The sequence below is a fragment of the Dunckerocampus dactyliophorus genome, chromosome 19 (genome assembly GCF_027744805.1).
Source record: "Dunckerocampus dactyliophorus isolate RoL2022-P2 chromosome 19, RoL_Ddac_1.1, whole genome shotgun sequence".
Classification (NCBI taxonomy): domain Eukaryota; kingdom Metazoa; phylum Chordata; class Actinopteri; order Syngnathiformes; family Syngnathidae; genus Dunckerocampus; species Dunckerocampus dactyliophorus.
This window is the reverse complement of record NC_072837.1, coordinates 15,223,347-15,282,848: the sequence shown is the minus strand read 5'-3', so window position 1 is coordinate 15,282,848 and position 59,502 is coordinate 15,223,347. Positions and strand designations below refer to the sequence as shown.

The window sequence follows — 59,502 nt, the reverse complement described above, 5'->3', positions numbered from 1 at the left end:
TCAGTTTATCGTCGCAGTGAGACACCCCCGCATGCCAGTAAAACACACGCACACACATAGGCATGGGTCGGTATAAGATTCTGAGGGTATGATAACCATGGGCAAAAACATTGCGGTTTCACTGTATTATAGCTCTAAAATGTGTTATTTTGAAATATCTTTATTGAAAAGACAAAAAAGTCAAGTCAGTTTTAAAGCATATAATATAAACTGGAACATAGGTATCTGTATTTAAAATAAATGACAAAAAATAACTGACTGTTTTTCTGAATAAATATAAAAATGCATTTCTCAATGCAGTCTACGGTGGCTAATGCTGCAACTCAAGTCACAACACAATAAAAATGTATATCTTAGCTTTAAAAAAAGCAAAAGACAAAGCAAAATGCAATGAAGTGGCTCAATAAGGTCATAGTATAAATACTTAATTAAAAAACTCATAATGTTACATTATTATTTTATAGTGGTGAATATGTAGGTCACACTTTTCCACAAAGTTGCGTTTCTGGTCATGCGATTGTTGTTAGCATGACCAGAGACGTTGTTAAGTGGTTGCTGCTTGTTGTTTAGTGGCGATTAAACGCTTTACACCACTTATCCTCCACTCCTGTCTCCTTCTCGATCACCACATTTTGGTCAAATGACAGCAGCGCGGCCGTACCGGCGCTGCTCAACGCCAACAAAGCAGCTACACCGGTGCTGTCTATGCCCGACTTTTGGCAACACAGCCGACGCCTTTGGTTTCAACACATTGAAGCCCAGTTATCCGACTGTGAGAAATAACGCACAAGCTCCACTTTCTCTCATACCGCAGTTGAAACCATGACTTTTTTCACACCGTGGCATACCTTAAAACCAGCAACCGGCCCATGCCTACGTACACACACGTCATGTCACGTGTTTATTCCATCACAGCTGACTGCAATACAGCTGTAGAAATGATACAGCAACACTTTTTCTATATCAAAGAAACTAAAAGGCTGTTTTACAAGGAGGCGCTGCTCAGCCAAAGACCCTAAATCTTGTTGAATGCACTTATTTTGATGCCTTTGTATTGTGAAATGTTGTGTCTAAACCAGTCTTTGGGTGTCCAAACTGCGGCCCAGTGGTAATTTTTATTGATATATTGTTAGCACATTAAACAACCAACACAGAAAAACTGGAAACGGCCCATTACTAAAAGTAAAAAAAGGCACCTGCAAACCAAAATGGCCAACGACCTTTGCGTCTTACCGGATATGGTCTTTGATGATTTTCACGCGTCCAGTTGTCGTCATGGTTACATATGAGAGCTAGTTATGCTGAGTTTTCAAGTATGTGAAAGCCTTCAAAGGGCATTTTAGTTGCGGTAACAACAACAACAATAATAATAATAATAATAATAATAATAATAATAATAATAATAATAATAATGTAATAATAGGGCTGCCAAAAATAGTGTGTTAACAGCGATAACTAATTTATTTAATTAATTTGATAAAATATTTTAGTGTTTTTAACGCATGTGCCATCATGTCAAGCCAGACCTCTCACCACCAGGGATCAATAAGAATAATAACTGGACAGAATGACAACAATAAGACACAAACCATTTCAAGCAGGTCCCTTTGTGCCTCAGCTGCTTTTTCTTGACATTTAATTGCTCTGCAATTAACAGTTGTAATTTTATGAGAATAAAGTCAAAATATGAAGAGAAAACAGTCTTATTCTAACAAGAAAAAAGCGGCAATTTTGTGAGAATAAACTTGTGACATTAAGAGAAAAAATAATGCCATTTTGGTAGCATAGAGTTGAAATGTTAAAGAAAAACAGTTTAGACTTTGAAAGTCATAATATTATGAGAAACAAACAATACAAAGTAAAGTTATAATTTCTGGAAAATTAGGTTGGAGGAAAAGTGATAATATTATGGGAATAAGGTCAAAATATGATGGGAATGAAGTCATATTACGTGGGGAAAATTTATGAAGATTATTGAAGAAGGAAGCTGAAATATTTGGAAAAAAAACAACAACGGCAGAAATAGGAAAAGCAGCTGTAATTTTACAAGAATCAAGTCAAAATATGAAAGGGATAGCTGGTTCATGTCAATAAGTCCAAATTATCCCTTTAAGAGAGAAAAGCCATATTCTAATGAGAAAAAGGTCGCAATTTTAAAACAGATTTTAAAAGATGTAATATTATGAGAAACAAATAAAACTAAATAAAGTTGTCATTTTTGAAAAATTAGGGTGAGGAAAAAGTTGTAATATTATGGGTATAAAGTCAGAATATGACAAGAAGAAAATGTACGATGATTACTTAAGAAGAAAGAAAGAAAACTGGAAAATACTGGCAAAGTTGATACTAATAATAGACTTTTTAACCTAAATCACAAAGCTGAGATGCAGGGGCTTTTGTTTTACAAAATACCAAAGTGGCAAAGTCGCACCCTTTTATTTTTCAGTATGTGGCCCTCGCTGGAAAGAGTTTGGACACCCCTGCTGCACAGGCTGTATGGTTAAAAAAGCTTTTATGACGACCACAGCGTGACCCAGGAACAGACCGTTCCATTCACATTTTTTCCTGTTGCAAACATTGTTTCAAAATACAAACAAATCAGAGGCTGACCGACCAGCGTCTCGTAACAGGTTGTGCTGGACATGAGCGATCCCGCTGTATTTATAGATGATGTCATACTAGTAAACCTTCCAGCCGTTAATTGCGTCAATCTGGAGTCATACTTCTCTGGAAAAGGACGTTGCCATGGCAATGTGGCGAATGGTCTGTCAAACAGTGACGAATGATTGGAAGTCTTCAATCATTAGCAAGCTTTTTGCTAGAACCGATCGGTCAAAGGAACCAAGCGGTGTAATGTTTGACTTTGTCACAAGAAGAAGAAGAAGAAGAAGGAGAAGGAGAACGAGAAGGAGCAATGGTGTCCAAGGTGTAAACATGTCCCAAAGTGACAAGCTTCCACACAGGCGAGCGTGAATCTCAACATGTGCAGGCTTGAGGGTCTTTGGCGGGCAACCACTTGAGGAATTTCACAGCCGTTTCCTGCGAAGGGGCCGGGAAACACCTTGGACTTGTGTTGCATACGATCCAGGCAGCTTTAATGTGTGATGAAGATGCTGGGTGGTGATGTCGAGGAGGAGGCCTAACTTGAAACCACACCTCCTTTTCTGACTGCTAATTGTCAGCGTGAAGGAAGACGCAGCCTCTCATAAAAGGAGAGCAGCGCTAATGCATCTCCTGGCATTCACCCCCTCCCAGCCTCACGTTTACTGAGCGCTTCCTCGGAATGTTTTGGCAGAGCTGACTGAGGCTTGACCCGACTCCAGAGGAGGGGGCTGTAGAATTTGACGGATCGGAGCGAGAGTTGTGCCTGAGGAGGGAAGACGAAGCAGTGAACTCGGTAGTGAGAGCGGAGTTGGAAGGAGGAGAATGGGGGTCATAGACCCCAAAGTGGACCACTGCAATGTCAGCAGCAACGCCACGTACAACATTCTGTCCTGGATCGTGGCTGGCCAGTTTGCGCTGGGTCTGCCTCTCAACCTGTCTGTCCTCTACATCTTCATCTTCAGGTACCACAGCGTCTTCATGCTATACATCTCACATACACACACGCACACACACACACACACACACACACACACCAAGTTGGATCTACAAACAAACTTGCTTGAACCCACTGCATCCTAAGATTTGGTTGATGCCAACGCTGGACAGATAACATCACAAAAATGTCAAGGAAGAGCACCTTGATGCACTCCTCACGTTTTTATCAGCAACCATTTAAAGGCAGGGGTGTGCAACATGCGGCCCAGGGGCCAACCCAGCTGCTTGTTTTTTTGTTTTTTTTAATTGGAAAAATAAAATGAACTGAGTATCAATGAGGTGTATTATTATATATTACACGAATAGGGCCTTATGATTTCCACGTTAACGGAAACAGAATTGGCCTCTTAATTACTGCTAAATGCGGAATCTCACGGAAAGTGACATAATGCAAATGAAATTATGTCATCGTGCTGGCAAGGAATGTTCCCGTGGGGAAGTACGTCCCCGGCGGACCACTCAGTCGTGGAAGAATCTCATCACAAACACTAACCCACCCCCTCTCGAACTAAACATGTCGAAACGGCGGCCTAAAATGCCGGCAAACGTTGGCTCTTGTGGAGCTCAAATAGAAGCTGGCTTAGTTTAGCAGAGCATGCTAGTGTGGCTGCATGAGTGTGTTTACAACGTGTTGTGTTTTACCGCTTTAACCGTTTTACTGTGTGGAGTACCCCAGGGGTCAATATTGGGACCAAAACTGTCCAATTTGTATATCAACGACATTTGTAAAGTGACAAAGGACTTAAAGTTGGTCTTATTTGCAGATGATACCACTGCCTTTTGTTCTGGGGAAAAGACCTAATTAAAAAGGTCAAGGATGAAATGGTCATATTAAAGACATGGATAGTGAAAGAGTGAACGAAAATACATTTCTGAGGATCATAATAGATGAAAAAATGAGTTGGAAATCTCATATTAAATTTATACAACAAAAGATGGCAAGAAATACTTCAATATTGAATAAAGCAAAATTTGTTCTAGATCAAAAATCAATCCACACTCTGTACTGTTCCCTAGTATTACCATATTTCATGTATTGTATGGAGATATGGGGTAATAACTATAAAAGCAATCTCCACTCACTTACTGTACTGCAAAAAAGATCGGTGAGGATCATTCATAATGCCAAGTATAGAGAACATACAAACCCTTTATTTTTAAAATCACAGATGTTAAAATTTGCTGATTTAGTAAATTCTCAAGCTGCTAAAATAATGCATAAACTTAACAATAACTTGTTACCCAAAAACGTCATACAGTATTTCTCTATAAGAGAGGAGAAATAGGATTTTAGAGGAAAATTAAACTTTAAACACTAACATGCTAACTAACATCTCACTAATGCGAGAACTACACTGAAAAGCCACAGCATTTCAGTATGCGGAATTAAATTATGGAACGGATTGAGCAAGGAACTGAAACAATGTACAGAGATGAGCAAATTCAAAAAACAATACAAGCAGTTGATGTTTACTAAATAAAAGGCAGAAGAGTCTTGATTATTATACTTATTGTTCTGTCATACTTGTTTTTATGAAATAATATTACATGATTATTTATGTATGTATGTATGTATTTATTTATTTATTATTACACTGATTATTGTATGAAATAATGTTACAAGGAATGCAGGAGGTGAATAATATGTACTGCACAAGATGTGGAATGGATGGGGGGTAGGATTAAATAAGCTTTGCTTCTTCCTACTCCTTTTGGACATGTGGAACTGTGAAATGTATTCCATTGTAACCTGCATGCATGTTCAAATAAAATTAAACCAAACCAAACCAAACCAAAGGAAAACTGCACTTTTTGGGGAATTTTGTCCATCTTCCACATCTTTATGTGAGACATGGACACATATGTTTCTCTCTTCTGTGCATTCTAAAGCTATAAAAACTGATAAAAAGAGACAGCACATTACTGCACATAAAGGGAAACACTTATTCCGCCTATAAAGCCTTCTGAAAAAAAACCCAAAAAGTGACAAAAAAGGCTCCATTTACACATAATGTGACGTGCATATTAACCAAGCTACAGCAACATTGTTATGCCGATGACACTTTGCCTGCTAGCTACTAGCCAGCCAACGACTAGCTTCACCACACAAAGCGTCAGCGCCGCGCTCACAATGCCTCAGACCACTACAAAAAAGGAAACTCTGCAAATTGGAGCTGCTGGCACTGCTGCTGTGTTTTTATTTTTGAGTTTAGAAAAGTTCATGCTGGGTGTAGCACCTCGGAAGGAAGTTCCAGTAATGCTTAAAAGAACAAAAATATGGCAACATGCTGTATTACTTTATCGTGAATCCTTGTTGGAGGTTTTTGGAGGTGTTTTAATAGCGGGCTTTGTAGGCAGCATAGGTGTGTACTATTACGTGCATTAATAAGCTGTCTCTCTTTATCTGTTTTTTTAGAACACAGAAAAGAGAACGACGTGTGTTCATGTCTCATATGAGGATTGTGGACAATGGGCAAAATTCCCCCAAAAAGTTACATTTTTCTTTAATGGAAGCGAGCGTTTTACGATGTCCGCTGACGTTGTGAAAGTTCTGAGTGAAAAAAAGACGAGAGGCACGTTTATTCTTGTGCCCAGCTCGTCTTAACCGTCCAGTGACATTGTCAACACGCACAGAACACACTGCCGGCCACATCCTGTCTAATTGTGTAAGCAAAATAATGGTGTCATAAAAAATATCTTACATTAATAACGAGACTGGAATTGCATCGGTTAGAACATCTTCCTCAATCACAAGCACGGGCCTTACAGTTTGTTGACAATTTTGTAGCAATGTGTGCCGAGGATGACAACCCATTAGAAAAGCTAGCCAAGCTACATCCATTTCTCAATTACTGGGAAAAATTGGCCGGTGATGTATTGCAACAATAAATGGAAGAACGTTTGCATTTAATTAACAAACATTTTATTCACTAACCCAAAAAAGCACACACATTATGCTGGTAAAATAATTGCAAAGGGTGAAAAACGCAATTCTAAAAAATTGAAATGGAAACAGCGGAATTTGGGTGGAAAAAACTACACCAATTTGCTTTGTCACCTATAAGAAAGCTAAGATGTGGAGGTCTTGCATCAGCAGCAAACGGTGAATAATTGAGACGCCCATTAAAATGTCTATTTTTGACACACGATTCCTCCCCCACCAAACCCTCCTGCTAACATGATGTTGACGTTCACCTCCAATTTCAGATCAACATTTGTGATAAAAATGGCTATTAGATTGGGCTCCATAACCCTCCCCTTGTCTCTTTAACTCCCGCAGTTCACCAGCAACACAATCCAGGTTCAATCCCTAAATACACCTCACGCACTTATAGTATAAAATGTTTAGCTACTCACCACTAATAAATGGTAACGTGAGATGATGAATGAACACGTGGAACGCGAGTCCCGGTGTAGCCTTTAGCCTGGTGGTCAGGCTACCAGAACTGGTGGATTCTTATTCACCTCACTGCAAGTTTTGAGGATGGATTGACTGGAAGCACATGCTAACAAAGCCAAACAAACTTTTGCATTTCAGCGCACAACTGTGGTGCATTCAAGGAAGTGCAAAATCTCACTGCTTGAGGAAAAAAAAAGATCATTGAAACAAAACGACTTTAAGATGTAAAAATGTTAGGCCTGATCTCTTTGTAGGAAGCTGATGAAAAAACTCACGTGGCTCAAGCAGCGTGTTGATGGGCTGAGAACACGTCTTCTTCTTGTGTGTAGGTTCAAGTTCTGGAAGAACAAGAGCGTCTTCCTTTTCAACATTGTGGTGGCAGATTTCCTGCTGGTGGTGTGTCTTCCTGCCAAGGCCTACCACTACCAGATGGGCCAGCGGCGCAGTCCCAACTACGTCATGTGCAAGACCATGCTCTTCATGCTCTTCCTCAACCGCGGCGCCAGCATCGCCTTCCTGGTCATGCTGTCCATCGACCGCTACTTCAACGTGGTCCACCTGGGCAGGAGGAACTTTGTCAAAGTGCTGAAGAGGTCCCCCCAAATCTCGGTGGTCATCTGGCTACTCCTGCTGCCCCTCACCATCCCCACCATGCTCAACACCTTCGAGTGCTGTAACAGCCACGGCCGAACCCACGAGACATTCTACCACGACTTGACGGACACATTCAGAGAGGTACTACACAGTAGCTCTCTCTGGCCGTTCCTGTGTTCAACCTATTTGCTCTAACAGTGGCCTCCTCTCTCACAGACACCAGCTGCAACATCCGCAACAAATATCTGCAATCTCCAATAAACACCTGCTTTTTCCCCGGTCACTAGGGGGCAGTAATGACTTTTACCTGATACAGTACTACCATGCAACCAATCAAGCTACAAGCTAGAACAGGGGTGTCCATAGTGCGGCCCGGGGGCCATTTCATTCTAAAAATATAACTGAACAAGAAAAATAAAATACTACAACAGAAATTGAGAAATCTGATTGTCATATTACAAGGTTAAAGTCAAAATATTAACAGAAAAAAGTTGGAATTTTAATTCATATGAGAAAAAAAAATACCGTAATTTTTGTAACATAAAGTTGAACTATTAAAAAAAAAGACTTTAAGAAAAAGTCGGAATATTATGACAAACAAAACAACAAACAAAGTTGTATTTTTTGGAAAATTATGTTGCAGAAACAGAAAATAAATTTTAAAAAAAACGAAATGGGGAAAAAAGCAGCTGTAATTTTAAAAGAATAAAGTAAAAAAAATTAAGAGAAAAAAGTTGTATTCAAATGAGAAAAGAGTTATTTTATGGGAATAAACTCGCAATATTATGAAGAAAAATAATGTCACTTTAGGAGCGTTGAGTTTAAATATTAAATTTTAAAAAGACATTATTTTTTTTAAGTCGTAATATGATGAAGGAAAAAAACTTTAGGGAAAAAGAATTTGTAGCATAAAGTGGAAAATATTACAGAAAAAAAAACGTAACTTTTTTTTTAAAAAATTGAATATTATGAGAAACAAAAAAAAAGTCAGTTTTGGAAAATTAGGTTGGAAAAAAAGTTATTCTGGAAATAAAATCTAAATATTATGTAAATAAACTTATAATTACAAGAAGAACGTTTACAAGAGAAAGGTAGTAAACAGTTGGAAATGTAAAAAAAAAAAACTGCAGAAATTTTTTAAAAATGCTGGGTTTTTTTATAAAAATAAAGTCAAAATATTAAGAATAAAAAAGTTGTATTCTAATGAGAAAAAAGTTGCAATTTTACAAGAATAAATTTATGAGTATCATGGTGAAAAGTAATCATTTTAGTAGCACTGAGTGGAAATATTCAAGAAAAAATACATTCTTTTTTAAAAGTCATAATATTGTGAGAAACAAACAAAACAAAGTAAAGTTGTCATTTTTGGAAAATGGGGTTCGGGGAAAGGCCAAAATATTATGGGAGTAATGTCATAATATTCCCAAAAGAAAATTTATGCAAATTATTTAAGGAGAAACTACAAATATTTGCAAAATTTAAAAAATTAAAAATAAGTGCAAAGAACGAAGCTGGTACTAATAATAGGCTTTTTCAACTATATGACAAAGCTGAGATGCGTTTTTTTCTTGAAATATAAATGCATTTATAGATGAATTTCTCTTGGACACGAATAAAGTACCTATCTATCAAATATCCCTTAAATCCCTTCATTCTTCACTATGTGGCCCTCACTGGAAAAAGTTTGACCACCTCTGATCTAGAATACCAAATATAATCCAGATAAAGGCCTCCCTCCTCCTAATAATAGCCCTAATAGATGCCTTGTACTCTCTGCAGCTGAGTGAATATACCTCACAGGGGAAAATACACTGAAAAATTAAAAGAGGGAGGGGCCATTTTGATTTTTAATTTTTTTTAACCAATCCAATGTAGATATGACAAGAAGATTTGTTGATATTTTATACTATTACACCTTTATGTGCTCCAGGCCGTGCATTGGACACCTTTACTATGTACCTGTAATGCGGTTCAGCCGTGCACCCTGCCCGGGCTCAACCCCGCGCCCACACTGACCGGGCGTTAAGTCGAGCTACGCTAGCCAGTGAGCAAAAAGGCCCTGGGCTGTTAACTCACTGTCCAGCGCTGCTCTTAAGGCATCAGGGGGTGAGATCTACACAATGACTTTTTAGAAGGTTTTTTTTTTGTCCATTTGTGACAACAGAGGTCACTAATGTTGGACCTGTTCTAGCTCTTCCACACCAAACTCCTCCAAGTATGCCTTTATGGGCCTTGCTTTCTGCACTAGGAACAGAAAGGAAGCTTCCTCAAAGTGTTCCCACAGTTTTAACTCATCCAATGTGTCCATGACCCTGCTGTATATTAACTCTTATCTTTTTTTCCCTTGTGAAGTTGGTCTTCTTCACCCAAATCCTAATACCCTTCATCGTCCTGGTCTACTGCACGGTGCGCATCGTCCACCGGCTGAGAAAGAAGACAGTGGGTGACCAGCGCAAACTGAGGAGAGCCACGTGCGTGGTCATGTCCGTGGTGGCGCTCTTCTCTGTCTGCTTCTTGCCGTCCACCATTGCCCGGGCGGTGCTGCTGGCGGCACGGCTGACGAGGCCGGAAATGGAGAATCTAGCGGCTCAGGTGTACGACAGCCTCATGGTTCTGTCCAACTTAGACTGCCTGCTGGACCCACTGGTCTACTGCTTCTGTTACTCTGGCTTCAAGGACGCCTACCTGGCCACTTTCTGTCCCACTTTCCTGCAGAAGAGGCTGCTGAAATCAGAGTTTGACTCAAGAACGGGAACAACAACGACCACCACCACAACCTCTGGAGCGAGAACGATTTGTTTGCCAATGATTGAGAAATGACTTTCATGACTAGCATAAACTGTTATGAAAACACATCACTAGGACAGTGTCTGCTTGACAATACATTGTGTTTTAAGAAACAGCGCAATCTAAAATATCTTTTTGAATGCAAAATCCTATTAAAAATATTTTTAATTCAATAATACACCCCACCACTGCTAGTCAGAGCAAATTAAATCTGCAGCCGGAAGTCTTAAATACAATTCACTGAAACTATGCAACTAAAATCTCTAAATAGTTGTTATATTATTTTATTATTACTCATACACATGTTAACCAAATGCATGGTTCCTGTATTTTTTCGAAGGACATCTAATTATTATTTTATCTTATAAAGTTATGACTACATTAATAAAATAGTAACAATTTTAAAAAGACATTGTATTGTATTTTCTATTCCTGAGAATATGCTAAAGTTGTCAGGTTCGCCAGCAAAGACGGTAAATAAGTTATTACTTTTAGTTCCATTATTTTTGTTATTGTTATTGCTTAGTTACTTTTAATCACATTCATTCACAATTACTGATTTAAAACACGCAGCTTGAGTCCCCGGGGTGACGTCGCCCAGCTAGCATAATTAGCTAACGTCACAACGCTTGTATAAGTAGCTAACTTACGTCAGCCGACGCCGCCACTTCTTCAAAACCTCGTCCCACTCGGACGCTCGTCTTTTAACGTTTATAATATGAACACGAAGAATACCGTCCTTAATGTGTAACTTAAATGTATAAAGTAATTTCAATGCTACACTTGATTCTGAAACGGCGACGTCTATGCCTAGTTTACCACTCGGGCATCATTTAGGATAGGACCCTATGAGAAAAAAAGTTACCAGGGGGACGAGCTCACTTCCTGTGCCAGTCAGAACATAAGTCAGTTAAAGTCTTTCCCGGTTGGCTTTTACGCTCAATAAATCTCCACTGCATCCTGTTTTTTCTGCTTTTACGTTCAGGCGTGTGACAGTGATTTATTTCTGTGCTTGTTATTGTCGTAATTGTCTTTCAGCAGCTTCGTGATGATTCTTGACAGTTTCTTGATGTTAATGATTAATTTTATAGCAGCTGTTTAACAATTGTCACGGTGGAATACATTTGCGACATGAAATCGTATGTAAAGATATAGACACTGTACAGGGAATAAACTTCTGATTCTCTGCTGCCTCCTAGTGGCATTCAGTGGAGGTGAAACAAGTAAATAAATCATAAAAGCAATCATAAAGAGCGGATAGTGATATTAGGTATATTTTGAAATTAACTGAATGTTGCTGTATTTTTAATGAATATGATATTAGCAGGCCTATCAGGTGCCGATCCAAGCTTGTAGAAAGCCATGCACAGAAAGAGAATAATATGTGTAAGTCCATGTCGATTGTGTAGTTAACATTTGAACACAAACACAATCAAAGACATTTAAAGATACATGTTTATTTCAGCATGAAACGCAGAAGAAAATGTTTTGAATGACGAGCCTTGGCTGTGATTGGCTACCTACGCCTTCTCCTTGATTCCTATTGGACAGGAGACTCCTGTGGAGCCCAGCCCACAGTAGCCATCTGGGTTTTTACTCAGGTACTGCTGGTGGTAGTCCTCAGCGTAGTAAAAGTCTTTGCCCTCTGCAATCTCTGTTGTGATGATTCCAAAACCTTCCTCAGTCAGAGCCTGCACACACACACACGGCAATATGGGGTGTCAAATCCTTTTCTGCCCCAGTTTTATCTGCCTGGATCTGTGTGTGTGTGTGCGAGTGTGTGCAACTTCCTTTTTGCACTTTTTGATGCACCAACATGATTTATTTTATATTTTACTTTTTTTTAAAGCTTTATTTTTAGTCCATCACCATGTAAATAAAACCTAAACACAAAAATGTTGCACAAATATGTACAAATTGCCCCATCTTAGATGTGTATTGTGTATAGATGTGTATAGATTGTGTATGTACAGCATTTTAAGAATAAAATAAAACCTTCTGGAACATTTTGTGCACGTGTTAGTTTTGAGACTAAAGTGAATTTAGTGCGGGACAGATTTAGGACCCAGATGGTTTGGCAGGGAGTGCGTGTGTGTGTGTGTGTGTGTGTTTGCTTTGGGCCAACTGCTCGCTCACACACACACAAACACACAGATCGGGGGGTGTCAATCTGGTGATAAAAAGATGAGAAAGGAAAGCAAACTGAGAGAGAATTCGATTTTGTGAGCACCCATTCTAAAAAGACAACATGTTTAAATTCAATTTGATATCAATCACATCACCAAAAGCACGGATGAGTGTGTTTGGAGGCTGGGGGCGTGAAGATGAAGAGATGAAGGTGATGCCTTCCGGTACCTTCTGGTACTGATCTCGGGACGCCAGCGCCTCCTCCAGCTGCTGCTGTGTGTAGGCGTAGATGGCAGAGCGGTATGTCGTCCCCACGTCGTTGCCCTGACGCATGCCTGAACACACACACACACACATCCAATAATCTGTATGTGAAAGATGTTATTGCACATTGTAGATCATTTGCCATGCGCCATCCCTCATGGCTACCTTGAGTGGGATCATGGCTTTCCCAGAAGACTTTGAGCAGGCTGGCGAAGGAGATCTGGTTTGGATGGAAGACCACTCTGACCACCTCAGCATGGCCTGTCATACCTGAATGCAAGGAATAAGCATCTAATTAGTAACATATACAGTACATATACATATACATATAGAGTGTTACAACAGTCCCCTTCTGCAGACACATGCACAGTAGATGTGACCGACATGTATATGTAAATGGTTCAACATATGTTTACTTTATGCGTATGAACATACAGATGTTTAAAGTGTGTGTACGTGCGTGGACAGACATGTTCACAATTACTGTGAATGGACAAACAGTTAGGGTTGGGATTAGGGTTAAGTTTATGCTTGGGAGTCAGGGTCGGGTAAGCTAATTATGTGTCGACTTGAATGGACATTCAGATGTTTACATTAAGTGTGTGTTTGACCTGGACAAACAGACATTTTACATTATATGTGTATGCGACTGGAAAAAAATGAAAATGCACATTACTGTATGTGTATGCAAATGGACAAAAAGACAATTACACGTTGTGTATGCGAATGGACAAACAGACATTTTACATCGTGTGTATGCCAATTGACAAACAATTACATTGTTTGTATGCAAATGAACACGCAATTACACAATGATGCATGTATGTGAATGGACAGAAACATTTACATTGTGTGTGTATGTGAATGGACAGACAGACATTTATATTACAGTGGGTTGCAAAAGTATTCATACCCATGAGCAACACTCAATTTCTCGGCACAGAACAAAGGAAACGTGTGTTTCACCTGTTTGCATGAAAGGAAATAGCACAAACATGACAATGTATCACTATTTTCGTTCATAAGCACTCTTTACTATAGATAGATTGCATAAGTCTGTATTTCAGTGTTGCAAAAGTATTCACACCAAGTAATCAAGTCACAGTCAGTACTTGGTTGCAGCTCCTTCAACAGCAATAACAGCTTCCAATCGCTTTGGATAGCCAGCAATGAGTTTTGTGCAATGTTGTTTGGACAGTTTCGCCCACTCCTCTTTGCAATACCACTCCAGCTGAGTCACGTTCCTTGGTGATCTGCAATCTTCAGATCCCGCCACAGGTTTTCTATTGGGTTGAGATCCAGGCTCTGACTTGGCCGATCTAGAAGCTTCAATTTCTTCTTCCTGAGCCATTCTTGTGTCACTCGAGCTGGATGTTTTGGATCATTATCCTGCTGAAAGATAAACCTCCTCCCAAGGTTCAGGCTTTTTGCAGACCTGAAGAGGTTCTTCTCCAGGATGTCAATCTATTTCACACTATTCATGGTCCCTTGTACACGGACAAGCTCACCAGGACCAGAAGAAGAGAAATAGCCCCATAGCATTATGTTCCCACCTCCATGTTTCGCTCACAGTAGGGATGGTATGAGACGGATCATCAGCTGTGTTGGCTTTGCGCCAAACATACTTCCTGGTCTTCAGGCCAAAAAGTTCAATCTTCGTTTCATCTGACCAGATCACTCTTTCCCACATCGCTGAAGTGTCTTTCAGATGTGTGGTAGCATAGGCAAAGGAGCCTTGAGACGTTGTTTCTTCAAGTATGGCTTCTTCTTTGCAACACGCCCATAGAGACCTTCCCTGTGTAAAGTGCGGGATATAGTGGACTTGTGTACATTTGTCCCAGCAACCTGGAGAAACTGCTTCAGGTCTTCAAGAGTTATGGAGGGGTTTGCTCTTGCTTCCCTGAGCAGTTTCCTCTTGCCTTTTGCCGTGATCTTGGAGGGATGCCCTGTTCTTCGGAGGTTCACATTGGTACCATGGCGCTTCCACTTCTGGACCAGTGATGGAACAGTACTTTTTGGCTCATTGAGTGAACCTGCGATGGCTGCGTAGCTTTGTCCATCTCTATGCTTCTCTAGAACTTTCTGAGGTCTTCTGACAGCTTCTTCAACTTCATGACTGTTGTCTGCTGACAAGCATGAGATGAATGTGGACTGGTGACGATTGCGCACAATTTATAGGGAGTAATGGAGCCTATACAAGTCACAGATGTATAAATGCAGGCTTGTCACACTGTGATGGAATAGTTTTTGGTGTGCAATCATTTTCGCCTAAAAATGACGACTTCGGTGCAATGGTAGGAATACTTTTGTAACAATGAAACCCACTGCATGTGTTTATGCGAATAGACAGCGACATTTACATGACGACATATGTATGTGAATGGACAAACAGACATTTACATTGCGATGTGTGTATGTGAATGGACAAAAATACATTGACATTATGTGTGTATGTGAATGGCCAAACACATACAACAATATGGTAGATTCCAGGAGGGACGTGGGTACCTGAGCACACTTCCTTGTAGGTAGGGTTGGGTGTGTACCCTCCGGCGTAGCCCACCTGAGTGGAATAAACTCCTTTCTGCCTCCATAACTTCCTCTCCGCCCCCCAGAAGCAGCCCATGCCTGCAGGAGCACGCCACGCAAACAACAACACAAAGGTCACGTGTGTGTGTGTGTTGGGGACCAGTGAGTGCTCGGACCACGGCGGGCACTCACCAAACATGACCATGTGTGCGTCTTCTGGGAAAGGTGGCGTGGTCCTGTTACCATTCACGTCGTGTTTGGCTGCACAGGAGAGGACATTTAAAGATCCGTTAAACACGTTTACGCCATTACTTGGTGCTGCTTATTCAGAACAGCCAGACGGGAAAAGACAGGACTTTTACAGAAAGTGCATGTCTTGAAGACACACACACACACACACACACACACACACACAGTGACCCACTTGACTTGTGCTGAGCAGTTCTGAACGCTTTCCTACTAAAAGCTGCATTTGGAGCCACACTGCCACCTGGCGGCCCTAATGCACACACTACCATGCCAAGGGCTGTGTGCGTGTCACAGTAATAAGCCTTATCAAGATAATAACGTTGTATTCTCTATGACACACACATAATACATATTAGTGCTGCTCTATTTCAGTTGACAGTGTGTGTGTGTCAGCCAATCAGCATCTGAGCAGCACAGTCCTATTTCCATGGGCTCTTATCACTCTTTGATGTAACATAAACTGGCAATCTTTCTTACACTGCTAGACAACAGGGGGCGCTGAGTTATACAGTATGTGTTATTTATTCCAGTTATCATTTTGGAAAAAGGTATTTTAAAAAAAGCATATTGCCAAGATGAATGCTGCTTATGCTTTGTGGTGTTTGTGTAGTTAACACAACAATGAAAGATGGAGCACTGCAGCATTAATTCAGTCCCCTCTGGACTGCCACAACAGACAGTGATGGACGACACACACACAGCAATTAAATCTACAAAGTAGCCTCCCCCACCTTCTCGTGATTACTCGTTACCTTCCTCCTCTCTTTCTCTCATCATCATCATCATCACGTTCTTTCCAGTGTCAACCAACAGCCATCTTTGTTAGCAACGAGTCTTCTACATTAGCTTCCTTTCACGTTCGCGCCGTGTTTTCCAGCATTCTTACTCTTACTCGGTTTAATAAATGATGTCTGACGAGTCAACCGAGAGGTTTCGCGTGCTTGATGGTGATGCTCAAACTTGCCAATGTGGACACGATGCTTCGAAAGAAATAAATTGGTTTAGTCACAATTCTCAGCTACATCACTGGAGGGCGACATTCTGTATTTCTGGATCTTCTGGATTTGGAGCCCCTAAAATTCTACAGCATCTCCTCCGTGCTCCATCCATCTTCTTGGTCTTCTGTGGATGCATAGTGAGCTCTGGCCAGACTCGTGTGTATGTGCATCCATCTTCCATGGGTCTTTTGGACAGGGGCACATTCTTTTCATCCCTTCACGCCACATATATTAAATCAAGTTAATCTAAAGCACACAACTTTTACATATATTCTGCACATGTATTCCTTTAATAGAGGACACTGCGTGTGTGTGTTTGCCAGGGCAGCTTATTCATCGTGAGCCAACACTCAGCAGCTCCACTCCTAGTGAAGAGGACACTTTGGTGCCAACAGAAGCAGCTGCCAAATTCAAGCTGACAACCTACAAACTCTAGTTCTTCCTCTCTCGTTCTCACACAGACACACTATTTTCGGTTAAATGTTTCCATGTCAAAATACAAAATGTAAAAATAAGTCATGTACAAATGCCTATTTTCTGTCGCAGTTTCAACCTAGAGTATTTTCTTTCGTTGTGTATGCGGAAGTATGTAAAGATGCGCATGCGCAAACATGCCCACAACAGTTGCACTGTCTCACTATGACTTGTCATTAATTAAACAACTTCAGTTGTAATACTCGCGTCCCTTCAAAGTGTTTTTGAGATAGCAATTGTTTGGCAGTTATCAAAACAACACAAACTAAAGGTTTGTTTTTTTCATAGGCTGCTGAGCGATAATGGTCTCTCATGCTGTAGCTAGCATGCTAAAGCTATTGTGAACAGCAGCAGACTCACCAGACACTCTAATAGCTTCAGTCCGGCCAGGCAACGCTGCTTCTGGGCTTGGCATTTTAGCTTTGGAGGCCATGTCTCCCATTCGATTGTTGACTAAATGTCGCCACACTAGACGGAGCTTGGAGGAAGACGAGACCATTGAACAGGCACCCGTCCGCAACGCTGACTGGGTTAGCTTAGTTTAGTTACGTTACATCAACCTGCTTAGCTTGCAAAACAGTGAAGTTGTGCAACACGTTACTTAAATTTGAACAACACACACATGACAAGACAGTGAACACAGACAGCCTCTGAGTAGTATAATAAACACATTCACACATTAACTTAAATGTGACCCTTGGACGCAATGCAAATGACGTCATACACGCCGATGATTCGCACCACAATATATATATATCGCCATGGAAGGTTTGTTTTGTTAGTTTTAGACGTTACTAGTAATAAAACCACCATGAAGCAACTTAAAATTTCAGTGCAGCTCGGATTTATAAGTTTTAGTTTACAGTGCGATACTGCAAAGTTTGGTATGATATACTCAACTAAAATATCAACGCTCCTGAACTCCAAATATGTAAATCTTTTTCTATGTCCACAAAAGGCCTCTCTAAAATATTAAGGTTAGTGAGCATGCATAATTCATCCACCTCACAAGCGTGGCATATCAAAATGCTGATTATACAGCATGGTTATTGCACAGGTGTGCCTTAGGATGGCAGATACTACCCTTGGTATCGATACCATCGACATTTGTAGCTGCTAGTTGACGCTGTTGAGGTCCACAATAGGGTCAAAATATTAGAAACTGTATTCTATACGTGATGTAGGCATAGTACAGTATCGCTTTACAAAGGAAGGTGCTGTGTTGCCATGCATCTCCTCTATGTAGGTGTCTTTCTACTCATGCATTTCATGGTCTGCAGTGGTGCAGTCCAGCCCCTATCAGTCAGTCTGGCTGGCTGCATGGCTGCTGGCTTGAGTGGGGGAGGAAGATGAGCCATATGGACCACTGCTTGTCCTATTACGCTAATGTCAGTCATTGGACTTAAAGAATGGCACATATGGTTTATTGTTTATCATGTATGACACAAGCAATAATCACTTACACGGCATCCCTTTTCAAACCATGCAGGCCACATTTGATGTCCTCACTTGGATGAATGAACGGTGCACATTAGCATCATCTCTCCAAGTCCTGAAAGATAAAGTGCCATCATTAGTGCAAATACTTCTGCCAATATGGCTATTTATCTGGTACCTTACTGCTAATGTTGAATTGACTGGGCCCTGCTCAGCTGGCAGAATCAAGAGGATGCAAGGGAGGGAGGGGGTGTAGAGCTGGAGGCTGAGGATGTAACAACCTGGCTTCAGAGGACCACCCCTCCCCTCTCCTCTCCTCCTCTCTCCAACCGACTGCGCCCAGATCCTCATCCTCATCCTGCTGCAGCCTGTGCTATACCAAAAATGTTGGACTATTTGTGCCTCAGGAGCTTCCCTGGACTCAGTTGAGGATGCACAAAAGGACCTCCGCATCCCTCTCTTCCTCCCCGCAGCATTCTCAGCGTCGTCATCCCCGCCTGCATGGACCTCCGCCGCAGGGCTCCGAGGACTGGGTGGCTCTCGCTCACCAAGCCGCATGTAAGCGTTCAATCATCGGACAAATGTCTCTCGCTCGTCGGCCTCTTTCATCGAGCTGCTTGCAAGGATGTGCGGCTAAAAAAAAAAAAAAGCCGTCAATCTGCGCAATTTACTCTGCACCTGTGGATAAAAGGTAGTGTTGCGACTGTGATGTAGGTGTTTTTAATGTTGAATGAAATTTATTGACCGGTTTTGGGGTTGTTATTTTATACTTGGGATTAGGCGCTTGACAGTGGACGTGACAAAGACGCAATATGCGTATGTGCTCTGCGCAATTTGAATGAGACTGCGCACACGCCCTCATTCTAAATATGTGGAGTTTAAAATGCTTCAAATATACTATACAGGCTTAATCCCAACACGTAATGCACAATAATGCCTCTTATTTAACACGATGTTGCAATATGACTGGTTTCGGTTGGTGGAAAATGACACGGGCAGCGCGACACCCACAAAGGCAGGCAGCCCCCCCACTCCCCGCAGCCCCCTCCTCCTCTGCATTTGCTGCACGCTATATCTGGGTCATTAGCATGTGATGCTGCAATTGCACACAAAATGCTGCAGGAAGTGATGTTTTTGGGGAGGATGTGGGGGTGATGAGGATGAGCAAGTCCCAGCATCAGCATCATCTTCCTCCCCCCTGCACAACTGAACCATTAATGCAGTGCTCTATAAGCAGGTGCATTATGGCTGCTGCAGGATAATGGAGGCTTTAAGTGCTGCCCAAAAGGACCTTTCCAATGCTTTTACCTGTCTTTAAACAATAAAACTCACACCATTTGTGCTCCAAGCTGCTCTGCTGCTGCTGGGTCCCAGAGAGAAATATCCATGTTGCATCATGTCTAAAAACGTCTGGAAAAGTCCCTAGAAAATAGCTATCCTCTATTTATTTCATATTCGTTAAGTCATTAGAGAAAAACATTTAATGTCACTTGAGTGTGTGCGCTATATGTGCAAACACTCACATGTGACGCTGGTTGCTCAGAGGTCACAAGTGAAGGTCGAGAAGGATGACAGGATGGATGAGGACAAAGTGTGCGATGGGGTTTTGTGGGTGGGACGGTGGCGGTGGTGAAGCTGCGGGAAAGTAAGCCATCCAGCGTGATGCAGTCTGTGGTCATGTGACGTGAAGCAGGTCGTCTCTCGTCGTGTTCACAGCGGACCTTGATTTAAATGTCCATACAATTAAGGCACGCGGTGAATGCCAAGAGAGACCACCGCAGACAACAAAAAGCCAACATATGTTTGTATTAAGAACAAAAGGCATTGATTGTCAATGGAAAGATTTGTATATATTTGAAAATAATTTATATATCGATAAAAATTCTTTAAATTTTTTGTTTTTTTATTTACATAAATATAAAACAATAATGCATATAATAAACTACTATATATCTGTTATTTACTATTTTTTAAATTGTATTTATTTATTATATATAAAATGAAACTCTTAATAAGCTTGGACTATTTTAAACCTGAATGTAACGTTTAAGGTTATTGTACCTGCATGACTCCACTCCAACCAAAAGGGGGCAACCAATAAATCTTTGTTCATTCACGTTTACGTCGCCTCTACACGTCTGTCAGGGAATGGTGTAAATAAGGTTAAAACATACTACTTGGGTTTTTTTTTCCTGTAATTCTTTAAAAACATCGTACTGTACTGTCCTGTGCTGAACACTCAACCAGCTCTCGAGCGCCTTCTCAGGTCAAAAGGGGTGCTACAACAGTAAAATGCCTTCTAGTCATCACTCTTATTTCGAACAGCTGCCAAAAAATACTAACCTTTCATCAAATATAAATCTTAAAGTCTTAAGGGGGAAAAAGCACTGCGGTGTTTTCAGTTTGTTGTCGGCTTCGTGTCCTTGTTACGTGTCAAATCTATGATCCTTTTTATGGAATATAAAAAAAACATGTACAGTGACTGTTATACTGAACTGCAAAACTGTCAACTGTGAAAAGATTAGAAAAAGTTTAATACAGTTACACACCACCATCACCAACGCTGAAATAAAATTACATTATTTGTGTTTTTTCATGTCCCCACTTTTTTTTTTTTTTTTTTTTACAAAATAAAGGCAACACTGCTTAGAAAATGCTTAAAAACTATTGATTTATTGTATTTTTGTAGCAAATAAAATACATTTATACACACATTGCTTGTGCCCGTGTGATCTGTGGCACACATGGAGAAAAGAGGAGTTTTAAATGTCACCCTTTGTTTTTTTTTTTTTTGAGTCCAATTCGTACGAGACAGTCGGTTGTGTTCAGCGACGCCATCCTGAGAAAGCTCTTCTCACGAGGCGAGCGAAAGATGGATGATAGCGAGCGGAGGAATGCGTTTCCATGGTGACAACATAGCCAAGTCAGAAGGATGGAACACAAAAGTTTTTTTTTTGGTGCAGTTTTGTGTCTATTTCCATACGTAAGTGCACATGAAGCATTAATGGGCTCCATGAAACTCTGAGAAGCTGAAGGCGAAGGCTGGAGTGTACCTTTCATGACCACATCATCATTTTAGAACCGCCTTAATGACGTGTAGTGTTTGCTGTTAGAGGATGTCACGTTCCTCTCACTTGACCTTATTTTAATGTGAACACCATGTTTGACTTGCAGTTCAAATAGGATAAATAGGAAATTTGAGGCCACTTGAGTGAGAAAACAAACAGATGAAATAAATATTCAGAGCTTCCAACAGGTGAGGTGTAGCTGCTGCAAGATAGAAAAAAAATATTATGAGGTTGTTTCTATTCCAGGCTGACTTTCCTGTGAAGCTTTAAGGAGCTGACTGCAGCTCAGGAAGTTGTTGAAATGGAAAAAAGAGTGCCTAAAGTGGCGTTAACTATAGAAAATGTCAATAAATAATCAAAAATCCTTCTAATGAGGACAGAACCTTCCGATGGGTGTCATTGGAAGGAGAACCCAGACGCCGGCAGGCCGCCGCACCACTGGCTGATGAACTTGAGGACGTCCTGACACTCTGGACTGTGAGAGGTCTGCAGGAGGACACAAGAGACACACCATCAATGTTTAAAAAAACCCAACATGTTTTATGGTTCATGTCAAACAGGGGTTGGGAGTGTGCACTAAAAAAGCAGAGAATGCAGGGGACCACTGATATTTTTCCATATATTTTTAAAATTGTGTTAAAAAAAATAAACAACTTTGTGCTATTATGAGTGTCAAATAATTGTAAAAATTTAAGATTAATCAGCTTTCTAATTAATTAATCATGATTAATCACCATTTGCCACTATGTGTGAAATATGCCCATTTTTGCTGTATTTTATGAAGAGAAAGTTAAATGACAGGGCACATTTTATATATTTGTATGTATTAACAGCGCCAAATGAACTGAAAACCTAAGTCAACCTAAAAGATACCACATGTCTGAATTTGCATTTTACACTAGTCTCAAGGGTTGCGTTCAACGACACAGTGTAAGTTAAGTTGAATTCACATGTTTTGAGTGAAGATGTATTTTCTAGGATTTCTGAACATACTGAAATGCAGCAAATTCTTCTTCCGCAGTAAGAGTTACATTAGTGTGAGATAAGAATATTAACTTAGTGTTTATCGCTGTCTTTCTGTTTATTTAGAGCACACATACACGCATAATAAAGATCTTCTTGTGATGTTCGGCGTGTCCGTGAATGCATCACCATGGTGTCGTCCCAGGACGAGCTGACAAGAAAGACATGTTTCTAGAAAGACATGTGCAATTTCAACACCATATTGTAACTTGAACGCACGATCGATGAGGTGTGCTGGGGTCTCATCGATAAAGCTCGACTACACACAAAACGGGGCCGAAAAGCTGCGTACGGTATTTTCCGTGCAAAGTATGTGAGCTATAAAAACACAACCTGACGTGAGAATGCACGAACTGGTACAGCACTTTTTGGAGACGTGGCAAAAAGGCAATGCGCAGTTTTAGTGGTGAAGTGAAATCGTATGTTAGAAATAAACATGCAGAAGAAGCCAATAAAGATTTACCCATCATTGCATGAAAACATCACAATGTGACTGACTTACAGTAAAAACATTCGTAGATAGTGTTGCTATTTTACATGACAGTGATGGCTACTACTTGTACAGTATTTATCATCAACACCATTGTGCACCAGTGTAGTACCCGGACTAAAAAATACATGAAAAACACAACCCAGTGATCATTTTATTTTATCATCATGATAATATGTGTTCTATTAATATTAATTATAACAAACATGAACTTGTCAAATAATTCTATAGTTTACAAGACACAGAGATAATATGTCCTCAGTGCTCCGTTTCTCCACACTTTCTTTGGACAGTTTATCAAAAAAATAAAGACCTTTTTTTGTTGCGTATGTCAAGTATGTCAATAACAACATTTATTTACCCCAGCCTTTATTTGTGTGGATAGTCAGGGCCGCATGTGTAAACATACTCTCTTTTTCCACAAAGGATGGGCTTTTCTTTTGTTGTGCTTTAAACAAACACACAACATTAGTTATAGCCAGAAAATAGTAAATAATAATAAAATAAATAATAAAAATTACAATAGACCTAAAATTTTGATGATGTTAATGTCATCATTACATTAAATATACAATATACACCTGGAATTACAGCAATTCATTTTCGACATGAACTTCATCTCCATTTTAAGTCTTTGCGGCCAATTTAAAAAAAAACAAACAGATTTTGCTAAGCTTATATTAATCTAAAATGCGGTATTAATTAGGAAAAATGTCGAAACATACTCAATAAAAGGGAAATATGTCCTTTGATACCGGACCACTTTTTTTTTTTTTGTTGCAAGTTGACCCTGCTCCATTCACGGTGATGACAGCGAACGTGCTGTCACTTTATTTTATTTGTTATGCCACTAATGTGTCTTCCAAATATGACACTTTTTCCCAGTATTTCCAGTTCCATTTCCGTGAAGTCCACTTTTTCATCCTTGTCGTTTTCCCAACTAGCCGTGATTCCAATGAAATCAAGCCTCTTTAAATATGGACGCCACATTCATGAGTCACTTTGCATTGACCTTCCTATGGTGAAGTGGAGGCATGGAAAGGGCGTAACTTGAGGCAGAGTCACGTACGCACACTTCTGCTCAAGGTGGGCTCTACGAACCACAAATTGCGTGAATGTGTGCATACGCCACTTTTTATAGGTCTAAATATTTTTGCCCCTATGCACATTTTGGGTTTCTGCCGTACGCAGACTTTCCATCAACATTTTTACAAATGAGGCCCCAGGGCAGAAAAAAAGAGTGGCAGACTGTGTGACTCTGTGGGGATGAAACATCGCAAAGAGACAAACAAATGGGCATATTCCAGACATTTTCAAAAGGTGAATCATGATTAATTTTCATGATTAATTTTTAAACTGTGATTAATTGGAAAAAATGTGATCATTTGATAGCCTTAATTATTATTAGTATCAACATTTCTTTTTTATATTGTAGCTTTTTACTCTATTTTTCCCCACTTGTGCTATTTCTACAATGTGCCGCAAGTTGCAAGTGGCCACCGGGCACTGGACACCCCTGATGTAAGACACTTGTCCCGTCTCACCTTGGTGGTCATGAGGAATTTGTTCCAGTCTTCTTTGTTGGCAGCTTTTCCTGCCGAGGAGAACTCAACCTTGTTCCTCAGAACGGGGTAGCCTGAAAGCGGGAACACATTTCCAAGGTACTGATTACTTTAGAAGAACACAGTCACACAGATCAGCAGTGCAGTGAGGCAACAAATATATCTTTATTGGCCTTTTTTGTTTGATATTTCTTCTTTTTAGCATCACGGAATACAATGCAGACTGCTAGCAGTGTGTGTGTGTGTGTGTGTGTGTGTTACCGGTAAGAACACAAGGCAGCGAGCGCAGGCCACTGTTGGCGTCCACCAGCGACGCTTCGTACGAATTCCTCTCATCGCGTGGAAGAACCTGCTCTAGCCTGCCGTACACGGCCACCGTCAGGACCCAATTCCGGATCTCCTCCCGCTGGGGGTCCTGCAACACACACAATACACCAGGGGAGGGTGAGTGCGTGTATTTGTATGTGTGTGTGGCGTGTGTTTGATGGCAATAGCTTCCTTACGCCGACGCAAGGTTTGGTAGGAAGCGGAACTTCAAAGGGAATGTCTGTGTCTGAGAAGTCCGAGTGATCCAAGGAGTCCAGGCTTCCCTCTGCGATGGCCTGACACAAAGCAGAAGACACTTTTATTCATGCATTTCTGTTTAGTGTGCATTAAAGAGCTTATTTTAACATTGCTATACATAAGCATGTTGCATTTGACTTGTTCTCAGTTTGTACACATATCATTTTGGAAGGTTTCTTGCTGTTCAGCTGTGCAAAGGAGCTGAGGAGGAGGAGACTCACGTCACACACATCCAGGAAGTGGTTGAGGAAGATGAAGGCCATGTTCTCCCAGCCAGCCGCCTGTCAGGAAGAAAAACACCAGCAGCACTTGAGAAGAAAACCTTTAAACTTTTTCCAGGGGGGTCCATATACTTAAAATCGAAAGGATGCAAGGATCACTCTGATATTTTGTAGTGCTAAGCAGTCATATATCTATTTTAAAAAAAAATGCATCTCAGCTTTGTCATATACTGTAGGTGAAAAAGCCTATTATTAGTGCCAACTTCACTCTTTTTCCTCTCATTTATGCTGCTTTTTAAAAAAAATTCAAAATATTTCAACTTTCTTAATCTTCGGAAATTTATAATTAATCCATAATATTACGACATCACTTGTAAAATTGCAACTTTTGCTTGTTAAATTACACCTTTTTTCTCTTAATACAGTATTTTGGCTTTATTCTTGTAAAATTACTGCTGATTTTTCAATTTTTTCTTTTTAGTTTTAGAGTCGTCCCTTGTTTATTGCGATTAATTGGATCCAGACCCGACCGTGATAAGTGAAATTATTAGAATTATATATTAGAATTACAGTAGAATTATATATATATTCAATATTAATAAATTTCATATTTTCTGAGTTAGAGCATAGAAAAACTGTAAATGACTCTCTAAAAACTGATTTTTACTATTATTAGAGCCCTACAGACATGAAATAACACGCATATAGTGACCTTTACTCTCCTTTTATTCTTTGTTTAAAACACATTGCTCAAGTTTAATGCGTTTAGTGATCAGAATAAAACACATAACTTGTCTTTCAATATTTTTTGTGTAATAGCCCATAGTCAACCACGAAACAGTCATTTATTAATGAAGTAATTTTCTAAAATCCGCAATAGATTAAGGGAGTGATGTTTGAACCACAAAGTAGCAGGGGACGACTGTATTGTTAAATTGTATTTTTAGAACGTGCTGCAGGCCAATAAAAAAAAGCCACGAGCCACAAATGGCCCGCAGGCCGCACTTTGGACACCCCTGTTTTAGAGGGTCAAAGTGCAATGTACCAGGATGCATCAGGCCAGGAAGTGCTCACCCTGCAGGCCAGGCCGGCCTCATAGAAGGCTCGGTCCGCAGGAACAAGGTCCGTGTGACGCAGCAGAGACACACACAGCTTGGCCGATATGCTCGTCTGAAAACACACAAACACATACTTTGACCATGCCTTGACGACGACGGCAAGAAGAACAACAGGTTTCCATCGGTCAAAGCGGTCTTTTGTCACGTACCAGCTCTTCGATCCCAGTGGCAGCAGCTCTGGCGGCATAGTAGTGGGAGATGAGCAACATCTGCTCAAAGTCCTCGTGCGCCACCGAGTTGTCCCCCACTGACTTGGCCAAGCTCTCACACTGACGTCACACACACACACACACACACACACACAATAGAACATACAACTTTTAAGCAGAGAGTGTCTTTCTTACCCATATAACATGTTCTTCTACTATCAACAGCAATGAGACAATTTGGAAAGCTGCACATTTGTATGTGGCACGAACATCCATATAAGAACAAACTAAAACACAAAGTATAAAACTATGGACTAATACAATCTGTGAATTTAGCTTTTTTGCAAATTCCAGATTTTCAAACCACAGGCCAAACGTGTAAATAATTCCAGACCCCAAACATACTGAGCTAGCAAGCTATGTGGAGCACGGTGCAGTTTAATACCGATAAGATTCAAAGTATAAGATATCCCTGCTTTTAACCCAGGGGTGTCCAAAATTCAGCCTGGGGGTCATTTGCGGCCTGTGGCTGGTTTTTTTTCCATTGGCCCGCAGGAAATACCAAAAATATTATTTACAAGAAAATAAAACAAAAACAAAACAGCAGAAATTGACAAATCAGCAGTCATTTTACAAAAATAAAATCAAAATATGAAGAGAAAACAAGTTGTAATCTAACAAGAAAAAGTCACAATTTTGGAAGAATAACGTAATATTATGAGGAAAAACACAAACATTTTATTTTTTGGAAAATTAGGTTGGGGAAAAAGTTTTAATATTATGGGAATAAGGTCAAAATATGTGAATTAAGTCATAATTATGAGTAGAAATTTTTTTTACAAGACAACAACAACAGCTGTAATTTTACGAGAACAAAGTCAAAATATTAAGAGAAAAAAGTTATATTCTAATGAGGAAAAAAGAATAAACTTGTAATATTAAGAGGAAACAAAATGTCATTTTAGTAGCATAGAGTTTAAATATTAAAGAAAAAAAATTTAAGCTGGAATATTATGAGAAACAAAACAAAAAAGTTGTAATTTTTTGGGAAAATTGGGTTGGGGAAAAAGTTATAATATTATGGGAAGAAAAGTCATAATATGCTTTTTCATCTATATGAGTAAGATGAGATGCAGTTTTTTCTTGAAATCTACAGTTTATATAACATCTTAGCATATCTACATATGCTATCTATCTACATATCTACACATTTTTCCACTATGTGGCCCTCACTGGAAAAAGTTCGGACACCCCTGGTTTAACCCGTTTTTGCCCTTGTTGCAGTTTGAAGGTGACAAGGTGACAAGGTTCAGGCGGCAGTCCTACCAGCTGCAGCAGAACGTTGCGGAGGTCAGCCCACGTGCGATACGACTCCGGAGCCTCAGGGAGGTGAATCATGTCCAGGAAGAGGCGTTTGTAGATGTTAAAGTTCTGAGAAGGAGAAATGTTCAACTTTGCTGTTTTATGACTTCCACATTGTTTGTGTGCGTGTACCTGTGGGTTAGGGGGCGCTCCGTGCTGCACGTAGAGCTGCAGCGCTTTGAGAGCGTCCCCCTCCTTGATGAGGTGCGTGGCGTACAAGGCCACGTACTTGTGGAGGATTTTAAAGTTCTGAAATGCCAGCGTGCATCAGGCACATTTAGACAGGGAGTGCACGTGAGATGTTGTAATGTGATCTGTCACCGAAACCTTTATCAACCTGTTTAGATGCCGTCTCCAGACATTTGGCCCACTGGCCTCTCTCTGCATACATGTCCAGAGCCGCCATGACGTCCACGCCCACCAGCTGAGCATAAAAGCATTTTTTTTTTAAGTTTGCAGGACAATATGGTCACCGTGATGAAAAGCATCAATGCACAAACTGTGTTTCATCCGTTTTTTGCTTAAAAGTTTGCATCAATGTTATCTTTTGTAGTAAGCAGGGCTTAAGGCTTGGTGGAATATCATTTTTTTTTTTAGCCGTGTTGGTTCTAGTTAGAAGCACATGGGACTCACCGAGTCCACTTTTCCCTGGTTCTTCAGGTGCTCCTTGTACTTCTGGTCCACATAGCTCTCGTACCTACAGGAGAGTAAGGCCATGGAAAGATGAGTGTGGTGCCTTTGAGAAACATATATACAGCAATATATTTCAGTTTATTTCAGTCATCCCTTGTTTATCGCGGTTAATTGGTTCCAGACCTGATCACAATAAGTGTATTTCCGCCAAGTAGGATTTAACATTAATAAATGGAACATTTTTGTAGTTAGAGGTTAGAAAAATCTGTTTAGGACTTTTTAAATACAATCTTTACCATTATTTGAGCCCTTACACTCCTATTATTCTTTCTTTATGACACATAATGCTCAGGCTACGAGATCACTGTAGGGACACAAGAGACAGCCATGGCTTTAACCATTAGCAAGCTGGTGAGCTAACTAGTTAGCCTTCAATTTATTTACTGTATTCTAAACTTAAGGAAGGGTTTCAAACGGAGTGTGGAAGAAGGACAACAAAGCCAAAAACTTACCACTTCCACACGGAAAGGGAAGAGAACTTCTTTTCACTCTTTTATGTTGGACATGCCATGTCTGACTCCATGCAGTGTGATGGTAATCTAATGTCATGTCTCAAAAATGGAACATTACTCACACCAAAATACTCCATATACCTTTGTCTTTCAATATTTTGATGAATAATATGCCATAGCCAACCACTAAACAGGGCTCATTTATTATTTTTTGAAAAACCACGATAGAGCGAGGAAGTAAACTAACCATGTTATTGCGAGGGACGACTGTACAGTCAAACCTCAGTTTTCGTAGGCCCCAGCTTTCATGTCATTCATTTTTCCCCCAAATTTTGCCTCTCTTTTCGCACACAGTCGCCGTTTTTGTGCAATATTGCACATGGTGAGACAGCCTACGTGTTGCTGACTCGCCATCCAAGCATTTTTTTTAATCGAGTGTGACTGCTAAATAACCCCCCATGGGGCCAAAGAAAGTTGCAAGTGGCAGCAAAGATGAGAAACACTATTGAATTCAAGAAAGAATTCCTTGCAAAGTACAAAGGTGGCGTCCGTGTGGCCGAGAAGTCCACATCAACAATAACTTCCGTCCTTTCCTCATTCATAATTAATTGTGCATTGTTTTCTGCATACAAAACTACAATTATCCTCTACAAAATGTATTTTGTTAATACTTTGGAATTGGATTTACATTATTTCCTGGAAAAATTAGGTCTCCATTTTCGTCAGTCCTTTTGGAACAAATTAATAATGAAAACTAGTCGTTCCTCCCTATATCGCAGTTCGAATATCGTTCCTTCACTATATCGCTTTCAAAAATAATAATAATAAATGATCAGTGTTTTGTGGTTGACTATGGCCTATTATTAGTAAAAAATGTTGAAAGACAAGTTATATGCAGTACTGCGGTCACTAGGCATCAGTAATGTTATGAGACATGACGTTAGATTACATTACCTTTCACACTGCATGGAGACTGGCTACTGATCCAGCAGAGCCGAGCAGACATGCCATGGCTGAGATCGTGTTGAAAAAAGGTTCTCCTCTCCTTCCATGTGAAAGTAGTTTTTGACTTCTTTGTCCTTCTTCGTCACTCCGTTTGGAACACTTTAAGTTTAGAATGAATTTGAATTTCCGTTGGGCGTCTCTGTGTGGCGTTCTCGGTGGATGTTCTCCCCGTTCGTGTGTGGGTGGGTTTTCTCTCGGTACACCGGTTTCCTCCCACATTCCAAAAACATGCATGTTAGGTTAATTGCAGACTCAAAACTGTCCATAGGTATGAATGTGCGTGTGAATGATTATTTGTCTACGTGTCCAGCGACTGTCTGGCAACCAGTCCAGGGTGTACCCTAATAATGTTAAAACTCGAGCTGTTAATCGATTGAAATATTTTATTGTGATTAATCGCATTTTTGTCCATAGTTAAGTCGTAATTAATGACACTTAATTGCAGATAGAAATAAGTTTTTATCTATAATAAATAGGGATGTAAATCTCTTTGTGGTAAACGATTTGACACCCAATAACTCAAATTAAAATTTTATGTAAAGGGATAGAAATTTTGGAAATATGGGCCATTATTTTGTACAAAAAATAATATACATTTAGAAATCCACCAGTTTTTGCATGTTTTGTACCACTTTGTTTGACGGTCCTTGAATGCACCTTCGAGCTTTGTGCACACTGCACAGATATGACTACTATGCTGTATTTTTCCCCTTTTTCTTTCACCTCATAGTTGGTCCCAAATGCTGATACCAAGTGGGAATGCATAAAGGTAAGATTTGATTACCTCATTGAGTGCTAATGTGCACATACAAAACCTTTCTGTAAAAAGTCCAGGTGCGTACTGGTGGATGGTGGCTCTGTATTCATTTCGTGCTTTAAATTTCATGTTGTGCCTGTCTTAGTCCTACACAATACATAATAAATAAGATAAATTTGATTGCTGTAATGTATGTACATTTTACTGATATCTCAATGACCAGCTAGTGCACTGCTAATGCTAGCTAATGTTAGCGGTGCCAGCTCTTCAGCCACAGTCACCTCGACATAAGCCCCCAAATAGCCGTCCTTGGCCATGTCTACCCTTAACTAGAAGCTCGTAACCCAAATTTTATCTCACAATTCAAACCAAAAAATCAGCCGAAAGATGGCTCGCATCTAACTAGTCTTTACTAGTTGGGACACTCGTATGCCAAGGTACCGCTGTGTAAATTACAATAAAAAAATACCGGCAATGCTTCAGTACCGTCTCGCTTCTCTTTGGCAAGTCTGTGACAATTCCAATCACAGAGACAGTAGATACACTCTGGTCTTGTAGTGAGAGCCATCTGCCAGGGCTTTGAAGCTAAATTTATTCACCGAAATACCCTTTTCTTGGCCATTTCTGCTCAATATTTGTTCCTGCTTGTGGCTCCACAGTCACCGCTACTTCCTCAAACTACGGTGTGGGCCGAGGGTCAAACAGGACGTGCGCACATTAATCGCGCATCAAAAAAAAAAAAAAAAAAACGCTTACCTGGGCTCCAGCTCCTTGGCCACCCTCTTGGCTTTGTTCCACTCCTCCCCCTCCATGAGGACGTCGATGGCCTCCTTGACCAGGCCCACATGTAAATACTGCTCGGCGGCCTTGGGTGTGACACATGAAGACATGAAGACTCCCACGGAATCAATGAAACTGTGTATGTGCGTTGACCCACAGTGTTGTACTTCCTCTGCTGGGCGAGGCGAGGCCCCACCACCTGGACCACCTTCACCGCTCGCTCCTCACCCAGGAACTTGATTGACAACTCGGCGGCCTGCACATACAAAACAAGTTCAACTTGCATTTTTTATGAGCGGAACCTCAAAAACAAATCAGCCTGATGCCATCTAAGAGATAGAGAGAGGACCGCCTTTGATGAGTCAGTGATTGTCCTGAAATCCAACATGCGGATTCAAATGCCTTGCTGACCTCCGACAAACACAAGCACCGCCTCTGATGCAACATTTGCTGCCTTCCATCAAACTGCCAACTTATTGATCCGGACAACCCCGTGACCTTTGCTTTAGTAGCATGATGACACCCGCACATTCACGTTTCAACTCCACCAGTCAATAGGGCGCAATATTTTTCAGCACCTTTGGGCCCGCAGCAGGAAAATAGATCAATTGACCTTCATGTGACACGCTGACCATCTGGGACTGGATGATGTTAAACATACAACCCAAAACACATGCGCACAGAGCTTGGAAAGGCTTACCTTGGTCCAGCATTTCTCCATGAGGCCTACGTTGGGGTCCTCCTTTACCTTCAGGTAACATTCCACCGCTCGGGAATATTCACCAGACTGCTCCCATTCCCGCGCCTGTTCCAGCAGACCCTGCACACCTCTGGAAGCACGCACAAACACACACAAACTCAACGGTCAAGGGTCCAGTTGACCTGCTGCTGTCTAGTCATGATGAATGAACACATGATGCTTCTTTTACTGTGATGCATTTCACAAATAAACAAAAAAAAGTGCGATCCATTTTTAACCAGGGGCCTTAAACTTGCAGCCCGGCCAATTGTGGCCAACAGTGCCACAGCTATCAGTGCATTCACAACAAGCTTGCCAACCTATTAGTTGTCAGTGGAGGTCAGTCTGACTCACGGTGTCATCTTTTAAAGACACTTTACTAATAGCACTAAACTCAGCACACGGCAACTTCATATTCAAAGAAGTGTATGTACAAATATGTAAACATGCCTCAATGTGACTTTTTTTTTTTTTAAAAAGCCAACATTTTAGAGGTATCCCATAATGCATTGTGTCTGAGCAACGCATTCATTGCAATGATGTCACCTTCCCTCGGACACTGTTTCCATGTATTTTGGTCCTCTGGTGGACACAAGCAGCATGGCACGCGTTTTCTACAAGTATGCGTTCGATGCTCTCCTCCAATGAAATGGTTTTCTCAACCAAAATACATTATGGGAACATTTCAAAATGTTGGGAGTTTTTATAAAACTTGTATTGATACATGTTTCTATATTTCTGAGGGATAACGTTTGAGTGTTATTTGCTGTGTGATGAGTTTAATGTTGTTTACAAGATTGAAACCGTGAGTCAGACTGTTATATTTACCGTAGTAATGACCTCCTACAATTTCCAATGGGTTGACAAGCTCGGAGTGAGGTTGTTCATAGCTCATGATTGGCTTCTGTCAAATAAAGAGCTGGCTGCTCCTCACGGACTCATGCGCGCAACAATATGCCACTTTATGACGTGGACATCGGTGCAGATTATGTAAGAACAAATATGTTTTTTCCTCTAAATTTAGTGGGTGTGGCTTATACACCGGAAATTACGGTACTTGAAACCGTTTTGTGTGGAGTACTAGATGCGGCCTAGTCTCAACCAGGCTGAGACCCCTGTTTTATCTCAAAAGTCATAAAAAAACCCCACAAACAATTAAAGGAAGACACCTTAATTCTGCCTCGCATAGCCAGCGCTTTCATTGAGAATGGAAGCCATTTTTCACAGACACATATATTGTTAGATGCTGCCTGACAGGATGTAAGGCGCAGCATTTTTATGCTGCGTGCTAATAAAAAGTGCCTCCCGAGCTTCATGGCCGCTATCCTTTCAAGGTGTTGAACTTGCACAACGTCAGCGGACATCTTATTTAAAGGAAAAAGTGCACTTTTTTCATCATCCACAATTCTTATGTGAAACATGAATACACATGTCTTTTTCTTTTCTGCGTGCTCTAAACAGAAAAACAGCTAGCATGAGGCAGCTAACGATGCACATAATAGGACACATCTATTCCACCTATAAAGCCCTCTAAAAAACCCTCCAAAAATGGATCAAATGTTCCATTTATGTAATGTGACCTGCATAATAACCAAGCTACAGCAACAATGTTATGGAGGGAGCTAACACTGAACAACTACTTTTGTGGTGTAGTGACACAGCGCCTCACGCCACTATCGAGTAGTGATGTGTGATACAACAGATTTCTTTTCTGAATCGATACTGAGTAAAATTCAGGCTGGTATCCACGATACTGATCTGATACAGATACCTTGTGCAAATACACCTCACCTCAACCATAGCATAGCTCATAAAATAAACAACATAAGACATCAGAGGAATTGCTGAATCTCCTGTGAGGTTGGATTGAATTTACCAGCTCAACGGGGACTGTTTTATTATGCTCTAATTTTGTCAATGAAACGTTCAGCACTAGTGCCACATGCTAACCCTATGGGAATGGCTTCGTGTTTCACTATAGCTAGATCTGCCGAGCACCCAGCCACATTATTCTCTGCCTGGGGGCAGTAAAAGTAGAGCTGTCAAAAATAGCAGGCTAACGGTAATAACAAATTTATTTCATTAATTACAAACTATTTTTTAGCGTAATTAACGCATGTGCATCATGTCAAGCCACACCTCTCTTTCGACGGCAGACGGAGGCATAATAGCACCCCCCAACAGAGTCGTGACACCGTTTTAGAACTTTATTCTGACCTGAACCCATCATCAGTAGTGCAAAACACTATATATGCATCTTCAACTGACAAACACATCTCGAATCAGGTAGTCCTGGGAACAACACTTCCTCATTGGCACGACACAACAGCGAGGTGCATTCACTGACACTCCGAAAATCACAGCAATGTCTTTATTATGCATGTATGGTAGTCTCAATAAACAGAAAGACAAGGAAAAACAGTAAGTGGATATTATCTCTCACTAACGTAGCTCTTACTGCGGAAGTACAATTTGCACTTGAGTATGCTCGGAAATCCATCTACGTACACATGTGAATTCAACTTAAATTACGTGGTACGTGTTCAAAGTGTGAGTCAAATGGTCTGCTACTATTAAATAGTAAATAGTTGTTCAGAAGTGTGGCATCTTTTAGCTTGATTTAAAATTTCAGTTCATTTGGAGCTGTTAGTGTATACAAATATACAGTATACAATTGTGTCCTGTCATTTACCTTTCTGTTCATAAGATACAGTAAAAATGGGCATATTTCTCACACAGTGGTAAATGGTGATTAATCGTGACGAATTCATTTGAAAACTCATTAATTTGATTACAATTTTTAATCATTTGACAGTTCTTGTAAAAAGTAGTAGTCGGCGATAGCAAACGCTCAGTCTATGTTACTCTTGTTGATGGAAGTAGCGTTCGTTGCTATGGGCTCTGTGAAATCAATGCACCCAGGAAGGAAGCTCCGGTAATGCTAAAAATGACCAAAGTACTCTAAGTATTACACGTTACCATGAATGCACATGCTACTATATGGTCACCGATTGTACATCAAATTCTAAAATCTTGTTGGAGGTGTTTTAATAGAGGGCTCTATAGGCAAACATACTGTATACAGTAGGTGACTCCCAGTACGTGCATTGTTATCTGCCTCGTGCTAGCGTTTTTTCTCTATTTACAACGCACCAAAAAGATAAAGACATGTGTGTTCATGTCTCACATTGTGGATGATGTGGATGATTCCAAAAACAGTTTTCCTTTAAGACCCTCATTTACACATATTTACAATCCAAAGGCCAAACTTCAAAATAATGCCAGAGCGCAGCATAACGTCATCCACTCATGCGCTGATATCATTATTGGCCAGAAAAAATGATACCGATATCTGATGGCATGGGACATCCCTACTATAAAGCGTTGCGTCCTTTTTCAGCCGTCACTCTTCAGTGAGAATCGTCTTTTATGCGATTCCTTTTGAGAAGGCCGTGCTGTATCCTAGCACAACAAAAAGCGGGCGCAAGCAGCGGGCAGAGTTGAATAATTCAGTGTGTTCTTGCTCAAAACCAACATCTTCCTCCGTGGTTTCCAAGGGTAACGTTTGATGTTCTCTCCCACGAGTCGTTAAGAGAGGAGGCGAGCTGCGGCTTGGCCAGCTACCAAATGATTCCTGGTTGGGCTGAGCTCTTCAAACTCGGGCTTTGGAGATCCTGCTTGGGCCTTCAAGTGACCCCAGAGACTGGGATGGTTTAATCCATGCCCAAGCTAACATCTCCCTGCATCATTCGGTACTGAGGTGATTCGCAGCGGCAGGCTAAAAGGCTAAGCTAGTCCGAGTTCAAACGGAGTGTGGACGTTTGTTCTCACCGCATGCCCTTCTTGGTGGCCTCCTTCTCATACTCCTCCTGAAGAAGTGCGAGCTTGTTGGGGAGGTACTCCTTGCAGATGCGCATGGCATCGCTCCACATGTCAGCGTCCTGAGAAACACAGCAACTTTACCACGCAGCTTTGAACGGATAAAAGGAACTGATCAAGATGGCACTGGCATGAAATCTCATCAGATTGTGCAAGTGGAGCTGCTGTAAAGGCCAGTGAGTTCAGTACCAAATGAACACAGCAAAGAAAGTAAAGTTTACTGTTAGTTCTGCAGCTCTACTTCCTAAAATTACCTTGTAGTATTTAACAGCCAGGTCGGATCGCTCTGCTCGGAGCAGGAGGGCTTCAGCCTTCTGGTAGTCTTTCTGTTCAAAGCAGAACTTGGCATGGCCCACCAGAACCTCCGGGACGCTCTCTGGATCGTGGCTCTCAGCCACGCGCTGCGCATTGGCCCAGTCTTTGTTGTGTGCATACCTGCAAGAGAACACAAAAACAACATCTCTCTTTCGTATGGCCTGAATGCGCCAATAATGAGGCAAATATATTTTCATAGAAACATTTTTCTTGTCTACATTATGATGACTTTAAATGCATCATATGTACTCACATGTGCACGGCTTCTTTGGGCTTTCCTGCTTTAATGAACTCCAGCTCAGCTTCTGCAAACTTGCCCTGGAAGCCAAAACAGAAATGTTGAGATGACTTATGGCGGGGGGTCCATTGAGGGCCACATACAGAAAAACATGGATGGATGCAGGGGCCCGCTTTGATACATTTTGTGTATTAAAGATTCTAAAAGTAATCCAGCGTAGGTCAGTACTGTGTATGTAAAGCCAGGGATGTCCAAAGTCCAAAGGCCGTTTTTTCTTTTTTTATTGGCCAGCGGCACATTCTAAAAATAATTTTAACAAGAAAACAGCAACAGCAAAAATAGAAAAATCAGCAGTCATTTTACAAGATTAATGTCAAAATATTCTGAGAAAAAAAAGTTACAATCTAACAAGAAAGTCATAATTTTAAACGACTAACGTAATATTCTGAGGTAAAATAACGTCATTTTAAATTGCATAAAGTTGAAAAATGTAAGAAAAAAAAGATACTTTTTTTTAAAGTCGTAATACTATGAAAAACAACAAAAAATAATTTCTGTAAAATTAGGTCAGTGAAAAGGTTACAAAGTCAAAATTTTATAGGAATAAAGTCAAAATTACTAGAGGAAAATGTACTGAAAGAAAGTTGAAATAGTTGGAAAATGGAAAAAAAACAGCAAAAATGGAAAAAAACGAAATTATTATGAGAATACAGTGAAAATATTAAGAGAAAAAAAGTTGTATTCTAACGAGAAAAATTGCAATTTTACTAGAATAAACTCAATATTATGAGGATAAATAATGTAATTTTAGTAGAATACAGTTGAAATATTAAAGAAAAAAATACTATTTTCAAGGTCTTTATATTATGAGAAAGAAATCAAAATGAAGTTGCCGTTTTTGTAAAAATTAGGGGGAAAGTTATAATATTACAGGAATAAAATCTAAATATTATGGGGATGAAGTCATAATATTACAAGAAAATTGACAAAGATTATTTAAAAAGAAAGTTCAAATGTTTGGGGGGAAAAAAACACAAGTGGAAAAAAAAAAGAGCAAAGCGTGAAGTTGGTACTAATAATATGCTTTTTCACCGATATGACAAAGCTGAGATGCAGTTTTTTTTCTTCAAATATACGTAACTTCTCAGGATCTCTACATGTGTTGTTTTACAAAATATCAGAGTGGCATAGCTTGATCCTTTTTCATTGTGTCATTTTTCATTATATGCCACTCTTAACTTTCTTTGGCCATTTTTTAGCCATCACACTCAAAAACTGCACGAACGGTGAGTCAGCAACGCGTAGTGTGCTTTGTTTGGACACTCATTATAGTACAGGGCAAACAGAGTAGTGTGTTACATATTGTACAAGAACCGAGACAGCTCATGAAAACGGAGGCAACATTACAAAAACCGAGGCTTCACTGCATCTCATTAAGAATCATTTTTTTTATTTTTTTTTTTTTTTAAATGGCCCCTGGGCTGCATGATGAACATCCCTGATTTAAGGCGTGTAGAAGGATGGAGAAGTACCTCATCTTCCAGGTACATAGCATATTTGAGGTGGATCTCCGGTATCTTCTCCTTGTTGGAAAGACGAGCCAGTTCGAAGGCAAAGTCGAATAAACTGCGAAGCAAAAGACAGAAGAAGGCGGTTCTCGTCATTGTTGGAGAAGGCAGCTCATGCTTGACTTGTGCGGCCCTGCATCTTACAAGCTGTTGGATGCTGACTCGATGCCGTATTCCAGCAGGCCAAACTTGGTGAGCAGCTTGACGGCCGCCTCTCCTCCGAGGCTCCTGGCCCACAGGTAGGCCACCTGCTTCTGGGCGTTTGCACCCCCGTGGCTCTTGGCGATCTGACACACACACATACACACGCACACAGTTGTAAAGTCATGTGACGGCAGTGACACAGCTCCAACAACATACATTACTATATGGACAAAAGTATTGGGCCACATTCCACCTACAGCAGGGGGTTCCAAACTTTTCCAGTAAGGGCCACATATAGTGAAAAATGAAAAGATGCAAGGGCCACTTTCTGTGATATTTGGTATAGCAACACATGCAGATATGCTAACTAGTTATATAGTATAGTATAGTAACTAGCTATATATATTTCAAGAAAAAAACTCCATCTTTGTGATATAGGTAAAAACAAACTAACTTTAGTCTTTGCGTTTTTTTTCCCCTAATTTTAGTTGTGTTTTAACTTCTTATTTTCCAAGTATTTCAACTTTCTTCTTCCATAATCTTTGTAAATTTTCTGTTTGTAATATTATGACTTTATTCCCATATGCTAATGTTTTATATTCAAAACTTGATTTTGTTTTGTTTGTATTTCATAATATTCCCACTTTAAAAAAATAAAATATTTTCTTTAATACTTCAACTCTATGCTACTAAAATAGTAAGTTTCCCTCATAATATTACCAGTTTATTTTCCTAAAATGTGTTTTTTCTCATTAGTGTGACTTTTTTCTCTTAATATTTTCACTTTATTCTCGTAACATTGTAACTTCTTCCACAACCTAATTTTACAAAAATCTCAACTTTATTCTTTGTTTTGTTTTTGTTTTAATATTTCAACTTTTTAAAAAATATCGTGTTTTTGTTTAATATTTCAACTTTATGCTACTAAAATGACATTATTTTGCCTCATAACATTACGTTATTCTTGTAAAATTATGGCTTTTTGTCCTTAGATTACAATTTTTTTCCTCTTCATATTTGGACTCTTGTAAAATTACTGCTTATTTTTCCATTTTTGCTGTTTTTTTTTTTTTTTCTTGTTAAGTCATTTTTATAGAATGTGCCGTGGGCCGCAAATTGACCCTGGTGAAAGTGAAAGAAACATCTGATTAGTGATGAAGCAACAATTCCATCCAAACAATGACCAGGAAAGGAAAGTGATGGGTGTGTACCCTGTATGCATCCTCCCACATGTCATGAAGTCGGTACATGTTGACAGCAGCCTTCCAGTCGTCAGCCTGCATCAGGTGATGTTCTGCCTCTGAGAACTTGGCCTCGCCCTCCAGCTCCTACAGTCAACAAAGAACATAATATAACATAACATCCAGCCTGTAGCCACAGTAAGGCCACGGCGGGACCCGGAACTCACCTTGGCCAGGTGGAGGTGGGTCTCAGCCAGCAGGTCGGGGTGATGTTTGGCCACCAGGCGGACCACGTCGTCAAACATCTGCTTCTTCTTGTACATGGTTATGGCCAGATCCGTCTGGCTCACTGTGGAGAACAACCTGAAGAGACAGTCAAGTGTTGGAGAAATTTTAGTCCTCCCGGCGTTAGAAAGACAAAAGCCACTTTTACCTCTCAGCCTCCTTCAGTTTGCCATCTCGCTCCATCTCATGAGCCCGGCGTATGTAAAGGTCGGTGACTTCCTCCTTGCTCATGCACTTCAGGGCCAGCTGTGTCACAAAAGCAGCACCTTTGTTCCCATCACTAGAACAAGCAGTGTGTTCTATGCATTCTGATATATTGATGAGTCTTCCCCCACTGACCTTGTGAGCCTCCTCCCAGCATCCTGCAGTGGTGTACATGTCGATGGCGTCTTTAATGTGGCCCGCCTTCACAAACAGCTGCTCCGCCACCTGTAGGACACATGGCAACCACATGCAGCAGCTTTTCCCATTTAACATTATGCAATTTCCATCTCACATTTGCTCTCCTTTGGTGATAACTAAGAGTGGCTTTCAGCCAAGTGGTGATAGAAAGATTGGAGCGTGAGGCAAGCGAGGAAACAAACTAGTGAATGTGTGCAAGCGGCACATTTTGCCAATTAAAAAGTGTCACGTCATTGCTTCCTCCGTAAAGTGGCAGGTATGCGCGTGGCTGGTCTTTATTGTTATACTTTATACAGACAATTAGGCTCTCCTGCAAGATGCACAGGTTGGGGAGCAGCGAGTTTGTTATCTTAATTACTTTGCCGGAATGTGCCCGTGGCGCAAAGAGACGCAAATAGACGACTATTTTCAGTCTGGCACCGTCTGCAGAGGCGGCTTGGCTCAGCTGAGCTCATCAGAATGGCCCTGCATTGCTTTATTCCTCGCTTTGTGTTGGTGTCTGATCTTGTTCTCCTCTCTCGCCGTCAGCACTTATTCATACCGCTGTGACAAACTTTCAAACGGAGGCTGCTAATGGATGCAAAGTGGAAGCTGAAGGCTGTCAACATGACATTTCGTTAGTCAAGTCACGTCTGCAGCTTGGGCTTCTGAAAACATCAGCAACAACTGCGCTATGCGAAAAGAGCTTATTTAGAAAAACATGTTGAAAGCAGGCCAGCAGTGAATAGGAAGTAGACGTTGTGTTTCCAGTGTCAAGGGCATGATGTGAACTCTGCTCACCTCCAGCTCCTGCATGGAGGCGTAGTGTTGCGCTATCTTCAAGCAGTACACAGCGGTGGACGGATCCTCATTTAACTCCAGGATGTGGACCGCTTTCTTCCACTGGCGAGCCGCGATGGCCGCTTCCACGGCCTTTATGGAGCAGCTGCAGTAGGGTGGAGATGGAGGAGACGTGACATGTAACGTGTGCTCAAGTTTCAAAAGGTATTCATTCAACAATACAGGTGAAACCCATACAGTAGATCTCCACCTGGCTCCCCCTGCATATTTGCCAATTCTTTTCTCTGCTTTAAACTGTAAATAATTTGTTTTTTTGGGGAACTTACAGGGACTGTTTGCAACTGGCTAAACAATGCATTTTTTTTTCAAATCCACAAATCTAAAAAGAACACCATAAGCTAGCATAAAGCATATGGCATAGTGCTTTTATATTTCTCCTTAACTGCAAAGTGTTGTTGGCGCATGCATGACAGTGCGTCCCAGAAAAGCGACCAAACTTGGCTTGTGCGCGTGTGTTTGTTTTTTGGTGGGGCGTGGCTTGCATGCGCAAAGCAGAAAGAGGCCGGGATATGGATGGTGCTTGCAGCATGTTCAAAAGTTAGCACCGTCGAGGTAGCCGCGTAACTGTTGCAAACAGTCCCATTAAATAGAAAGTGGGTTGATGGTGCCTGTCACTACAGAAAACACAATCAGTTCTGAACATGTGCAAGACTACGTCACTTCCTCCATTCGCAAATTTTTAAGATGACACTTCTGTGTTGTCACATGCTGTGTTTTTTTTTTTTTTTTATTAATGACTGAAATGATCAATAACCATACTTCACATATGTAATATACAGGGGGGTTATTTTCTTTGTGATTCTTATTAAGACTTCGCTAGCATGCGGATGTTTCTATTGTCTTTATTCACCAAGCGTGACCCTACGTAAAAACCTACGCAATGCACGTAGCGGATGCACAGATGCGCCATACATGTAAACGTCATATCCGGTCACGTACAATACACATGAACAAATACAATAAACCATTTAAAACACATAAAATACAGTGATATTTGAATGTAAACAACCATAAGCAGAGTGCAATGATGGATTCATCTAAAGCAAAGGTTCCCAAATGTTTTACAGTTGCGTACCTCTTCAGAAATTTGTCTTGAACTCATGTGCCCCCTACTGCTGCACACTTACAAAACAAACCATTTTTACATTTCATTAAATTGATTTATTAAACATTATTAATTGGTTAATTTTATAATAACTACATCTGGTTCAAAAATGTTTCGTGCATGGTCAAATTTTGATAAAAGTTTTACATGAGCACTGATAAATGGGTAAGACTTAAATTTCTCTTGGAGATGAATGAAGTATTTAAGTAGCTAATCGTCCTACATATCTTTTATTTCAGACGGATGGGTTGAACTTGAGCTTCACTTTTGTCCACTTGCAATCGCCATGATTTAAACCTGCATATTAATTTGATAACAAAATCAAAGTAAAAGTTGAACAAACATGATAAAGCAGTATCCAAAGTACAAAAATACATACAAGCAGCGATAAAACCTCATTTTCAAGGGAATCTCCACAGTCTCATCCTGACAAGCACATACACTCCTGATCAAAATCTTAAGACCAGTTGAAAAATTGCTAGAATTTGCATTTTGCACATTTGGATCTTAATGAGGTTTTAAGTAGAGCTACAATATGCAAAAGCAAGAAGGGGGGGAGAGACAAAAAAATTGGAGCTTGTAATTTAAACCAAAAAAAAAAAATTAGTTGTTTATCACCTGATCAAAAGTTTAGGACCACGGGCTATTCATTTTCATTTTCTGTCAGGCATTCACACTGTCATGCCCTCCTGATGGCTAAAGCTAAGAAGCTTTCTCTTTTTGAACATGGTTGGATTGTCGAGCTGCATAAGCGAGGCCTCTCGCAGCGTGCCTTTGCTGCTGAGGTTGGGAGCAGTAAGACAGTCATTCTAAGTTTTTTGAAAGATCCTGAGCATTATGGAACAAAGTCAAGTCAAGTGGTAGACCCCCCGCCCCCCCAAAAAAAATCACACCTGCACTGAGCCATAGGATCCAATCGGCCGCCCATCAAGACACAGGGCGGTCTTCGACCCAAATTAAGGCCCTTACTGGTGCTGACTGCAGCGCAATAACCATCAGACGGCATCTGCAGGCAAAGGGTTTCAAAAACAAAAAAGGAATTCAAAGACCTCGTCTCCTTCAACGCCACAAAACTGCCCGTTTAGACTTTGCCAGGGAGCATCAAACAAGGGACATTGAAAGTTGGAAAAAAGTTGTATTCTCTGATGAGAAAAAAAATGTAACCTTGACGGTCCAGATGGCTTCCAACGTTACTGGCATGTGACTTTTTTGTTCCATAACCCTCAGGATGTTTAAAGAAGTTTCAAAGGACTGTGTTACTGCGTCCAAGCAACAATGGCGCGCTGCGACAGGTCTTGCTTATGCAGCTCAACAATCCCACAGCGTTCAAAGACTGAAAGCTTTTTTGCCTTTGCCATCAAGAGATCATGACAGTGTGAATACCTAACACTAAATCACATTCAATCCACATTTATGCCAACATTTGGCCGATTAAAGGCTGTGCTCTTAAACTTTTGATCAGCTGATGAACAGCCTATTTCACTTTAATGCTTCTTTGCAATACATTGCTTACTCTAAACCGTTTTTGTCTCACTCCCATTTCTTCTTTTTGCATTTTGAAGCCCTACGTAGAACCTCTTTATGAATTAACAGTGCAAAAGGTAAATTCTTCCATTTTTCAACTGTTTTTTTTTTTTAACAGGAGTGTATGTTGTCCCTCTGATGAAGCTAGATAAGCCAACCCAAACTTCTCAAACATTGAAAACTTGCAGCATGTTTGTGAGTCATCCTTCCTGCTCTTCATCTGCCCAAAAAGTTCTCGTCCCTCGTCCCTCCGACCCCCCACACGACGTACCCGGCTTCGATGAAGTGGGTGATGGCTGCGTCCATCTGTTTCTGTTGGACCAGGTAGTCCCCCCAGGCCTCCTCCAGTTTCACTACCTCGGCGGGGAAGGCATGGCGAGCCAGCTCCACGGCTGAAGGACGCATGGACACAGCCAGACAATAAAAGCTGCTAATTTTTCTAACACACAGTCAACATGTGTGTGTGTGTGTGTGTGTGTGTGTGTGTGTGTGTGTGTGTGTGTGAGACAGTGATGACCTACCTTTACTGAAAGCAGCTCCTTTGCAGAAGCACTCCAAAGCTCTCTGGTGGTTGCGCGTCTTCTCGTACAGGTCGCCAGCCTGGTCAGCAACACACACTGATGCTGGCATGGTGTTTCTTTAAAAGTTATTGTGCTGTGTTCATTGCTACCTGCTCAAAGTACTCGGCCTTGACGAGGCTGGCGGTGATGCGGCTGACTGTGTCGCTGTTGTTGGCGATGGTGGGCTTGTTCATTGCCAGACGGGCGGCTTTAGCTGGAAGCCCTGCTTTCAGGTACAAGTTGATGGCGCCCTGGAAGTCTCCCTCGTTCTCCTTGACCTCGCCGGCCGTCTCGTGCTGACCTGTGTCTGTCAGCCACTGGTAGTAGTTCCCACGCAGCGTCTCCAGCTCTGGGTGACCCTAATTTCAGTTAGCGGGGAGCACAATAACAGATTTAGACAGTCAGTACGCAACTACGTCAGATGATCGATGAGGGGCTGAGGCCGTGGTACCTTGGCCTCAGCCACTGCAATGCATTTGTCCCACATGTGGAGCTCCTGGTACATCTCAATGGCCTCATCGATGGCGTTCTGCAACGACACACACATTAAAATCACACCGTTCTAATTCTCAGCAGCGTCAACATCTGACGGACCTGCTCCACGTAGTGCATCTCCGCCAGTTCAATGTTCTTATCCAGCATGGCCATGCGCACCTGCACCTGATAGAACGCCATCCCATCACCGCCCTGGATGAGACGCAATTAAGCATTAGTAACTTTATAAAGACATCATCTCATTAGGCCTCACCCACCATTTCTTTTGAAACCTTCTCAGCTATCTGGTTGGTCTGGTGGAGGTAGCGAAGAGTGGAGACGTCACCCAAAGCTGCAAAACACCTGCAGCACAACTCAAGAAAGTCAATGGATGGAATCTTGATAAACATGATGCATTATCGAGCAGGACATCCTATTTTTCAGCACAGGGGAATAACACTGGAGAGATAAGAGAGATGGGGAATGCTGTGCTGTGCTGTGCTAGGAGTGAGTTAGTGCGTACGATGCACACCTTTCTGCAATGTGCACCTGGCCAGCCTCGAGTGCCAGATTGCGGAGCGTCTTCCACTTGGCCTCAGTCTCTGGTGACATCTCCAGAGTTTCAAGGAAAGCTGTGACACTGCGCATACAAACACATGTTATGTTCCTTGAAGACTCTAAATGGGCTTCACTGTCTAGATCAGGGGTGTCCAAAGTGCAGCCCAGAGCTGTTTTTTTAAGTGGCCCATGCCACATTCTAAAAATATAATTTAACAAGAAAACAAACAAAAAAAAAGCAAAAATGGAAAAAATCAGCAATAATTTTTACAAGAACAAAGTCAAAATAAAAAGAGCTGGGATAAGGTGTACTATGATGAGAAAAAGTCATAATTTTAAGATATTAATTTAGAAATATTATGAGGAAAAATAGCATAATTTTAGTACCAAAAAGTTGAAGTATTAAAGAAAAAAGATGTCGCAATATTATGAAAAACAAACAAAACAACAAATGAAGCTGTAATTTTTGAAAAATTATATTGTAGAAAAAATATATAATATATGTTACAAGAATAAAGTAAAAATCCATCCATCTTCTACCGCTTATCTGAGATCGGGTCGCGGAGGCAGCAGCCTAAGCATGGAGGCCCAGATTTTCCTCTCCCCGGCCACTTCGTCCAGCTCCTCACGGCGGATCCTGAGGCGTTCCCAGGCCAGTTGGGATACATAGCCTTCTACCGGTCGGACTTGCCCTGAACACCTCCCCAGGGAGGCGTCCGGGAGGCATCCTGACCAGATGCCCAAGCCACCTCATCTGGCTCCTCTCAATGCAGAGGAGTAGCGGTTCTACTCCGAGTCTCTCCCGGATGACAGTGCTTCTCACCTTATCTCTAAAGGGAGAGCCCAGCCACCCTACGGAGAAAACAAATTTCTACCCAAAGCTCATGACCATAGGTGAGGGTAGGAACGTAGATCGACCGGTAAATTGAGAGCTTTGTCTTTCAGCTTAGCTCTCTCTTCACCACAACTGACCAATATAGAGTCCGCATCACTGCAGACGGCGTACAAATTCGCCTGTCGATCTCGCATTCCATCCTTCCCTCACTCGTGAACAAGACCCCGAGGTAACTAAACTCCTCCACTTGGGGCAGGATCTCATTTCCGACCCGGAGATGGCACTCCACCCTTTTCCGGGCAAGAACCATAGACTCGGACTCGGAGGTGCCGATTCTCATCTCAGCTGCAAACCGACCCAGTGAGGGTTGAAGATCACCACATCACCTACAAAAAGCAGAGACCCAATCCTGCAGCCACCAAACCGGAACCCCTCAACGCCCTGGCTGCGCTTAGAAATTCTGTGCATAAAAATAATAAACAGAATTGGTGACAAAAGGCAGCCCTGGCGGAGTCCAAACCTCACTGGAAACGGGTCCGTCTTATTGCCGGCAATGCGAACCGAACTCTGACACCCATCATACAGGGAACGAACATCTTGAATTAGCTGGACCGATACCCCAGACTCCCGGAGTACTTCCCACAGAATTCCTTGAGGAGCACGGTTGAATGCCTTCTCTAAAACCACAAAACACATGTGGACTGGTTGTGCAAACTCCCATGCCCCCTCAAGGATTCTGCTGAGAGTGTAGAGCTGGTCCACAGTTCCACGACCAGGATGAAAACCACACTGCTCCTCCTGAATCCGAGATTCAACTATCCGGCGGATCCTCCTCTCCAAAACCCCTGAAAAGACCTTAACAGGGAGGCTGAGGGATTCCACGATAGTTGGAACACACCCTCTGGTCCCCCTTCTTTAAAGGGGGATCACCATCCCGGTCTGCCAAGCCAAATGTACTGACACCGATGTCCACGCGATGCTGCAGAGTCGTGTCAACCAAGACATGCCTACAGCATCCATGCCCTTAAGGAACTCCGGGCGGATATCATCCACCACCGGGGCCCTGCCACCGAGGAGCTTTTTGACAACCTCAGCCCCAGAGATAGGGGAGCCCACTGTGGAGTCCCCAGGCTCTGCTTCCTCATAGGAAGACGTGTCGGTGGAATTATGGAGGTCTTCGAAGTATTCTTTCCACTGATCCACAACATCCAGAGATGAGGTCAGCAGCACACTGTCCCTATAATACACGGTGTTGACTGTGCACTGCTTCCCCCCAGTGAGACGCCGAATGGTGGTCCAGTATCTCTTCGAAGCCGTCCGGAAGTCGTTCTCCATGGCTTCTCCAAACTCCTCCCATGTCCAAGTTTTTGCCTGAGCTACTGCCAGAGCCGCAGACTGCTTAGCCTGCCGATATCTGTCAGCTGCTTCTTTGAGTCTCATGAGCCAAAAAGGCCCGATAGGACTCCTTTTTCATCTTGACGGCATCCCTCACCACTAGTATCCAACGGGTTCTGGGATTACCGCCACGACAGGCACCGACCACCTTACAGCAAGATCTCCGATCAGCTGCCTCGACAATAGAGGCACAGAACATGGCCTATTCAGACTCAATGTCCGCCACCTCTCTTGGAACAAGGTCGAAGCTCTCCCGGAGGTGGGAGTTGAAACACCTTCTGACAGGGGACTTTGTCGTTCCCAGCAGACCCTCACAATGCATTCGGGCCTGCCATGTCTGACCGGCATCCTCCCCCACAATCGGAGCCAACTTACCACCATGTGGTGATCGGCTGATACAGCTCCGCCCCTCTCTTCACCAGAGTGTCCAAAACATATGGCCGCAAGTCCAATGATACGACCACCAAGTCAATCATGGAAGTGCGGCCTAGGGTGTCCTGGTGCCAAGTGCACATGTGGACACCCTTATGCTTGAACATAGTCTTTGTTATCAACAATCTGTGACGAGCATAGAAGTCCAATAACAAAGCACCACTCGGGTTCAGATCGGGGGGCCCGTTCCTCCCAATCACGCCGCTCCAGGTCTCACTGTCGCTGCCAACGTGAGCGTTGAAGTCTCCCAGCAGAAACAAGGGAATCACCTGAGGGAGTACTCTCCAGTACGTCCTCTAGAGACTCCCAAAAAGGGTGGGTATTCTGAACTGCTGTTCGGCGCATAAGCACAAACAACAGTCAGGACCCGTCCTCCTACTCGAAGGCGGAGGGAAACTACCCTCTCGTTCACTGGGTTAAACTCCAACATACAGGCCACAAGCCGGGGCGCAACAACAATTGCCACCCCTGCCTGTCGCCTCTCACTGCTGGCAAGTTGTAAAGTAAAAACATTATGGGAATAAAGCCATACTTACGAGAAGAAAATTTACAAGAGAGTTGAAACAGTTCACTTCTTAGCATATCTACATGTGTTGCTTTACAAAATATCGAAGTGGCAAACTTGTATCCTTTCATTTTTCACTATGTGGCCCTTGCTGGAAAAAGTTTGGACACCCCTGGTTTCGATGACAAAGGAAGCTTACGCTCCATAGTCGCCATCGTTGTCCGCTGTGCCGAATTCGATTAGGCTCTCATCCAGTGTGTACGCCACAGTCTTGACGCCTTCTGTAACAATCACGTCCGTCTTCCCGTCGGCTCTCTCCAGGTCTTTGATGTCCCCCTGCAAAAGTGGGGGAAGGTCAGGAGGACGTGGTCATTCTTTCATGATAACTCATTTACAGTGGAACCTTTTGCGTCCGCCCAGGATAGTTAGCGTGTTTTTTGGTTAACGTACAAAATTTATGCCAAAATTTTGCCTCAGTTTGCATACATTTTCTGGTTAGTGTACCATATGGCGCGTGTCTTGTCGTGTTATTAACACACCACGTGAGTCCAACTGTGTTCATGTATTTTTATCGCTGAACGTCCTGTTAGCATTCTTAGCTTGCTCACAAAATGACAACAAGAACCGGTTGACTCTCAAAAATGTTAAAAGACATGTTTTTATAGTTTTACATTAATAAAACAATTCAGAAAGGACATTAATGAGGAATGAAAGGGATAAATAAACATTTAAGCTTACTTCTACCCTCATTCAAGTCGGGATTGTTCACGTTAACAGCTCCCAAAGACACAATGCGTCAGCAAGTCACCACACGAATGCCATCTGCTTGTTCTGTCATGAGTTATTTCATGAATTCAAGAGTGTTTTTCACCTTCTTTATCAAAATGCTGGCACCTTTCCTTGGCTCCATTTTGGGTTATTGAGGTGAGAAAAACTATTGAATTTAAGTAATAACTCATGACAAAACAGAAAATTGGTGTCCATGTGGTGTCTCGTTGCCACATCGGGTCTTTGGCGACTAGTCACTCAGGTCTTCAATGAAGGTAAAAGTAACATTAAATGTTCATTTATCCCTCTCATGCATTAATTGTTTTCTGCATGTAAAGCTATAAAAACATGTTTTGTGTTAACATTTTTGGCTTCCTTGAACGGATTAATTAAATTTACATATTTGTAATGAGAAAAACTGATTTGGTTAGCGTCCGTTTTGGTTAGAGTTGGACCGAATTAGTGATGCTAACCAAGGTTCCACTGTATTCAGGAACCGTGAAGGCCATGTTTTAGGACTGCTTGCTTGTCACCTTGATGGGGAACATGGTGATACTCTCTGGGCTGTCGATGCTGTACCAGATGCAGAGGTTCCCCCGGTTCTGCGCCACCACCACGTCACTGCCGGGCACCCACTGGACGTAGGTGCAGAAACTCAGCAGCGTGGTTTTCACACCACTCTCGATGTCGTACAGGTGCAGCTGGAGAAGAAACATCTTGGTCATCATCTTCTTTACTTATTCCAGTTGGCCCAGCATGTGCATTTTTCCCAACTTTCTGCTGAGGATTCGTTCTCACCCGCAGCTTCTTGTCCCGGAAGAGCAGTTTGCAGCCCGTCTCATTGAGCTCCAGCCAGTCCACCTTGGAGTCGTGGCTGACGGTTCCCAGGTTGGATCCTGCCACCAGGTCCACTGAGAGAGGAGAGAAGAGGAAAGTGCATCTTAACCTCTGATAGGTCACTCCTGGCGTTGTGTCAAGAGTTTTTTTAATTAAACAAGCAGTCAGAGTAAGCAGTTTTTTCCTGCTTCAATGGGATTATTATGATATCAGTTATGTGATGCACGGGGCCCGTATTAGCTTTTTAATTCAAAACTGACTGTGGGCCTCTGAAGAAAAAACATACACAACTGCTACAAAGTATAGTTTACTGGTTACACACACACACACACTTACCGACAGCGATGGTCTTCAGGTCGACCAGGTATGCCAGTTTTTTGTTGGTGTCGACTCCTTTCTGCTTCCTCTCATTGACACGCACACTGGACACAAAAGTCACACACACGTCACTAAAACACAGCACTATACCCCCATCTAGTGTACACAAGTGGAAACAAATTCAACTTGGGCTCTTTTTTGTTACACACTCGCCGGCCACTTCATCAGGTTGTGTACCTGATGAGGTGAGGGTTCATGAATTCTGTTCGGACGGATCCCAGCACCTGGTTGTCGCTGTACTCCACCAGGCTCAACTCCCCAGCATTAAAAATCATGCACACCTGCAACAAGACAAAGAAAAAAAACTTATATTTGTGTCTCGTTTCTTTCAAGCTGCCATTTAGTTCAGTTTGTTTGTTGCAAAAAGTGTAAAAACATTTTTTTTCTTAAAAAAAAGGTAGTATAAGTACTTACTGACTCATTTTCAAAAAAGAACTTCTCGTTCCCCCCACCACCAGGCCACGGCACCTGAGAAGTAATCCCATTATGAGTAAATTCTCTGCACACTAATCATAGAAGCAGGTTCTTACAGTCCAACATAGTGATGTTTTTATTGTACTGATTATATCATAACTGTACCACTGAAATTGTTTTGTTTAGAGACACTCAATATTGTATTTCGTAACTGATACCTGATATACCACTATCGTACAGTACCAACATATGCAGCAGCTCTTCCTTCAAACTAATGTCAAGTCACATTTTATGGAATGAATGAACACATAATGCTTCTTCCACCACTGGATGCATTTCACAAATAAATACTGCAATATGCGATTGGGTGTTATACCCTGCCGCTCGCCCAAAGTCAGCTGGGATAGGCTCCAGCCTACCCCTGCGACCCTAGTGAGGACAAGCGGCATAGAAAATGAACAAATGAATGAATACTGTAATGTGCAATGTAACTTATAGGAAAAGTGCCATATTTAATTGAAGCATTTTGTCTCAACAAAATCATCAGTCATTAAAACAAATCATGAGCAATAGTGAAGTAATATAACATTTTCTCCTACTATCAACAAGTCTTAATTTGGGATGGGCAACATGATTGTTTTTTCCCCCATGGGACCCAGAATAACTGGCTGATGAATCATAAAATCATCTTAATTTAGACAAAAACATATCCGACTTACTTTCTGAAGAGAACATGCAATGGTGTGAAAAAGTGTTTGCCCACGTCCTGATTTCTTTTATTTTTTGCATGTTTGTCACACTTAAATGTTTCAGGTCAAGCAAATTTAAATATTAGTCAATGACATCACAACCGAACACAAAATGCAGTTTTTAAATGAAACTTTTTATTATTGAAAAAGTTCAACTTTCTGATGGTCTGATGAGACCATTTTGGTCTCATCAGACCATATTTTCCCAAAGGTCTTGGGGATCATCAAGATGTTTTCTAGCAAAATTGAGAGGAGCCTTAATGTTCTTTTTGTTCTGCAGTGGTTTTCGTCTTTGAACTCTGCCATGCAGGCTGTTTTGCCCAGTGTCTTTGTTATGGTGGAGTCATGAACACTGACCTTAACTGAGGCAAGTGAGACCTGCAGTTCTTTGGATGTTGTTGTGGGGGGTTTTGTAACCTCTTCGATGAGTCGTCGCTGCTCTCTTGGGGTAATTTTGGTTGGCCGGCCACTCCTGGGAAGGTTCAACATGGTTCCATGTTTTCGTCATTTGTGGATAATGGCTCTCACTGTGGTTTGCTGGAGTCCCAAAGCTTTAAAAATGGGTTTATAACCTTTTCCAGAATGATAGATCTCAATTAATCTCACTTAAGTTATGTTTTAACGGGGGGACAATCACTTTTCCACACAGGGCCATGTAGGTTTGTATTTTTTTTCTCCCTTAATAATAAAAAGCTTAATTTTAAAACTGCATTTTGTGTTCGGTTGTGTTGTCATTGACTAATATTTAAATTTGTTTGATGATCTGAAACATTTAAGTGTGACAAACATGCAAAAAAAAAAAAAAGAAATCAGGAAGGAGGCAAACACTTTTTCACACCACCATGTGTACTTTCAATCAAAGAAAAAAAATCTGTTTTTATGAGACATTTGTGGGCCCCTGGAAATCTCGGAGCCTCATGCAATTGCCTGTGTTTGCCTAATGGTCAGTCCGTCCCTGCACCACGGATATACTGAGCTACAAAGCTTGGTGCTATGTGGAGCACGTCATCATTCCAACATCCAGCACAAGCAATATCTCACATTTATGCCAATACCAATAATATCGTTAGGCCAGCCTTTGTTTTATTGGGTGTGTTTTATTCGGTTTTCCTTGAACTGTTATTTTGACTGCATAAAATGGTATGGCGCTAAATCCCAATTACTGAAAAAAGGCATACAATGTCGTATATCTACTAATATGCATTGTCCTTTCCAAATAAACAAACACCTCAGAGCAATAAACAGAAGTCAGATGTTTTAACACTGTTAGCACCCACCTCACTGAGCTTGTTGGCCAGCATGTCTCCAAGCAGCAGCGTGTCGGAGGTGTGAGCCACCAGGTAACGGTCCTTGCCCATGATTTTCACCTCTTCTATCTCGTAGCCATAGTAAGACTTGAGGACCACCTGCGCCCCCGTCGAGAGGTTCCTCACCACGACCTACAGAAGACCGATGAGGACATGTAAAATCTCCAAGTTTGTAATTTAGCTTTCAAAAAAAGGACGGCTTCAAGAGAGGACAGCAAAGAGATGAATGACCTGGCTCAGCCCCACATAGGTGACTTCAAACTTGTTCTTATAGATGGTCCTCCGCAGGCAACAGTCAAAGAGCTCGACACCCCCACACAGCGTGCCCTGTCCCAACACCAGCAAATAAATATCTATCATATTTAGACACCATCACACGAAGAATACTTACAGCACAAAGACGAGACCCATCCTTCTTCCAGGCCAAGCTGGTGATGGTGTAGAGGTTGGTGATCTCTTTAGGCCTGGCCTCGTCCCACACCCCCCTCCTGGGAGCCCAGTTAAACACTCGCAACCTGCACGGGAAAGACCGCCAGTACATAAAAAATCTTGACGGAGGGCGCTGTCGCTCACCCACCTGTCATAGCTGCCCAGCACCACCGACTGGCCGCTGGGGCTGCTGGCTGCCACCGTGAACTCCCGCTCAGTGCGGTCGCGGCTGTAGTCGAAGGTTTGCAGAAGGTGACCTTCTCGGCTGTAGGCCACCACCTTCTTGTCACAGCCTCCCACCACGATGCTGTTTGCACCCCAGGCCAGGGCGTATGGGGGGCACGTGTGCATCAAAAGCTTCCCCTGCAGTCGTGAGAACAACGCTCAGTGGCCACTTTATTAGGTACACTATCTAATGACATCCAAAAAAAAAAGTTGCCGTTTAAAGTCAAACTGCACTTATATAATATACATACATGACCACTCACTTTCCGATTGACACTAATAAATGAGACTGGTGTTGAGCATTTTACAAAATGCCATTAAAAGATACATGGGGGGGGGGGGGGGTTGTTACCTGAGACTCCCCAGAGCCTTCATCATCAAAGTAGTAACGAACAACGTTCCCATTCGCGTGGCCACACAGGATGCCTTTGCCAGAAACACTGAGCAAGCAACATCAAAAAAGTAAGAACACCAACTTCAAATAAACAACTAAAAAAAAATAAAATAATAAACAACTTACTTGGACGCCAGCGAGACAACACAGGACTCTGTGACGTAGATGGTTGACGACTTGTTTGTCAGAACATTAGCAAGGCGAACCTGTGAGGAATAAATTAACGCTGCTTGGCGGTGGCGAGGCACAAATCAAACTGCAGCCACACGGTGTACAAATAGCAAGTATTCATTCACAGTCATTAAAAAAAATAATCAGCTGATTAGCGGCGGTGTCACTGCCTTACCTTCCCATCCACTAAACCGTAAACAATGGTGTGCTCTGCAGGCCACAGCAGACACGTCACGGCGCTCTGAAACAACAATTTCTCACCAATTATCCCCACGACGCCACAAAAAAACGCACGTTTACTTACCGTTTGAATAAATTTGTTGCAAATGGTTTTTTTGTCCCCCCTGGAAAGGAGAAAAAGATGTGAGAGCAGCACATACAAAGTGACGCTTCTTCTGTTTTGTTTTTGTTTACCAGTCTTCTCCAATCCTGTAGACATAAATGATGTTGTCCGACTGGCCGATGGCTATCCTGGTGGAGTCCGGTGAGAATGCCATGTCGTTGACCGCATAGCTCTGCTTCCCATACTGACACAAAACACACCAGATGTGGGTTACACAACATGAAGTACAAGTAGACTACTGGGTGATGGACTGTGTAGGTTCCGAATAATTGGCACCCGAGCTTGATCGTCCACAACACTCCTCTTCCTTTTGTTCAGTTTACTTCCAAATTAAAGCGGTAGTACAAACATTATTTGAAGATGACAAAAGTACAGAATGTGGTGAATAGAATGAGAGGTAAAAAAAAAAGTTGTTTTTTTTTAATAAACGTAGTGGCTCCAAGCCATGCTGCCTGACCACCTTACTCGCGGATTACCCAGCCACACAGATCCCGAAAAGGCAATTAAAACAGGCTATAGCATTTTCTTCATTATTATGAAAGCTATACGAAATGCTATACCTCAAATGATCCACATGTAACGGATGACAGCTATCTTAGCCAGATGCTACAACAATGATGTCCAAAGTGTGGTGCGGGGGCCATTTGTGGCACGCGGCACAATCTCAAAATATGATTTAACAGGAAAAATAAAAACAAAAATAATAATAATAATAATAATAATAATGACAGCAGAAAAAATGGGAACACCTTGGTGTCCTCCCGGTGGAGCTGGTGGAAGTGGCCGGTGACCGGGAAGTCTGGGCTTCCCTACTGAGACTGCTGCCCCCGTGACCCGGATAAGCAGAGGAAAATGGATGGATGGATGGAAAAATTTAAAAATGTGCAGTAATTTTTCAAGAATAAAGTCAAAATATTTTTTAAAAGTTGTAATTTTACGAGAATAACACAATATTATGAGGAAAAATAATGTCATTTAAGCAGCATCAAGTTGAAATATTTAAGAAAGACATTTTATTTATTTATTTATTATGAAAAACAAAACAATTAATAAAGTTGTAATTTCTGGAAAATTAGGTTGCAAAAAAAAGCATGGGAATACAGTCATGTTAAAGTGACAAAAAGTCAGATTCTAATGAGGCAAATGAGGATTGAGGAAAGTGAATAAACTCGTAATACTATGAGGAAAAAAATAATGTAATTATAGGAGCATAGAGTTTAAATATTACGGAAAAATTATGCTTTTTTTAAAGCCATAATATTATGAAACACAAACAAAATAAAATTGTAATTTTCTGAAAATTAAGTTGGGGACAAAGTTGTAATATTATGGGAATAAAGTCAAAATATTACAAATATTGCACACAGAGCATTCATAGACCTCATTATTTCCCATACCTTCATTTATTCATGGTGGTCTACTATATTTGGTGAGTAATCAGAACTATAGATACTCTTTTTCAAAAAAAGCAACTACTGACAACTCTAGCCTAGGCTTGGCTAGTAGAGCAGCTTGTTTGTCGTTCTAAACATTATTTGCTTTGCTATTCGTGGTGATGACTTTTTGCAAATATTTCATTTAACTCATTTTGTTTGTATTTTTCCAAACAAAAACAGTGACATTGAATCAAATGGGCATTTAGAAGGTTAAAATATTTACATGTTTGGTATTTTTTTTAGAACTCAAGTTGATTGAGCGATCTAAGCAAATAAAGTAGAAAAAAATATTAATCTGTTTTTGGGAGTAGACTTTTTAGTCCTCTATGTACCCGAAAGGGTGGGAAATTTGGCCTGGGCTTCTGGTTGACCTAGGAACACATTTTTAATTTGAATTTCATGATTTACAAAAAAAAACAAAAAACATCCTAGGAAAAATCATACTGTATGGAGTAACACAACCAAAATTATGCGCAAAAAAAACAAACATTTACCTGCAAAGACACACACACAAAAAAAAGTTAAATGGCTTCTTTCACATGCAGTCTTCCATCCATCATTTTCTATGCCACTTCTCCTCATTAGGGTCGTGGGGGTATGCTCGAGCCTATCCCAGCTGACTTCAGGCGACAGGCGGGGTTCACATGCAGTCTTCCTTGTTCGGAATTTAGACATCCCTGTCTTCAAAGGAATGTCCCTTCTTTTTACGATGCAAATGAACTGCTGACTCTGGGCCAAAGAAACTGCTCTCCTATGCTGTGCCATGTGTTTGTCTAAGGGTTGTTTGGTCTCTCCAATGTATAGGTCAGTGCACCACTACATCTTCTTCTACTGGGAGATTTGACAAAGGCCAAATCAGGAGACCCACAGTTAGAAAGAGCCTTCCTGATGTGTGTCTGTTCCTTCTGTATTCTGTTGTCAGTGGTGGGGATCTTTCCGCTCTGTCCTTGTGGGTTATGATGACCCCTAGCTGGTGTTCTAGTGGATGACAGGAGTCAAAAAGCAGACGCTGGTCTGTGTGCGTAAGTTTTCTGTAGACCTCAACATTGAGGCTTCTGTCCTTCCCTTCATGGGATGACCACAGTTACAAAACACACTTTAAGTCAATGAATGAAACTGTTAACCTATTACTTACTGTAAACTATCAACATTTCGATTTATAAATAACGTAAATTGCCCCAGTATAGTGTGTTAAGTTATTGGTAAAATAATGCATGACTGGGCGATAATCAAGGCTCCACCTGAAAAGGACAACTATGGGTCACTAGGTGCAAATGATTCAGTGTCCCACCTTGGAATCAATGGGCTTAGTGGAGAACTTGTCCCTCCTCTCTCCCTGCTCGTCGTACAGCAGCACTACTCTGTCCACAGTGCAAACAGCTAATTTGCTGTTATTTGGGGCCCAAGCCATGCAAGTCACTTTGGCCGAACCTTCCTAGGATACAGAAAACATCCACTTGTATGTTAGGTGTCAGTGCATTGGATCATTTAACAGATGCAGTACCTGTTGACACATACTGAGCTTTTCATTTAGCACAAACGTACCACAAATATGTTCAAAGATGCTAATCGCATTTATATTCTAGCAGGATTAAGTGTGATGAGAAGCAAATCAGCATCAAGTCGACACCTTAAAGGTCGCTGTTTGGCGTCAGCTAACTTAGCTCAAGCTAAGCGGTATTCATACCTGGGGTGTTAAAAGTGTCTTTAGGTGCTTCAGTTGCATGTTTGCATCCCTCGTACAGCCTCGCCGAAGTTGAAAGGTATTCAGCTAGATGGTTTTGGTGACGAGCATCTTGAAAAAACAAGAAGTTGTGAGCCTACAGCCGAGGCGTCACTCGCCGCCATGGAGGCTGAGTTTGGCTTTTGCGTCCTCGGAAGTCCAGACTTTTTGCTATGGGAACAGTCGCCATCTTTACGACGTCACGAAGAGCCTTCTTCTTCTTCTTCTTCTTCTTTTAGTTTAATGGCGGGTTGCAACCATGACTTGAAAAGGTGCATACCGCCACCTACTGTACCGGAGTATGTAACATGGGCCATATACAGTATCTTACTTTATGCTATCTTAGATAGTGAGGAGACTATTTATACTACTACTAATAATAATCCTAATAATAATACTTATATAATACTATATATTACTATATAATACTATATAATATAATACTAAAATATTCTAATACTTATCTATATTCTATTATATAATCCTGTGTCCTTCAAATATTCTATCACTGCCCTCTGTATATCTCTTTCCCCCTCCCCACCTGTTCCTAAGATACCCTCAATGCTCCATTCCCTTCCTATCTTCTTAATTCTTTTCCTTAACGTTACACGTTCTTCCCTATATCTCTTGCAGTGTAGTAATATGTGTTCTACGTTCTCTATACTTTTGCATTCCATACATACTTTTGATTTACATTTCCCTATCAAAAACATCTTGTCATTTAACCCGGTGTGATTGAGCCTCATCCTAGTTAACACTATTTCCTCTTTTCTGTTTTTTCTCTTCACCCCTTGTGTGCTGATAGATTTTTGTACTTTATAATACTTTCTCCCGCTACTACCCTCATCCCACCTATTTTGCCATTTCTCCATCATTTGTTTTTTGATTATTGCCTTTACTTCGCCTTTACCAGCAGGTATATCTATCATTTCATTCCTTCTAATTCCCATTTTAGCCATTTTATCTGCCACCTCATTCCCCTCCACCCCTACATGTGCAGGCACCCAGCAAAATCTTATGTCTATTTTTAACATATGTAGTTGGAATAAGTTTTGATGTATTTCTAATAATAAATCCTCTCGACTTGATTCCATATTTTTAATACTATATAATGCTGCCAGAGAGTCCACACAGCATACCACTCTATCTGGTTTTATTTCCTCTATCCATTGCAAGCCTATAATAATTGCCATCATTTCTGCTGTATAAACCGATAGCTGGTCAGGTAATCTTTTAATGATGCTATAATTCATTGTTGGTACATAAATTCCAATCCCCACCTTCCCTTCTTCGCTTTTTGATCCATCTGTATACATATCTAAGTAACCATAATATTTGTTTTTAATATATTGACTTGCCTTATGTCCTTTTTCATTATCTTTCCATTTATTTTTTAACTCTGTTATATGTATATCTACTTCAGGTTTCGGAAATAGCCAGATAGGAATATTGCTTATGGGTGTAGAATTATTAATATGTATATTTTTTATGTTATATTTATCTATTTTATCTTTAATTACCCACCCAAAGCTATTACTTTTAGTTGTATTATACTCCCAACATTCCTCTATCACATTCTTGGCCAGATGTCCATGCCTACATCCTTTAAGTCTACTCCAGTATGTTAACATAAGTTGATCTCTTCT

The 59,502-nt window shown here is 41.3% G+C and overlaps 3 protein-coding genes across 6 annotated transcripts; 1 reads left to right on the top strand and 2 right to left on the bottom strand.

Annotated features, from left to right (window-relative positions):
* Nucleotides 1-3,110: 3,110 nt before the first annotated feature.
* LOC129172601 (12-(S)-hydroxy-5,8,10,14-eicosatetraenoic acid receptor-like) lies at nucleotides 3,111-12,380 on the top strand. Its single transcript, XM_054762534.1, has 3 exons — nucleotides 3,111-3,566; nucleotides 7,330-7,735; nucleotides 9,947-12,380. The coding sequence occupies exons 1-3, from the start codon at nucleotides 3,427-3,429 to the stop codon at nucleotides 10,412-10,414; spliced, it is 1,014 nt and encodes a 337-aa protein (XP_054618509.1). The 5' UTR covers nucleotides 3,111-3,426; the 3' UTR covers nucleotides 10,415-12,380.
* msraa (methionine sulfoxide reductase Aa) lies at nucleotides 11,823-17,596 on the bottom strand. 4 transcript variants are annotated; one of them, XM_054762537.1, is made up of 6 exons: nucleotides 17,383-17,596; nucleotides 15,494-15,562; nucleotides 15,281-15,400; nucleotides 12,938-13,042; nucleotides 12,664-12,843; nucleotides 11,823-12,072 (listed from the first exon to the last, which is right to left on the bottom strand). In XM_054762537.1, exons 1-6 carry the CDS (start codon nucleotides 17,519-17,521, stop codon nucleotides 12,062-12,064), a joined length of 624 nt encoding a protein of 207 aa, XP_054618512.1. In that variant the 5' UTR covers nucleotides 17,522-17,596; the 3' UTR covers nucleotides 11,823-12,061. The 4 variants fall into 4 exon arrangements, with proteins under 4 accessions (XP_054618512.1, XP_054618511.1, XP_054618513.1 ...); XM_054762536.1 differs by having other exon boundaries at nucleotides 12,737-12,843; nucleotides 17,383-17,591; XM_054762538.1 differs by lacking the exon at nucleotides 17,383-17,596 and adding an exon at nucleotides 16,303-16,916 and having other exon boundaries at nucleotides 12,737-12,843.
* Nucleotides 17,597-20,987: 3,391 nt separating this feature from the next.
* ift172 (intraflagellar transport 172) lies at nucleotides 20,988-58,068 on the bottom strand. Its single transcript, XM_054762229.1, has 48 exons — nucleotides 57,821-58,068; nucleotides 57,425-57,568; nucleotides 54,769-54,881; nucleotides 54,659-54,698; nucleotides 54,530-54,595; nucleotides 54,310-54,389; nucleotides 54,142-54,229; nucleotides 53,713-53,927; nucleotides 53,527-53,650; nucleotides 53,367-53,462; nucleotides 53,106-53,267; nucleotides 51,080-51,133; nucleotides 50,843-50,946; nucleotides 50,624-50,709; nucleotides 50,249-50,361; nucleotides 49,984-50,151; nucleotides 48,882-49,018; nucleotides 45,490-45,597; nucleotides 45,236-45,320; nucleotides 45,078-45,170; nucleotides 44,935-45,012; nucleotides 44,594-44,842; nucleotides 44,445-44,523; nucleotides 44,195-44,315; nucleotides 41,235-41,379; nucleotides 40,392-40,481; nucleotides 40,201-40,298; nucleotides 39,995-40,130; nucleotides 39,798-39,914; nucleotides 38,587-38,729; nucleotides 38,407-38,500; nucleotides 36,890-36,954; nucleotides 36,576-36,756; nucleotides 36,274-36,383; nucleotides 32,404-32,533; nucleotides 31,861-31,959; nucleotides 31,680-31,789; nucleotides 28,650-28,713; nucleotides 28,354-28,440; nucleotides 28,149-28,265; nucleotides 27,981-28,085; nucleotides 26,655-26,774; nucleotides 26,462-26,557; nucleotides 25,388-25,447; nucleotides 25,106-25,204; nucleotides 24,864-25,017; nucleotides 24,585-24,676; nucleotides 20,988-22,013 (listed from the first exon to the last, which is right to left on the bottom strand). Exons 1-48 carry the CDS (start codon nucleotides 57,857-57,859, stop codon nucleotides 21,924-21,926), a joined length of 5,244 nt encoding a protein of 1,747 aa, XP_054618204.1. The 5' UTR covers nucleotides 57,860-58,068; the 3' UTR covers nucleotides 20,988-21,923.
* Nucleotides 58,069-59,502: the final 1,434 nt, after the last annotated feature.

Excerpts from the sequence above, each read along its gene's own strand:
- ift172 (XM_054762229.1), bottom strand. The coding sequence starts at position 57,859 with ATGCAACTGAAGCACCTAAAGACACTTTTAACACCCCAG. Across the intron at positions 50,947-51,079 it reads TCTTTTTTGAAAATGAGTCA|GTGTGCATGATTTTTAATGC; the intron begins GTAAGTACTTAT and ends GTCTTGTTGCAG. Across the intron at positions 44,843-44,934 it reads TTGCAGTGGCTGAGGCCAAG|GGTCACCCAGAGCTGGAGAC; the intron begins GTACCACGGCCT and ends AACTGAAATTAG.
- msraa (XM_054762536.1), bottom strand. The coding sequence starts at position 17,521 with ATGGTCTCGTCTTCCTCCAAGCTCCGTCTAGTGTGGCGACATTTAGTC. Across the intron at positions 13,043-15,280 it reads CTACAAGGAAGTGTGCTCAG|GTATGACAGGCCATGCTGAG; the intron begins GTACCCACGTCC and ends CCTTGCATTCAG. Across the intron at positions 12,073-12,736 it reads CCCGAGATCAGTACCAGAAG|GCTCTGACTGAGGAAGGTTT; the intron begins GTACCGGAAGGC and ends GTGTGTGTGCAG.
- LOC129172601 (XM_054762534.1), top strand. The coding sequence starts at position 3,427 with ATGGGGGTCATAGACCCCAAAGTGGACCACTGCAATGTCAGCAGCAAC. Across the intron at positions 3,567-7,329 it reads CTCTACATCTTCATCTTCAG|GTTCAAGTTCTGGAAGAACA; the intron begins GTACCACAGCGT and ends TCTTGTGTGTAG. Across the intron at positions 7,736-9,946 it reads TGACGGACACATTCAGAGAG|TTGGTCTTCTTCACCCAAAT; the intron begins GTACTACACAGT and ends TCCCTTGTGAAG.